Genomic DNA, 57,981 nt, shown 5'->3' on the forward strand with positions numbered 1-57,981 from the left:
TGCAGGCCAGAAGAGGGCACCAGACCTCATTACAGATGGTTGTGAGCCACTGTGTAGTTGCTGGGAATTGAACTCAGGACCTTTGGAAAAGAAGGCAGTGCTCTTAACTACTGAGCCATCTCTCCAGACCCTGGAGCACATTTCTTAGCACTGTTACATCTGAGCCAGTACACATACAGTACTCTGGCTCAGGTAATGGTCTTGAGCATGGTTTTTTATTAATGAATATGTAATGGCCAAAGGAAGGGGGACTTGGTCGATAAAAATGGTTGCTGTGAAAATACCTGAGTTCGAATCACTGAAACCTGCAAAACAAAGCAAAACCCCACATGCATCTGTAATCCCAGTACTCTTGTGGGAAGATGACTGACAGCAGAGAGAGGACAATCCTTGGAAGCTGATGGGTCAGCCAGCCCAACCTATTCAGCAGACTACCAAAGAGACCCTGAACCTAACCTAAGATTGTCCTGACCCCCTTACAGGAGCTTGCGCGTGCACATGTACATGTACACAACACACACACACACACACACACACACACACACACACACACACGGCAAGTCTGATGTGGTACTGGGAAGCCATGGTAAATTGTTAGTAAAACACAGACTATGACTCCAAAAATTTTTCAATTTCAAAATTCTGTTAAATAATCTTGAATTAAGATTAACCAAGTCACCAAAGAAATACAGGTGTATGCTTAAGACATAATTTATTTCAGAGAAATAGTCTATATGCTTAAGACATTTATAATTTATTTCAGATAGTCTATATGATTGTGTTTGAGTATACCAATAGCTTTCTTTTATCTTAATGCATACAAAGTGGAAATAACTGATATGTGTTACTGTATCTCGTGCCTTTATTTATTAAACCTGGGTCTTGCATCCCTGATGCATGTACCTCTGTGTCTTTGTTCATGTCTGGCTGCACACGTCCCTCCTCCTCTACAAAATCAGACCCTATTGATTTTTCCAACTATCTCTCTCTCTCTTTTTTTAAGATTAGTTTATTTATTATGTATACAACATTCCTCCCATGTGTGCCTGCAGGCCAGAAGAGGGCACCAGATCTCATTATAGATGGTTGTGAGCCACCATGTGGTTGTTGGGAATTGAACTCAGGACCTCTGGAAGAGCAGCCAGTGCTCTCAACAGCTAAGCCATCTCTCCAGCCCTCTAACTATCTCTAAATCTTAGTAATGACCATAGAAATTTCTTAATGGGGGCTGGAGAGATGGCTCAGTGGTTAAGAGCACCACCTGCTCTTCAAGAGGTCCTGAGTTCAATTCCCAGCAACCACATGGTGGCTCACAACCATGTAATGAGATCTGGTGCCCTCCTCTGGCGTGTAGGCATACATGGAGGCAGATGTTGTATACATAATACATAATAAATAAATCTTTAAAAAAAAGAAATTTCTTACTGTTTTACGTATGCGCGAGCATTTACCTCTCTCTAGGGCTATCACTCTCAGTACTGACAGTTCACACCATACAGTAATTAGCATTTCTCTGTTTTGTACACAAACCAATTAGGGTACAAGGAAACGAAGTCGTTTATCAGAAGTTAAACCATCTCCAGCGGTAGCTCCAGGACTTAGAACCAGACTGGGTGTTGTCAGAGGTGATGGCACATACCATCATCCCAGCATGGGGCAGGCAGAGATGGGACGCTCTCCACTTGCATACCCACCCAAGTGTCATAGTAAGACGCTATCTGAAACAACTGCCACCTATGCAGTAGCTTCAAAGTCCTTTCCCAGAGTCATCCCTGGAACCTGGCCCACACTGTATCTTCCGACATCTGGCCTGCCTTCCCATCCCACATCTGAGTCACAACACCAGCAATGTCTTTCGTTTTCATTCCTTTGTGATGGAGTCTACAATAACTATGTTTGTACTCCCCCCCCCCCACTTTTTGTTATTTGTTTTTCAAGATGAAGAGTTTCTCTGTGTAGCCGTGACTGTCCTGGAACTCACTCTGTAGACAATCCACCTGCCCCTGCCTCCCAAGTGCTGGGATTGAAGGTGTGTGCCCACCACAGCCTAGTTCAACTTGCTTTTTTATAGACCCAGCTCAGGGGTGGCCCCACTCAATGGACTGAGCTGACCCAAGTCAATCACTAATTAAGAAAATGCTCCAGAGCTACATAGAGAAACCCTGTCTCCCCACCTCCCAAAAGCTAATTAGTTGTACTTGGTATCTTATGTCTTTCCTCTTAGCATTCGGGAAGCAGAGGCAGGTGGATCTCTGAGCTACACAGAGAATCCCTGTCTCGAACACACACCCTCTGCATACGAAAAAGGAAAGGAAGAGGCAGGGGAAGAAGAGGAGGAGGAGAAAAAGATGTCCTACAGGCTTGCCTACAGTCCAGTCTTATGGAGGCATTTTTTTATTTTAGGTTCTCTCCTCTTAGATGACTCTAACCTGTGTCAAGCTGACATAATATTAGCCAGCACAGACTTCTTCCAGCAACTGAAGGCATGTCCTTGAAGAGAATGCTGGGCTCTAGACTCTTGAGAATTAATAAATCTTTTATCCTTTCTTTTTAAAATTTCTTTGAGGCAGGCTATTACTCTGTAACACTGGTAGCTGGCCTAGAACTCACTGGCTACATGCTGGCTAACCTTGAAGTCACAGGGACACTGCTTCCCAAGTGTGCCACCAGCTTGGTGCAAACCTTTTTTTTTTCTCCTTCTTCCTCCTTTGTTGGGAATCGTGTGGCCTAGTTTCAGACCAGTATATGAGTGTTTGTCCAACGGGTCTCCAGATGAGGCAAAGCCCACGGGGACAGTCTCATTTGGCAAGAGCCATTGGACGCCAGGACAGCGCAGAATACTGCTAGGACCGCGTGACCTGCATGCTCTCTTCTCCCTTGTAATATTGATGATTCTCTTGGCAGTTTTAGTCTATCATGCAGGGGACAGATGTGATCATTCCTGGAAACCCCATTTTTTTCTTGAATATTTTCCCCTAAAATTCATTGGGAGCTGATGCTTCTCAGGTTTCTTGCCTGCAGATGCCGGCTGTCACTCTAGATGCCAGGAGCTGTTCTCACTCAGTGCTGTCAGGATTGGAGGCAGAGCACCCCTCTTTCTGTAAAGATGTTTTGAATGGGATTGTTGTTCTTGAAAATGTGTGCCTATGTCAATCACCTTTTAGTTTTGTAAAAACAGTATGTACCTGGCTCGATATTTGGCCAAACAAGAAAATGATTAGTTTTGTTTTGTTTGTTTGTTTGAGACAAGGTTTCCCTGTGTAACAGTCTTAGCTGTCCTGGAACTAGTTTTTGTAGACCAGGCTGATCTCGAACTCACAGGGATTCACCTGCCTCTGCCTCCAGAGTGCTGGGATTAAAGGTATGCCCCACCACCACCCGGCCTTAGTGTTGTTTTTGATTTAAAGATGTTTTGATGTAAAAGTTGGGAGAAAATATATTTGACATATTTGTTAGCCAGACGCTAACATTGGAGGATGAGAAAAATTGTTTGTTAGTATGGGAAAATATGCTTGTTTTTGATGTATAACTAAAGACGGCTGGAGATATTCAGTGCTGGCTTCCTATGTGAAACTCATCTGGTGGTTGGACAATACATTTCTTCGCATTGATAACCTTTCCCCATCTCAGGACTTGAACCCAGGCTGTGGGGAGACCTCAGCATTCCTCCTCTCCCTCCTCTCCCTCCTCTCCCTTCTCTCCCTCCTTTCCCTCCTCCTCCCCTCCCTTCCTCTTTCTTTTCTGAGGGTTGAACTTAGGACCTCACATGTGCTAGACAAGCATTCCACCACTGAGTCACATCTGCAATCAAAACCTTCCTGTCACATAAACTGCTTATCTTGGGGCTGTAGAGATGGTTCAACTGTTAAGACTTTATACTGCTTTTGCAGATGACCCAAGCTCAGCTTCTGGCACCTAAGTTGGGTGGCTTCTAATTGCATGTAACTCCAACTCCAAAGGAACTGATGCCCTTTTCTGGACTCTGAGGGCACCTGAATTTACACATATGTACACACACACACACACACACACACACACACACACACAGTCTTTTTATTTTAAAGAAGCTGATTATCCCAGACATTTGTTCCAGTGATACAAAGTTGATACACAGAGCTAGCATACATGCGAACACTTTATGACTTATCATATCTGTGAGCATTACAGCTTGAATGGAAAGGTCTCCTAGAAGCTGGGAGCCAAGGAATACCACAAAGTCACACCACACGACAAACCTCACACAAGAGATTTATTGGGAGGGAAAAACCAGGAGGGTGGCTGTCTGCTCCATCGAGAAACCACGGCAACTCAACAGGACATGGGGCTTATATAGAGTTTCTTGGGAAAGGGGGTGGAATTTTTCAAGGTGGATATTGGTGGGATTTCATATCCAGAGATTGGACATTTTACTCTATAGGATGGGGGCAGGGTCCAGCAGCTAGGGCAGTTACAGTAGTCTGTGGGTGGAACCTGGCTGTTAGAGGTCCTTGAGGGAGGGGCTTACAATATTACTACAGTAAAATGTATGAAACAACCATACTAAAGGGAGTACAGAGAAAGCACTTGCTTGCTTAAATATCTTTGGCAATGAATGGAGCTTATCACCATCTTAAAGCCCAGAGCAGTTGCACGTAGCCCCAAACTCTTCAATGCACCTGTTTCCCGGGGGTTGTATGGGTTAGCAATCCTGATGCTGTTTTGTATTAGAATTGAGCAATTAAACTGATGGGTAGCAGATAACATCTAAAAGTATGTTTATAAGACGAAATATTACTGTCTAAAGAGGAAATTCTGACCCATTCTCCAACATGAGCAACCCAGGTAGATAGACACTGTTATATGAAAGAAGCCAATGTACTGAGATTAGCCTTCTGAATCCCAGCCAGGGTAACTCCATAGGATGTAAGCTGCGGGTTATCTGATCTACTTGCCAGACTGCCATGAAACAAGACATCCTCCCCACAATCAAACAGTGCCTGCTGAGACCAGCAGAATCCCCGATAAGAGAAAGGGCAGAGTACACGTGAGCAGATACTTTAGCCTGTCTGACCCTGCTGCCTGTGTCGTACTAACACTGGGCAGTTCTCAAAGCACTTGCACATAGAACACAGAGGCTTAGTAGACATTGGCATGTGTGTGTGTGTGTGTGTGTGTGTGTGCGCGCGCGCGTGTGTGTGAGATCAGCTCACCACTCTGTACGGAATCCCATTAAATTCATTTTACAAGGTAAGCTTGTATGAGTCATTCTTGGGGCTGTTGGTGCCATCTCGATTTGGAGGCAGATATTAATTTGACATTTCCCCTGGAGAGTCACCCAGCAGCCCAGCGCAAAGGAACACATTACGCACTGTTTACTGACACGAACAATCTAGAATAGCCTAAGACCAAAGGCAGTAGAAAAGTAGCTGTCAGGGACTGGGGATGGGTGGGCAGAGCTGGGCAAAGAGGAAATGGGAAGTTGTTCTTAGTGGGTGTACACTTCCAGTTTGGCCAGATGAAAAAGTTCAGGGTTGGAGCCTAGAGGCACAGACCTGTAATCCCAGCACTCGGGGAGCTAAAGTGGGAGGACCAAGAGTACAAGACCCTGAGCTGGGGGATGCATAGCTCAGTGGCAGAGCTCTTAGCAAGCAAGCATGAAGTCCTGGGTTCAACCTCCAGGACCTCAAAAGAGGGAGTGAGTGTGTGTGTGCTCGTGCGTGCTCAAAGTCAGCCTGGGCTCTGTAGCAAGACCCTGTCTCTAAAACAACAACAACAACAACAACGTTCTAGAGGTTGAGTGTACAGCATTGTCAATCCATTTAACACTCCTGTAGATGATACAAAGACCATTTGCTTGAGTTACTACCTCAAGCGCATGAGCATTTCTGACTACTCTCCAGGCTGGCTCCAGGTTTCCAGGCTTAACAAAGGCCAGATGCTGGCTCCCTCCAGGAGGGATAATTCAAGAGAGATGGGGTCAGCTGCAGAGTCACCCTCTTTTGGGAAGGGTCTGGATGTAGATGCTGCAGTTCAGGCCTGTGTTTCTCATGCCTGTGGAGATCAGCGCCAGAACTTCCATGTGGGACATCTGCCGTCCTCATATTGAGGTGCAATTTCTGATTAAATTTAAAAGTAGTTTAAAATGTATCGACTTTAGGGAGGCCAGAACCAAATCCCTTAGATTGTAAAGGTGGACTCTACCACATCTGAAGCAGACAAGAATGTCATGCATACAGTCAGTGGAAGAGGAAGATGAACCCCTGGGTCTATCCACAGTAGAACTAGTCAAGAGAACTAAATATAGCTACTGTATACATGAACGACATGACCACTCTCTAAAATGGTTAAGGGGAAGGTTTTTCTTGTAGATATGAGAGAACAGCTAGAGGTATCTGGAGGAGTCTTGAGCAGAGAGAGAAAGAAGTAGACTGGACATGGCCAGGGCTGTCTGTGAGAGAGGGGAGAATAGCAGGGGATGGAGAATAGAAAACAAACCTAGTGAGAATAGCAAGGTTATAAGGAGAATGAGTAACTGGGTGTGTTGGGAGACGCTGTGAACTGAAAGCAATTTAGGGTAGAGGAGAACACGGTGAGAAAGGCTAGGTTGCTAGCATGGACTTTGAAACATATGACAGGTATTTGTGATACCAGCACGTGGTCTGATATACTGATAGCCCCCCGCCCCCCCCCCCCAGGTAGCCATGTGTCTCTTCTGCCAGAGGAAAGGGAAATGACTCATTTTTGGCAGATGGGAACCAGTTTCACAAGTTCCTGAGGAATGCTGGCTTTTCTCTAACCACCAGAAATCCTCCTATAGTCCATGTTGAGTTTGTTTCTGGATATTTGGACTGTCTTTTGAAATTTGGGGAACTGGAATTCCCTTTGGACCTAACAGCCACCTCATTGTTTGAGGAAGGCTGTAGGGGCATTTCAATTGTATTTTAATAAATAAAGCCTGCCTGAAGATCTGAGAGTAAAACAGTCCCACTGGTCAGCCTGATAGACTGGGTAATGGTAACACGCACCTTTAATCCCAGTAGCCACAATGACACAGACCTTTAATCCCAGTAGCCACACTAGTTGCCATAGAAACCGGGTGGTGCATGCCTTTAATCCCAGCCCTAGAGAGGATTATAAAACGGGAGGAGACAGCTCTCAGACATAGTCTCATTCCGAGATTCCTGAAGGCAGGATTGCCATTGTCAGACTAAGGTCAAGGTAAGAGGCGGTGTTTTGCTTTTCGGATCTTCAGATTGAAGCAGGTGTGTTTTAGATCTGAGGCAAGGGGTGGTGGTGGGGAATGACACAATGACACGCGGACAGACACAGGCAGTTCCAGGACTGTCTGATTAAAGCAAGCTGTAGTTAGAACTACAGTGGCCAGTGGGTTATCTCTCCCCAAGCTGGTCTTTCAGAGAGTAGCTGCTCACTGGCTTTTGAGGTCCCTTTTTTGGGGGTAGAGTTAGGGTTGATAGAAAACAGCTGTAGAGATAATAGACCTTCAGCACCTGAACAGAAGAGTAAGGGACCAAGGACTCAAGGCTTAGGAAACAAACTTATTCCTATAAAGTTTGGAGACTTAATAACTAAGTATAACAATGTGGCGCCTTAACAATAGTGTGGCGCCTGTTTTGGTTTCCCATGTGGTGGCTCATGCCTTTAATCCTAGCACTCAGGAAAAGAGAGGCAGAGCTATCTTTGTGAGTTCAAAGTCAGCCTGGTCTACATAGTTTCAGGACAGGCAGGGCTATAGAATGGCAAGGACCCTCCTTACTCTCCTTGTTCTGATTTCCATCTCTGGCTGGCTAACACACAAGAATTTCGACATAAGTAACTAGCCTGACTACTGGCAAGGGAACAATAGTTCCCCCTCCGAGAAGCTTCACAAATGAGGTGATTGAAAGGGCAGTGAGTGTACCTTCCTCTGGCTTCCTTGTGACCTGAGCATAGGAGGGAGCCCTTTGACTGTTGATGTCTCTCTGTTCCACTGTGCGATCACGAATCTGCACAGCCAAACCTTTAAAAAGTCTCCTTTTCAAGGTCAGAATTCTGTGGATAAGGAAAAAAGCTCATACTCATAACCAGATTTAGCTGCAGATTAAGCCCTGTCAAAAGTCCCTTGAAAGCAGTGCTCAGATAGACTGCACCTCTCCTAAGGCCAACATGGGGCAACTCCTTATCCAGAACTGCTGCTCTGCTTGTGCGCACCCCACCCTAGGCTGAGGGGGAACACGATCGCACAGTCAGCAGCCAGAGTCACGGTCCACTTCGCACTTAACATCTAAGTTTGCACAGACAGACACACACACACTTTGCACTTCACACACACAGACACACACACTGCACTTCACACACACATTTTGCCACACACACACACACACACACACACACACACACACACACACACACACACACACACACACACTCGCCTCCACCCCCAGGTCAGGAGACCGCAAGCCCAGCAGCGCGGCAGGGCTGGGCCGCCCTGAGTCAGCTGGCGGCGCGCGCACCGCGTGACCCGCGGCCACGTGACCCGCGCGGGCCCAGCCGCCAGTGCTGTAACCTTCGCAGCCGCGGGAAGCGTGCGTGTAAGTGGGTACGATCCAGCCGGAGCCCCCGACCCCCGGACCTGGGTCACTGGCGGGCCGAGGGGCAGCGCTAGCGCAGTCTGGGAGGGGGACGGATGGCAAGCCACCTGCCCTCCTGCCGCAGGCTTATCTGTATCCCTTGGTACTTTGGGGAAACTAAGGACCCAGGAAGCACCTTCCCCCCTCTGCAGGACTCGCCGCCTCCTCCTCTAGTGCCCCAAGGTGACCCCGTGGCACCTCTGGTAGCGAAGGGAGCTCGAGGCCGAGAACCCGGCCTGGGTGAGGATGAGGATGTGGGCAAGAACGGGCCCTACTGCTAGGTGACTCCATGCTGTGTGGTTCCAGTGCCCTATCGTGAGATCGAGGAGGCACTGACCCACCCCGTTTACGCAGGAAGGAAAGGGACCAGAAAATTCTGGGGCGTTGGGTGGTCCTCCCTAGCCAAGGATGGCCCCACAATACCGCCTCCTGGTGGTCAGTGGAGGCACCCGGCCTAGCCTGTTCACCTGTGAGCTGGGAGAAGGCTGTTGCCAGGCTAGAGAGACTCTGTCCCCCTCCCCGGCCTTCTCTGCCCCCTGCCCTTCCCTTAATTCAGCCTGTTATCTCCATGCTGCAGGACGAGATGAAGCTCATTATCCTGGACCACTATTCCCAGGCCAGCGAGTGGGCGGCCAAGTACATTAGGAACCGCATCATCCAGTTTAACCCAGGGCCTGACAAGTACTTCACCTTGGGGCTCCCCACCGGTATGCTGTGGGAAAGGGGGTGGTGTACCGAGGGGCGGACAGAGGTCGCTGGAGCCCTTTAAAGGGGTCAGGATCATGGGCTCACTTAGCCCAGAGACTTTAAAAGATGGATTAAAATGCTGTTGCCCTGGTGTCCTCCCCGTAGAGAAGAAAGGCACCAGGCTTGCTTTAGTGCTGCCTATTCCTGAAAAATCCTGGAACAGGAGTCTCGGTGAGGCAGTGTTAGTCCTGAGAAAAACCAATTCCACGACTAATTAAAGCAAGCCTTATTAAGAGGTGCACCAGGAACTAGCCAGCCGGCTGCTTCTGGAACCCAAAGTTGGGATTTCAGAAGGCAACATTGGAAGTGAGGAAGACAAGGCTTCTATAGATCTCAGGGGTAGGGGTTCCAGACTGGGGGGAGGGGGGGCATAGGCAGGGTGATGGGAACAGAATATAACAGGTGGTCAAAGCAAGGAAATCACAAATGGAGTTATCGTAGAGGGTCTTATAACGTTTTGAAACAAATGTAGGGTCTCGAGATGGTTATAAACAACTTTTTGAAACAAACACTCGATTGCCATTCCTGGGACAGGCAGCAGAAAGCCATTTGTAGTTAAGGTTACAAGTGGGGCATAGCCTAATCCTTGAGAAACAGAGGTTTAATCATAAACAGGAATGAAGCTAGTTCATCTTTACTATAAGATGGCTTGTAAGCCTAGGATAGAGGCAGGCTGGTTCCTTAGCAGTAGTGGCATCCTAACTCAACCCTAAGATGTTCATTTTATAGGGTTAATTTCTGTTCTCTGCATGTAGGGGGTACTAGCTAAGTACTGGTCATGGGAGAATTGAGAAGTTAGTCATTCAAATAATTTTCCATAAAACTTAATTGATTAGAAAACCCAATGTCTTCTGAAAAAACAATGTTACCTTTACAGGGAGATACTTTGGTCCAGTGCCTCAAGAAAGTATCCTAAATATTTCTTTCCCAAGTGGGGATATTGGTCTTCGTGGTTTTGTTTGGCCCATCCACAAGAAAGAGGCCTTCAGACTTTTGCAGTAAATAATATAGCAGCAAATGTTTCAGCTTCAATATTATAGCTCCTTATTCTGCCGCTGTAGATAGGAAAACAGCCGCAGACAATATGCACATAATGTGTAGCTCTGTCAATAAAACTTTATTTGTAGACACTGATGTAATTTTTATATGCCATGAAATAGTCTTTTGATTTTTAAAAACTATATTAAAAGTTTAAGACCCATTCTTAGGACTGGGGAGATGGCTCGGCAGTTAAGAGCACCGCTGTCTTGCGGAGGACCCGAGTTCAGTTCCCGGCACCCATATTAGTATGCTCACAACCCTCTGTAACTCCAGCTCCAGGAGCTGCAGGGCCTCTTTAGGAGTCTGTAGCTGCCTGCACTCACACATACATGAAATTGAGAGGGAATCTTTTGTTTTTTGTTTCTTGAGACAGGGTCTCACTAGGTAGCCTTGGCTGGCTTGGAGCTGGCTATGTAGACCAGACTGGTCTCAAACTCAGAGAGATCCGCCGACCTCTCTCCCTAGTGCTGGGATTAAAGGTGTGTGCTACCATGCCTGGCAAGTAAGTCCTTTTAGCTGCTGAGCCTCCTCTCCATTTCCACTCAGTAGATGAGTCTCTGAGTGCCTGCTGTAAGCCAGGCAGTTAAGGTTCTAGGGATAAAGCAACAACACTTAAAAAAAAAAAAAAAAGGACATAAATTCCTACTTCCCAAAGCTTAAATTATAGTGGAGAGAGAGAGGGTAAACAAGTTAATTAGCAAAATGTAGAGTATTTTAGGAGGGAACAGAAGAGAAAAGCAGCACAGGAGAAGGCTAGGGAGCGTGCTTAGTGGGGAGCTGTGTCAGATGTGGGGGCAGAGAAGGCCTCTGGGAAAGCCCGAAGAAGTGAGTTAGCCATGAAGTTGCTAGAAGGAAGAGCACGGCCTATAGAGAGGACTGGGTGGAAAGGCCCTGAGGTGAAGCCCAAGGCAGGCTTGGGCAGTCTCTGTGAGATTAGTTATTATGGGGCAGAAAGGAGACGTTGGTGGATTTTGGAAAGGAGTGATGATCTCGGCTGGATGAGGTTGAGTTTTTCCCTTCTATATCTTTTTAGTTTAAAATTTTTTTCAAATATTTAAAAGAATTGAAATCAGCAGTATGGTATCTTTGCCTAGAATCACCAGTTAATATTGTAGCACATTTTACTTTTTTCTCTGGTTCTTGTTCTCTGTCTACCCTTATAAAATTTGTTGTTGGAGTCACGTGACAGTCAGTTCCAGACATCGTGACCCTTTACCCTAAATCTTGCAGGCCTTACCTCCCAGGAATAAGGACAGTTGTTGATAGCCCTAAGGCTTAGTCTGCACAGCATTCTGCAGTATCCTCTAGTACACAGCCTGTGTTCAGAACCTTTCCCTGGGAGTCTACATGAGCTTTTATTCTTCTCCTTGTCTGTAGGCCTGGTTAGGGACTAATCTTGTGTCTTCAAGCCTCCCGTTGGCCACATCCTTATCTCGGAAAGTCAGTTTTTAGTTAACCCAGTATCCAATCAGGATTCTTGTATGTTTGTTCTTTTTTCTGCCATGTAGCTGGGGATGGGGCCCATCACTGCGCCATGCCCTCAGCTCGGCTCTTCCGTCTTTTACCCTCTTGTGGTCCTGTCTTTTGTTTGCTTACCTGTTCATGAGACTCAACCAGGACTTTGCTATTGTTCTGATAAGTCTTCCCCGAACTCTGAAGCACAGCTTACATCTCTGCTGTGTCCCCATTTCTGCATAGTGGTCTCTCTGTTCTAGGGTAGTTGCCTCTGTCTTCCCATAGTTGATGTTTGTAGAACATCACATCAGGAATCGAGTGTGGCAGTCACTCAGATACTGGCTAGTGACCTCTGTAGCTGACGGAGACCCTCACTGTCCTGACTCCTGGAATATAACAGTCTAATGGGCTCACAGTAGATGGATGGTAGGTGGGGCTGGAGCATAGAGGGGACTGCAGATCTGACGTTCCTAATGCTTCTTGCAGGGAGCACCCCACTTGGCTGCTACCAGAAGCTGATCGAGTACTATAAGAATGGAGACCTTTCCTTTAAATATGTGAAAACCTTCAACATGGATGAGTATGTGGGTGAGTGTTCTTCATGTTCTTCCCAGCGCTAGGGGCATCATGCTCCCTCTCACGGACTCAGCTTGGAGAGAGAGGAATGTCTTAGAGGTGATTGTCTCTGGCAGCTTGGCTTTACCCGGCTGTACGATGAGACTCACCTTAGTAGTTAGGGTAACAGAGGCCATGATTGGTGCAGAGGCTTACTGTGCATAGCAGACATTTTAGCAAATACTTAATAACTATGAAGATGCCTTCCTCTCTCTTGGTCCCCCATTCCCTGCCATTTCTCTTTGGACACCTGCAGATGAGATTCTGGAGTCCAGGTTCTGTGTGTGGCCTGTTTGCTCACATGTGTCCTTCAGCTTCTTTCTGACCCCTTGGTGGAGGCTGAGACTTGTGCCTTTGGTCCTCTGTCCTTGCCTCCTGATACCCTGTGGTTTCATTTTAAAGGTTAAAAAACAAACAAGCAAACAAACAGAAACCTAATAAAGTACACATTAACCATCTTCAAAACTGGGGGTTTTGAAATAGCCCAACTACTGGGTTAGGGAAAGGATGGATAAGGCAGGCGGTTGATTTAGCCCAGAGAACTGAGGGCAGCCTGGGAAACACAGGCATTTCTGGCTGAAAAGCACAAAACCAAGGCTGGAGGGGTTGCTCAGTGGTTAGGAACACATACCGGCTTTAATTCCAGCACTAGGAAGGCAGAAGCAGTAGGATCTCAGTGAGTTTAAGGTCAGCCTGTTCTGCACAGCAAGATCCAGATAGCCAGGGTGACACAGAGAGACCCTGTCTCAATCCCACTCCCTGCTAGAGAAGGAACATATACTGCTCTTGCAGAGAACCCAAGTTCAGTTCCCAGCACCCACATCAGGTGGCTTACAATCTCCTGTAACTCCAGCTCCACAGGATCTAACACTTTCTTCTGCCTCTGTGGGCACTACACCCGTACCCCTGCCCCAGCCGCCACAGACACCTTTTTCTTGAGCACGTGTTAATGTTGAGTTCAACGCATTCACACCACTGTGACCCCTCGTCAGAACGCTCACCCTGCAGAGCTGAGACTTCCTGTCAAACTGCTCCCCAGTTTTCCTTCTCTCAAGGTGCTGGAAACCACTGTGTTCGCTCTGTTCCCCAGAACCTGACTTCTCCAGGCACCCCATGTGAGTCAGGTCACGGATACGCTTGGCTGTTTGTGCCTGGCTTCTTCACATAGCATTCATTCATTTATGGTATGGACCAGATGGTTTTTGTTTCCCCTTTTGGTTTTTATTTTGAAATAGGATCCTGCTGTGTAGCCCAAATTGGCCTGGAACTTGTGATCTTCCCACTTTTCCTCTCAAGTGCTAGGGTCACAAGTGTGCTCTGCTGTGCATAAAGACTAAATATATTTTGAAAATTACATCTAGGGTGTGTGTGTGTGTGTGTGTGTGTGTGTATCAGAGGATTGCTTGCTGGAGTCCGTTATGTCCTTCCACCGTGTGACGTGAGTCCTGGAGATCAGGCCATCAGCTTGGTGGCAAGCACCTTTACCTGCTGAGCATCTTGCCACCTGTACTTTTTGTTTTTGTTTGTTTATTTTGAGACAAGATCTCACTATATGACCTGGTTTTCCTGGAACCCATTCTATAGATCAGGCTGACCTCAAACTCAAAGATCCACCTGCCTCTGCCTCCCCAGAATTGGGATTAAAGGCGTTTGCCACTAACTCTTGGCCAGCCCTACTTGTAAATGTTTTGAGACAAATTTTCCTTTGATTTTGGCATAGCCGACGATTGAACCCAGCACCTGAGGTATGCATGGCAAGTGTTCTACCCCTGATGAACATTCTTGGTCTCTGATTTAAAACGTTTCAAGTGTTTTGCCACAGGGTCTCACTATGCAGCCTTGGCTGACTTAGAACTTACTGTGTAGATCACATGGCCTTGAACTCCTAGAGATCCTCCCCCTGTTTTTGTTTCCCGAGTGCTGGTATTAAAGGCTTGACTTTATTTTTTTTAAGATTTATTTATTTATTATGTATACAACATTCTGCCTTGATGTATGCCCGCACGTCAGAGGAGGGCGCCAGATCTCAGTACAGATGGTTGTGAGCCACCATGTGGTTGCTGGGAATTGAAATCAGGACCTCTGGAAGAGCAGCCAGTGTTCTTAACCTCTGAGCCATCTCTCCAGCCCCAAGGCTTGACTTTAAATAATCTTCACATTGAGATTATTTTTAAACATCTTTCAGTTTTGAGAAGCTCTGATATTCTCTTCAATCACTTAATGTTCAAGTTGAAGTTCAGACTTAGTGGGAAATAATAGAAGCAGGGGTGGGATAGAAGGTCCAGGGTAAAGGATGTGGTCGCATCCATTACCCAAGGACTCGGTCTTCCCACCCAGGTGGGCAAGCCACCTCTAGCTGCAGTGTTCCTAGACTCCATCTTGTGATCATTCACTTATGAAAAGGTGATGAGTGTGTGCCTCTCTCCAACCCCAAGCTGGTGCAAAGGCTCAAACTGAGGCTCTCACATGCTGCTCAAATGCTCTACCACTGAGCTACAGTGGGGATCAGAATGAGATCTCCCAGTTCTCAGCCCACCCCCACCAGTATGCAGTTACAGCCCAGCCCAGCTCAGCCCAGCCCAGTCCTACATGGCCGGGGTCAGATGGGTGGTCTCCTAAGTGACTCCCAGTGTGATCTCCCAGCATGGCCCTTGGGAGGAGGGCTCGGGCTCAACCCCGGTCTGATCAAGGATCCCCTGACCCCACAGGTCTGCCTCGAGAGCACCCGGAGAGCTACCACTCCTTCATGTGGAATAATTTCTTCAAGCACATTGACATCCATCCTGAAAACACCCACATCCTGGATGGGAACGCAGCTGACCTGCAGGCCGAGTGTGCTGCTTTTGAGGAGAAGATCCAGGCTGCAGGCGGGATCGAACTCTTTGTTGGAGGTGAGCATGGCTCAGAGAGAGGCTCTGTCTTTAGGAAAGAAGAGAAAGGAAAACTAGCGGAGGGGAGGGCAGGAGTTTGCAGGTCCTGCACACTTACAAAGTCAGCCATCCAGGCTGTTGGGTTTGCTGGACTCTGGCTCTGGGCAAGAGGAAGGGAGAAGTAGCACTTCCCCAGTCTGGAGCACAAGGGAAGCATTTTACACAGTTCTAGCTGAGGGTGGAGGCAAGTTCCCAGAGTCTGTGCCTCAGGTAGAGGCGGTGGGAAGGGAGGTCACAGCTTGAGGTAGACCTGACTTAGGGCACAGATGAGAGAAGAAATGTAGCTTTCCAAGATTTCAAAGAGAAGGGGAGTCTGTTGTTTTTGAAGTTCTCAGTCTCTGGGACTCATGGCTGCTCTACCATCTCCACAGGCATCGGCCCTGATGGACACATTGCTTTCAACGAGCCGGGCTCCAGTCTAGTGTCCAGGACCCGTGTGAAGACCCTGGCCATGGACACCATCCTGGCCAATGCTAGATTCTTTGATGGTGATCTTGCCAAGGTACCCACCATGGCCCTAACAGTGGGCGTAGGCACTGTGATGGACGCTAAAGAGGTAAGGGTTCAAGGCCTGTCTGCCAATCTTCGCTAAGGCTGGGGAGAAGGCTTAATTTATTGTTAGTTTCAAGCTATACAGGCACCAAGTATATATTTTTATTAACTAACTTTTCATAAATAAAGCTAAAATTCCAACTGGCCTTGACACCGCTTTTCTTCTGCCTTTGGAGATGAGGTCATGCCTGGGGTGAGAGCAATTGTCTGAGCATTTTGTCGATGCCTTAGGGACCAGAGACTGGGCCAGCTGTCTCTGCTACTGTACCTCTTTTATACAGCTGTGGGCAGAAGCTTCCAGCACCACTAGCGGAGAACCAAGACTTTGTACCTGCCTGGGTACTGACCAGACGCTTTTGGTCCCTGTGGTTGGTCACTGTTTGAAAGGACTCTGCTCCTGCAGCCCAAGGATGCTGTGTCTGTAGCCCATGCTTGAAGGCGATAAATGCCGTTAAATTGATTAGAACGTTTTAGACTGAATTTAGTGACTTTTTTCTCTTAGAAAATCACATATCATTTTAATTTTGTTTTTGTGTTCCAGTTTCCTTACTGTGTCTGAATTATATTTTATCGTATTTTTATCTTTCTATTTTTAAAAGGTTTATTTATTTATTATGTATACAGTGTTCTGCCTGCGTGTATGCCTGCAGGTCAGAAGAGGGCAACTGATCTCTTTACAGATGGTTGTGAGCCACCTGTGGTTGCTGGGAATTGAACTCAGGATCATTAGAAAAGAGACAATGCTCTTAACTACTGAGCCATCTCTCCAGCACCCTCATATTTTTCAGAATCTTATTTCTCTTTCTTTTTTTTTGAGAAAGAGATTCTTTGTTTAGTTGTGGCTGTTCTGAAACTCATTCTGTTACCAGGTGGGCCTTGAACTCACAGAGATCCACCTGCCTCTGCCTCCTGAGTGCTGGGATTAAAGGTGTGCACCATCACCACCTCAGAATGATATTTCTCATTGTGAGTATGTGCATGTGTCTGTATATGTGTGTATGCAATTGCATGTCACAGCATTCTCATGGAGCTCGTGGGACAACTTTTCTGAGTCAGTTCTCTCCTTCCGCCACCTGGGACCCAGGGACAGACAGACCTGAGGTTGTCAGGCGTGGCTGCAGGCACCTTTACTTACTGAGCCGTTCGTTGGCTCATGTGTTTGAATTTTAGAAGCACTTCCTTTTCCTTTCCTAGGTATTACACTCAGTGGGAAATAGCTGTAGATCACTTTCCAATGTCTTTGCTCAAGTCGGCAAGAAAGCTTCTAAATCAGTGGAAAAGTAAGCGTTGGTGAATTAAGGTACCTGGACTTCCACTGGGTGGCCTGAGGCAGTCCCTTAGGCTTGGCTCCTGGAAGCACAGGGGTTTGGCGGCTAGGCACACCAGAGCGGACTATGGACTTGGAAAATGGACCAAGGGCAGGATGTAGGGTTTTTAGAACTAAGTCGCCTCCCCGTGCCTCTGTGTTCAGTTCTTTAGAGGGGAGCAGTAGTGGTGCACACCTTAAATCCCAGCACTGGGGAGGCAGGGATAGACACATCTCTTGAGTTCAAGGCCAGCCTGGTCTACGGAGTGAGTTCTGTGCCAGCCAGAGCTGTGCATAGTGAGACCCTGTCTTAAATTTTTCATAAAAAGGAAAGGAGCAGTGATTGTATTGGTCACTCCATGGTGGGGATGGAGGACTTCAGGTGAAAGGGGTCCGCAGAGCTGAGTTCTTTAGGTTGCCTTTCAGCTCGTGTGTCCTTGGTATCTTAGCTCTGGAGTTTCATGGAATGCCACCGCGTCCTTGCTGTCTGTAAACAGAAAACCCCACACCAAGTCACACGAGCACCTCCAATGATCTGAACTGGAAAGAGCAGATACAGGGGCAACCTTTGTGAGGGTCGACCTCGGGCCCACAGATAACTCCCACCAGGGCTCCCCAAGCTGCACACCCCATCACTGTTCTGTCTTCTGGTCCCCAGGTGATGATCCTCATCACAGGTGCGCACAAGGCTTTTGCTCTGTACAAAGCCATCGAGGAGGGTGTGAACCACATGTGGACTGTGTCCGCCTTCCAGCAGCATCCCCGTACCGTGTTTGTGTGTGACGAGGACGCCACCTTGGAGCTCAAAGTCAAGACCGTCAAATATTTCAAAGGTGAGGCTCTGGCAGTGGAGAAAGTCCTGGGCAGTCTTGAGAGGGAGGGAGGGAGGAAGGCAGAGAGGGAGGGAGGGAGAGAGGGAGGGGTGGATCTGGCTTTCATTCTGGGTTTGCTTTGCTTTGCTTTATTTATTTGAGTCAGGGTCTTACTGTGTAGCTCTGGCTGACCTAGCTTTGTAGACCAGGCTGGTATTGAACTCACAGAGATCTGTCTGCCTCAGGCTCCTGAGTGCTGGAATTAGAGGCATTACTACCATGTCCAACTTATTCTGGGCATTTTAATCAGCACCTTTTTTTTTTTTAATGTGGGGGGGTATGCGTGAATTCTGGGTATCGAACTTAGATGGCGAGGCTTGTACAACAAGCACCTTTACCCATTGAATTATCTTGCTGGCCCACCACCTACGATCTCAATAATAATCAAACCCTACCATTCTACTATATGGTCATTTCTTTTTCTGTCCATGATTGGAAGGCTCTGTGTCTGGAGATCGTGACTGAGAGAGGAGACAAAAAGATGTAGTCACAGACCATAGGGCTGCAGTAACCTCACACGATGTGGAGCCTCAGGTTTCCTCCGTCAGGCATCAGACGGGCATTCCTCCTGTAGCTGGGGCACTAGACCAGCTATCTAGGGATCCGTGTTTCCTTTGTTTCGGGATGCCTGCTAGGACAGCGGTAGCTTTTCTAGAGCGCCTGCCCAGTAATCGTAAAACCCTAGTTGTAAGAAACTTACGTGACAATCCTCACTCATTAAGCAGCTAAATTAGAATTTGCCCTTTGCTAAAAAGACTAATCTTTAACAGCCCACTCCCACCCTGATAGGGCTGACACAGCTGTGAGCTCTGTCACTCCACAGAACGAACTGTGTTTAGTGTTTGGAGGTCACAGAGATCAAGGTCCTCTTGGGACCACTTGAGCCTCTCTGTGTTCCTCTTGGCAGTTGTAACATTGGCCTCCGCCTGCATTGAATGCTGTTTGCTTTCAATTTGTTACAGGTTTAATGCTTGTTCATAACAAGTTGGTGGACCCCCTGTACAGTATCAAGGAGAAGGAAATTCAGAAAAACCAGACTACTAAGAAGCCATATAGCGACTAGCCTGTGCCAACTCACCGAGTACCTCAGAGGAACAGGCAGGTCTCTCTGGAACTTGTAAGAGAGTAGAATTACTTTGCTTCAGTTCCCTACGGTCGCTGCAGACCCGTGGCTAGGCACATACTGGCTGGGGAGTTTAGCTATGGGGAACATTGTTTATACCTTCTTTTTCAGTCCTGGGGTTTGAACCTAGGGCCTGGCATATGCCAGGTAAGTGTTCAACTAATTGAGCTGTGTCCCCAACCTTCTGCACCTTTTCGTGATTTATTTTTGTAAAATAGAGATGATTTCCATCATTGACTGTCATTATACCTAAGTGAAGACTCTCACCTCTCCATCTGCCCCTACACACATGGCCAACACACTCCCATCGAGAAGCCCTGACTGTGTGTGTGCTTGCTCTTGAGTGGGCTTGTGCACTTTGGAGTCTTGAGGGTCCCTCTTCCACAGGTTTGCTCATTGAGAATCTTTTTTCTGAAGACCACACTTCCAGAACCCGAATTATGCACAAGGAAGCACCCTTCCTGTAGGAACCAAGTCCCTCAGGGAGAAGCCTATCCCTTGCTCCCATTGCCTGGATCTTTTCTTCTTGCTATCAACAGCTAGCCTTTCTGTAAACAGGCTTTCTGGGTAGGTTTGGACATGGGGTGAGGGGCTACGGTGGCTTTCATAGATAAACTCAGAGTTTCCAAAGTCCAGCCATGTCTTGTTCTCCCTCAAGGTTCCAACACGAGAAAGGTGGAAGCCCTTTTCCCATCAGAGCTGTGTTTTTCTCGAAGGATTCCTATACACTCCCTAGTAAGGAGGTCCACTCGGGTGGTAGACATGCCCATGATTTCAGTGTTGTTTACCCAAGATGGAGAGCCGGAACCTGCACACACGTGCTGTGCTCTCGTGCTTCCTCAGAGCTGAGCAACAAGATTACACACAGGTTAATACTGGCTCCTCACTTACACCACCTGTGATTCCCCCACCTCTCAGGCTTGCGAGGTGTCCTCAGATGGTCTCAGCATCAGAAATACAACCCTTGCCTACTTGTCCTTCAAGCCCCCTTCCCAGGCTCCTCTGCTCCCCCTGTGTTTATATTCTCCAGCCTCAGTGGAGTGGTCACTGCCTCCTGCTTTGTCTTTGTACCTGTTGAAGCAACAGCTGCCTATTTCCAGGACAGGTTTTGAGGCCCTGGCAGCCCTCTAGAAGTACTGTGTTTAGTACCAGCATTTTGTCTCGTTTTTATATGTGATCATGCTGTCGTTCTTTGCTAAGATAATGGATCAGTAGACTTGTTTACAATGTGATATTTTCTATTAAATCTAATATTTTCAAATAAGATGTGTCATTTGTGAATTTTGACATTCTCCCGAGTTACTCTTCCATTGCTGTGAAGAGATACCACAACCAAGGCAACTTAGAAAGAAGAAAGAGCATGAACTGGGCACTTGCTCACAGTTTCAGAGGGTCAGCTTGTCATCATGATGGAGTGTGGCGGCAGGCAGGCGTGATGCTGGAGCAGCAGCCGAGAACTTACATCTTATCTGCAAGATGGAGGCAAACAAGGAGCGAGACTAGGCCTGGTGTGGGCTTCTGGAACCTCAAAGCCCATCCCCAGTGACACGCCTCCAATAAGGCCACACCTCCTTTCTAAACAGTCCACCAACTCATCTATTTGAACCACCGCGTTCAAATAGATGAGCCTCTGGTGGCCATTCTTACTCAGACCTAACCCAGAGTGCAGAAAGTTATCTTCTGAGGATGTATTTGGGCAACCCCTGTAAACATGGTGTTGAGAGGGAAGAGGAGAGTGTGGGTCATGGCCCGCCGTCTGCAGCCCGGCTCTTTTTTCTTGTGCTGTCTGGATGCTGCACACAGGACAGGCTCTGCTCACAGTGCCTACATTTGGAGACCCTGAGTTAACAGAATGGTACTAAGACAATGGAAGCTTTTGCCGGGAGTTGGTGTTTATTGTAGTCTGAGGTTGGCGTAAACTGAAAAAGCAAAATGAGTTTAGTGCTTTGGGAAGAGTAAGCTACCACTGAAGCCCAGTCTCCACCAGGGGAGTAACTGAAAGTCAGTTACAAACAAACAAACAGCTGCTTTCACCACAAAATGCGACCCCTCGTCTAACCAGTTACTGTTTTTGTTATCTGTTTCTTGAGTCAGCCTTGCTATTTCACTCAGACTGAACCAAGCTGAGTAGCTGTTGGGTCAACCCACCCAGGCGTGATCAGGGTCAGCACCTCTATTTTTAATGACATAGTAACTGAGTAACTGCTGCCACCTGCTGGCTATGTTCCTAACAATTCTGGGCAGCTGTGACTTCCAGGCAATTGTTTTTGTTTTTTTTTTTTTTTTGGTTTTTCGAGACAGGGTTTCTCTGTAGCTTTAGAGCCTGTCCTGGAACTCCCTTTGTAGACCAGGCTGGCCTCGAACTCAGAGAGATCCACCTGCCTCTGCCTCCCGAGTGCTGGGATTAAAGGCGTGTGCCACCACTGCCCGGCATTCCAGGCAAATTTTTCATTCATTTTCAAAGGAAGTAGCATACAAATAGCATTAAGGTTCTCATCTAATTACTCTTGGCAGAAACATACATATATTAAGATATTTATAATGTTAACTAGAACCTTCTACTACTAATAAAAATGACCAGACTTAAGCTGGGCATGGTGGTACACTCCTTTGATCCCAGCACTTGGGAGGCAGAGGCAGTCAGATCTCTGAGTTAGAGGTCAGCCAGGGATATGTAGAGAGACTCTGTCTCAAAAACAAAGCGAAACAAGACAAAAAAACAAACAAGTGAACAAACAAACAGGAAAAAGGGAAGACAGAAAGAAAGAAGGGAGGAGGAGAAGAAGGGAGAAGAAAAGAAAAAAGCCAACCCTACTGACCATGATCTGTAGCTCTAGTTAGGCAGATGGAGGCTTTTCCGCTTGCAGTCTTTCAACACAGGAAAAGATGAGCCAGCTGGCCAGCTGGCCCTTCCACACCAATTCAGGACCCACATGGGTTGACAGTCCCCACCCACCCGGGTATTCTCTGTTCAGTGTTTAAATGCTTTTTCTTTCTTCAGAGAACTGAGCAGGGAAAACAACATGGAGTATAAAGGGACTTGAATACCTTTGCTCTGTGGTTTGGGGTGAATTCCCACTGTTTTTGAGACAGGGCCTCGAGTTGCCCAAACTGGCCTTGACCTCTGATCTCCCAGTCTTGCCTCCCTCAGTGCTGAGCTTATAAACATGCGTATCATGCTTTCTTTGCAGCTTATCTATGAATCTAAACTTCAGTTTTTTCTTAAAAACAGCTTAAACAAGACCCATGCGCTGACTGGGCCCCCCCGAGGCCCGCTTGCCCAGAAGTCATCAATCAATGCTTGTGCCCATAGTCACTACAGTGAACAAGTACATGATGGAGAGGTAGGAAACACAGAAAAACGGAGCAGTGTGTACGCTAGAGAGGCATGGAACTGTAGGTATGACGGAGGTGACAGGGGAGAGAGAAGGCTGAGGTCTACACATTGTCATTGCCCGGTAGGGTCAGCCAGATGGTGTTTAACAGCCTGGAGCTTCTGCAGACAGCCTTGCATCACCTCTTGCCACCCCAACCTTCTGCCCAGCCATGGGATCGCCCTGGCTCTGGGCAACAGTGGAGGCCCAAGATGAGGAAAGGTTCACGTTTGGATTGAGCCTCTTCTAGGGGCCACCAGCATGGGCTATGTTGGTGTCAGTGGTCTATGCTGCTGCCCCGGACTTCAATGAAACCTGAGACACACGTGTTGGTACTGTCTACGACTCTGCCCCGTGGTGATGTCCTCAGGTTTTGCTGCCTCAGGGTGTCAGGCTGCTGGGAGTGGCTTGTGTAACCACCTGAGGCCACGCCGAGCCTCATGGTCTGTGCAGCCACTGAAGGCCATGGTGGGCCAGTAGATCTGGTACGGCCTGGATGTGTTACCTTCAGCCTGTATCACCACTGAAGCTCCTGTGAACGCCTGTGCTCAGGGCTGTCACTTGATGTCATGTTAATGTCCAAAGGCACTGGAGAGCTGGTCCCAACCCTCACCAGCCTATGGCACGGGCACTATGGTGCCGGTTGCGGAGGGGACCTGGGAGAGCTAGTCTCACCCTGCTCCAGATACTGCATGGCTCTCCTCAGCTGCTGGCTGCTGGCACGGGTACAGATGCCAGCAGAGAAAGACTCATCCTCCCTTGGGGGGCTGGCTACTAGGAATTTGACCACACTGAGGTGAACAGATGGACAACACAAAATGGACTTGCTTTTTGCTTTTTGGGGGAGAAGAGGGGAGGTTACAGGTGAGGGAGCCAGACTGGGAGGCAAGCAGAATAGGGGTATACTATGTGAGATTCCAAATAATCAATAACAAAAATAATTAGAAAGAAAAAGAAAAATATAAAAGATAGATTAAATACATCTCAGTTGACAAAAGCAGTTCAAAACCAGAAAGGCTTGCAACAATCTGTGACTACAGTTCCAGGAGGTCTGAAATTCTCTTCTGACCTCCTCTGGTACCAGGAACACATGTGGTATATAGAGACAAAACACCCATACACATAAAAATAAATTAAAAAAATAGAATTCTAGCCGGGCGGTGGTGGCGCACGCCTTTAATCCCAGCACTCAGGAGGCAGAGGCAGGCGGATCTCTGTGAGTTAGAGGCCAGCCTGGTCTACAAGAGCTAGTTCCAGGACAGGCTCCAAAAGCCACAGAGAAACCCTGTCTCGAAAAATCAAAAAAAAAAAATAGAATTCTACTAAAACTATACCATCTCAAAATTAGGTGCCTCAAAAAATATTTAAAAACTCAATTGTCTGTGTTAAAACTGAGGCAAGAATTTTGTACCTAAGGAGAGAACAAAGCTAAAGTCAGGTAGTAAACAAGTCTAAGATTAAAACCACTGTTGGCTCCTGAAAAGCCACACAGCAGTGAGGGCTCTCCTGTTTCTGCCACGACAGCACTGTAAAGGCTTTATTCTCACTTCTAAGATATCACCAACAAAATGCACGATAGCTAAAGTTAAGTGAACAATTGCTAACATTTATCATGAAGCACGGCATGGCAATGGCTACACTGAAACACACCAGACCCAACTGCTGCTAACATTTCTCTCTGCGATTTACTCAACAGTCATTTCTTCTCATTTCTTACCTTCAACTTATTTTTTAACTCCAGTTATTATGTAAAATGTGCTGGATGGAAGCCCATGAAAGTAACATGTTCAAACAAAATGAGTAAAAAAGGCACTGACCCAAGAAAAAAGGAGGTGTTGTTGCAGGACTCTTCCTTCTCAATTTAAGATGTTTATGTATGTGTGTGTAGAGGGATACCACTCTGTGGTAGGGCTCAGGCTCAGCATGCTTGAGGTCCTGGATCAATCTCCAGAACAAAATCAAACCACCACCAAACACACACACACACACACACACACACACACACACACACACACCAACATAAACATGAGCTAGTTTTAAATTCGATTACCGCTTTGGAGACGGAAGCAACAGGACATCTCTATTTCAATTGTAGAATGAATTTTAAATTATTTTTATTTTAAGATTAAGCATCCTCACTGACAATCCAGAATCAGTCTGTTCTGACAGTTGAGCAATTTCTTAATTTTCAGGGTCAAAGTAGAAAACACACATTCACAAGATGCAGGTCAATTACTGACCTTTTCAGTACATCCACCGGTGGCTACCAAGTCACTTACTGAATCATGAGGAAGACAGTTTTCCAAAAAGCCAATAAAACCCAGAAATATCAAGCTATAATTATCTCCCCAAATATTGGTGTCTAAAGGGGAAGCACAGGAAGCCCAATTTCTATAGGTGATTAGAGAAGACCCGAGTGTTCAGAGGCTGGGGCCAGAACCATGGCGTTGTCTGTACACAGGTTCAGAGAACATTCATCTGAGGGATAAACTGGGCTCTTTCCTATTCCAGCAGAGGAAATAAAAACACCCACTGCTGAAATCAGCACTAAAACTGTCCTTGTCAACAGAAGGCAGGAGAGCAAAGGGAGAAAGTGGAGAACAAATTGGGGCAGAGATAGTTCTGACTCTGAATTTCTCTCCCAGGAGGGGGAGCTCTGAATCAGAATCCTTCATTCTGCTTTTGGCTCTAAATCAGTGGATTCAATACACCATTCATAAATATCAAGTGACCCACAGGGCTTGTGGTACTAAAAGTATTCTAAAATTTATTGGAAATTTCTATTCTGCAAAGTAGTAGATCAAAATGACACTGGGACACTGGTCAGTTACAGAGCAGAAGGCTTCCCCGAAGGGAAGTGAGGGAAGAGTGAACAGAACACAGCAATGGACCGGAGTCTCAGTCCAGTGTCAATGGGTCACTACTGAGACAGCTCCAACAACATCAGGCTTCTTGGACATAATCTGAAAGTTTAACTCTTGACCCTCTCCCTAACCTAAAGCATGGGGAAGAAAATAAATATTTACTTTATAACTATCCACAGTTTGGGCATATTATAATATTTAATCTCTTATAGTTCTCATTTCTGAACCTTTGGCATACACTTTTATCAGAATTATGTTACATGGAAAAAATTATGTGCCTTAATCAGTAGTACCAAAGAAAAATATAACCCTGTTCTTCCTTCTACACAGGAAGAGTGAATACATGGCACCCTAAATATCTTGCAAGGTTTCTCTGTGTACTTGACAGAAGATTAGGGCAAACCATTCCATTTCTATGTGTTTAGCAGAGGAATGAACTAGTCTTCAATTTCATCTTCCCAAACGTCTCCATTAACATCCACAGCATGGAACAGTCTGGAAACATAAACAAGGTACATATTTATGCAGTTGGATAAAACTGAACATAATCTCTCTCCTTTTTTCAAAAACACCCTATTCTTTTGCTAACACCTCTACATAATACTGGCCAGCGGGGCGTGGTGGCACTGTGTCAAAGAATCACCTGAGACTCTTTTCTCCTAACAATGGGAAAACACAGCTTTGCATGCATTAAATGACAGCACACTAACAGGAACAGCCTGACCATGGCTCTCCCACTGGGGTACCATATACAGTCATCACATGAAATATCCTTGTCAAAACCGTTACTACTGAGTCTACAGAGTGAGTCCCAGAACAGCCAGGTCTACACAGGGAAATCCTATATTGAAAAACACATAAACAAACAAACAAACAAAAAATGTGAAAAAAAAAATAAATTTTTTTCAAGAGATGTATACTCTGACTATAAACCCATTTTCAAGATTTAAAAATCACGTGTAGGAAGAGTTCTCCAAGTAGAGCTACTTTATAAAATAAACTAGCCTGCATAATGGTATCAAAGCATACTGCAGATGGGCTAGAAAGGCATTGGGAATGCCCGCTGTACAACCACGAGGACCAAGGTTTGGATCCCAGAACTAACGCAATGAACCAGGCATCCTGCAAATATCTGTATTTTAGCTCCAACTTTGAAAGATTTGACGCCCTCTTGGGCCTGTTCATATACACACAACACACACACACACACACACACACACACACACACACACCATTTAGCTTTTTAACCAATCCAGGGAACTCTGTGTGTACAAACCTGTTAAAGCATGGAGACTCGGGGTCATTGAAGTGTTTGTAAGGGTTGGCTCTGGAGAGAGAGCCCATGCAGATCCAGCAGAAGTACTGCATACAGCCGGTACAGGTCATCTTGTTACAGCCATCCAGCTTCTGGTGGGAGGAGACACGAAGCAAGGTGGTGAAAGCAGAAAAGGATGCATGAGCCAAAAGCAACACACCACACTCCCCAGTCTTTTGTCCTTTCTCAGGGAGAGCTGATACACAGGCAACAAACACACTGACAACCACTTACGCTCACAAGTTTGCACTGAAAGTAAAATACAGAAATATCGAACAGGTAGTCCTACAACTAGGTACTTAACACAATCTCTTCTCATAAACAGACAGAGATAAGAGGAACTTGAGACTAGATAAATATTAAAATGTTCTTTATTCTCAGCACTAGACATAGAACCTAGATTCCTTTCCATGCTGGGCAGCCACGCTACGTTAAGCTGTACCTCTACCCTTTTCTACTTTCTAGTTTTCAGACAGGGTTTAAGTTGTTCACCCTGGCCCTGGCAATCCTCCTGTTTCAATTTCCCAAATGGCTGGGATTACAGACTGAGCAAACCAGACTGGGATTAAATTTTAAATTTCTACACTAATCAAAGTTAATAAGTGACCTCATATCTATTTCTATTAAGGGCTCAGGCACGGCAGAAGAGGTCAAATAGGACGACACTTTCCTTAATGAGGTAACTAAGGAATCAAGAGCTTCAGTTATGATGTGCACTACTAGAAAAAATCAAACGGAAAGCTACGTTTTGATTTTAAAACCTGTGAAGATTTTTATGAGAACAGATTTGTCTACTTGGCTCAGATTAATAGGGAAAATGCCTCAATTTCCTGAGCACATTTTTGTTAAATATGTTTGCTATTTTGAAGGACAAATAGTTCTGAAAAGTCAGTTATGATTTTTTTTTTCTGAGACTGTGTCATGTATCTATGTTGGCCTCGAACTTCTGATTTTCCTGCCTACCTCCTAAAATGCAAGGACTACTGGTATGCACTTCCATGTCTAGTTTGCTGTACTGGGGACTGAAGCCAGGACTTTGTGCATTCCAGACCAGCACTTGACCAACTGAGGTTCACTCCCTGCTCCAGATAAGGTTTTTTAAAAGCAGACTGGGACTGGAAAGATGGTTCCTTGGTTAAGAGCACTGGCTGCTGTTCCAGAGGATTCAGGTTTAAATCTCATCATCCACATGGTGGTTCACAACCATCTGCCACTCCAGTTGCAACGGATCCAAAGCCGCCTCCTAGCCTGCAGGCACCAGGCATGCACATGGTATAGAGACAAACATGCTGGCCAAGAGCCATACACATAGAATAAAAACCATCTGTAAAATCACACAAATTAAGAGTTGACTATAGCTCTAGTGTGGTCATGGTCTAACCTGCTATTGTCTCTTTCAAAACTCATGTTGGGAATTTAATCCCCACTGTGGGCTATTAAAAAGATGAGATCTAGCCAGATGGTGGTGGTGCACACTTTTAATCCCAGCATTCAGGAGGCAGAGGCAGGTGGAGTTCTGTGAGTTCAAAGCCAGTCTGCTTTATAGCTAGTTCTAAGACAGCCAAGGCTACACAAAGAAACCCTGTCTCAGAAAAAAAAAAAAAAAAAAGAAAGGAAGGAAGGAAGGAAAGAAAGAAAAAAGAAAAAAAAGTGGGAACTTACCCTGAATATTGTATTTAGAAGCAGGGCCCTTGGGAGAAAATGAGGTGAGATAAGTGATGAGCCTGGAGCGTCACTGAATGAATACTGGTGGCTTTCTATGAGGGCACTATCAGTGCAGACACACTACTTCTCACTGCGCCTCAAGACAGACCCAGAACATAATCTGGAATAAGCTTTATAACTTACCTAGTTTAAGTTAGAAAAGAAAATGGAACAGTGCAACATCTTCTCAATTTTGAGGAGGACACAATGTGAGATAAATTGTCTTTTTCTATAAAAGCACTTCGAATAGAGAAGCCTATGTGTAAAGTCTGTAAGAATATTTACTAGTGAAATTTTATCGTCTACGTAAGAAGGCTGTGTTTTCTCCATGACTATTACTGAGGGTAACGCGTGCGCTAAGTCTGTCCTACAGCAGTCACCTGTATGGGCGTCCCGCAGCAGGGGCAGCTCTTGGAGTTCTTTTCCAGCCAGTCCTTACTTTCCATCTCTTCCAGGGCCTTCTGAATCACCCTCTTGCCATACCTCTGCTCCAAGAACCTTTTAGTAGCTTCATCTGCTTGTAGGTATTCATTTCGTAAGTCTATTAATTTCTCTAGAAAGTACAACAGAAAATTAACTGTTACTCTGCAGTGTTGATAAACACTCAAGACAGCATAATGGACACAGTGGTGCACAGCTTTAGCTCCGCACTTAGGAGGCAGAGGCAGGCAAAGCTCACTGAGTGAACTTGAAAGGTCAGCCTGGTCTGCATGGAGAGTTCCAGGTCAGCCACAACTATACAGTGAGACTCATTCTTTTTTTTTTAATAGGCTACAAATTATTTATTTATTATTATTATTTATTATGTATACCATATTCTGTCTGTGTGTGCTTGCAGATCAGAAGAGGGCAGCAGACCTCGTTACAGATGTTTGTGAGCCACCATGTGGTTGCTGGGAATTGAACTCATGACCTTTGGAAGAGCAGGCAATGCTCTTAACCACTGAGCCATCTCTCCAGCCCCGAGACTCATTCTTGAAACAAACAAACAAAACAAAAACAAAAAAACACACCAAAAAACCACCCAAAATATTTAAATATAAAAAATTTAGGAGATTGGGGGATGGGGACAAAAAGGGACAATGGATACTATGAACAAAACATATGCATGCATAAAAATTACAAAATGAAGCCGGGTGGTGATGGCGGCACACACCTTTAATTCCAGCACTCGGGAGGCAGAGGCAGGTGGATCTCTGTGAGTTCGAGGCCAGCCTGGTCCACAAGAGTTAGTTCCAGGACAGGCTCCAAAGCTACAGAGAAACCCTGTCTCGAAAAACAAAACAAAACAACAATAACAACAAAAAATTTCATAATGAAACCCGTTATCGTCAATAAAAACCATAAATATATTGTGTGTGAAAATGTGAATAATCTTCTGTAGTTCAGATGTGTGTATCAGATAAAGCTTTCAACATGCTGCAAAAAATAACAATAGACACAAAGAGACCTTTAACTGGAGGGGCCACTATTCAATCCAAATACTCACAGGACCCACAAACAGTACATTTACATGATGAGCAGGTAAAGGTTATGTATGCAAATGACAGAAGCAGGTAGGATCCACCCACTAGGAAAGTCAGACTTGCAAAGGAGGCAGGGTTTCCCTTTGACTTTGATTTCTCAATATTGGCATGTTTATGTAGCTGGCAACATTCAACGAAAACTGTCTCATCAAAAAGAACAAAGAGCCCGTGGAGTTCAGTGGAAGAGTGTTTGCCAAGACCCTGAGGTTAATACCCAATACCACACCATACCAAATTCTATAACTTGTAGACACTGACTCTACACTATATAAGTATTAATCATCATAAAACTCTGTAACTTAACAATTTGACATACAAAAATAGTGACTAAAATTCACTTTGTTCCAGGTGCTGAAAGCTCATCCTGGGGTAACTGAGATGGCACCGTGGGTAGAGAAGCTGCCAAGCCTGATGACCCAAGTTCAACAGCCGGGTCCACATGGTGGAAGAACCAACTTCCATATGCTGTCTTCTGACTGCCACGTTCTCACCAAGGTATGAGTGTGCCTCCCATCGCCAAAGATAAATAACAATGTGATTTTAGAGCAGTTCTTCCTTGAGGCTGGAGAGGAGGCTCAGCAGGTAAGAACATCTGCTGCTCTTCCAGAGGTCCTGGGTTGTTTCCAGCACCAACATCATTAGGCTCAAATGTAATACCAGCTCAGGGGGAATCAAATGCCCTCTTCTGGCCTCCATAGGCACTGCATGTACATGTATATACCCACATATATAAATAAAAATAAATTTACAAAGAGTTCTTTTTGGAGCTGGAAAAATAACTTAGAGGATAAGAGCACTGACTGCTCTTTCAGAGGTCCTGAGTTCAATTCCCAGCAACCACAGAGTGGCTCACAACCATCTGTAATAGGATCTGGTGCCCTCTTTTGGTCTGCAAGCATACACGCAGACAGAACACTATATAATAAATAAATAAATAAATAAATAAATAAATCTTTAAAAAAAAAAGAGAGAAATCTTAAAAAAAAAAGAGTTCTTTTCATCTTTTCTCCCAATATTCTTTTTTTTTTTTTTTGGTTTTTCGAGACAGGGTTTCTCTGTAGCTTTGGTGCCTAGCCTCAGAACTAGCTCTTGTAGACCAGGCTGGCCTCGAACTCCCAGAGATCTGCCTGCCTCTGCCTCCCGAGTGCTGGGATTAAAGGCGTGCGCCACCACCGCCCGGCCTTCCCCCAATATTCTTCAGCTGGCTTACACTGCTGCTTTACTACTTAACTGGACTAGGCATCCATCTGCAAAGGTTCCAGCTGCAGACAAAAACTTTGGTTCACAACTGTATTCCCTTCATTTTTCAATATAACTGAAGACCTCTCATAAACGTTCTAGCTATTTAATTTTTCTTTGGGGGGATATGTGTGTAGTGTGCACATAAAAGCCCAGATGTGTGTGTGTGTGTGTGTGTGTGTGTGTGTGTGTGCATGCGCGCACACGGATGTGAAGGCCAAAGGAGGACATCTGCTATGTTCTTCTACAACTCTCTTACTAAGACACTGACCAGAAGCTTGCCATTTAGGCTGGACGAGCTGGTCAGCGAGCTCCCAGGATCCACCTGTCCTTGCCACGCAAAGATGCGGTTTCAGACATGTGTGATCATACCCAGAGTTTTAAAAGAGTGCCGGGGATTCAACCTCAGGTTCTCATGTTTGCATAGCAAGCACTCTACCCCTGAGCTACCTCCCTAGCCCTGCTCTTGTTACTTTATCAGTCTGCTTTCCTCAAGTTACTTAGAGGTCTCATCCTTTTAAGCAAAAGACACGTGAGGCAGACTACATACACTTTCTCTTTTCAATCTGTAAGTTCTTAAGCGTATTGTGCATCCAGAATATAGCACCACCACTACATTCTGATGTAAGAGACATCTTTCTCATCTAACAATTCAAAGCGTTTTTGTTTTTAAATATCTTAAAGACAAAAAATTATTGCTCAATATTCTCAAAATAACTATTTCATGGGTGTGCATACCAGCACACATATATACACATAGCCAGATTCCTTATTCTGCTGAACCCCAAGTCTACTTGAACTTCTCCAAATTTGTGAAACAAATCCTTCTCTCATCAACAGGATTAGAAGTAAAGACTAACACTGTACTTCAGAATTCCCTGAAGTCTCAAGCACCCTTATACTTCAGGCCACAAGCCTCTCCCTTAAGACATTTCCCTGCACATGAAGGCGGTCTCCTGGCATTACCAGTCAGTGACTGTAGCAGCATTAGCAGTCACCACTCCGCGTTTCATGCCCACTGTTTCTCACAGTACCCAGGATGAAAGTCGAGTCCTCTGTCAGGAATAAGTACTTTTGCAAAATACAATAGAAGGAATTTCTAGAAAGATTAACAACAACTACAGATTTAAAATTTGTATTAGATTTGAGTCATTCTGAAATTGCTGTAAGTTTTTCACTCTGACTTTCAATTTCTGTATCTACCTTGTCATAGACTCAAATGACAATGTAACAATAACTTTGCACGGCATTTTCACTAGTTTTGTCAGTTTTGTCCATTTTCAAACACCTTTGGAGTATTCTTTTTTTAAATATTTATTTATTATTATGTATACAATATTCTGTCTGTGTGTATGCCTGAAGGCCAGAAGACCAGACCTCATTACAGATGGTTGTGAGCCACCATGTGGTTGCTGGGAATTGAACTCAGGACCTTTGGAAGAACAGGCAATGCTCTTAACCGCTGAGCCATCTCTCCAGCCCCACCTTTGCAGTATTCTCATCATCTTCATTAATTTGAGAAAACAGGACACCAACGACCAAACAAATTGACAAAAAGGCCTGACTCCCCAGACCCCACCCCGCCTACATTCGCTCCAACACATGGCTCAGGGAGAGCGTCTGAGGACTGAGAAGACGCAGGTGCCAAAGAGTCAAGAGTGGCAGTCTGGATGCTGCCATCTGCCATCCGGGACCTGTTACTCCACATGCACTGGCAGATTCCACATGCTAGTCCTTTTCCTAAGCCTTCCCTGGTTCTGCTTGCTTCCTCTTCCCTCAGAGCACTTCCTAACCTGCTCTTACTTTCTCTCTCCTCCTTAGCACTCACCACTAGCTCTCTCTGTGCTGTTGTTCCCACTGGACTGCGGGTCCATGAAAGGGTTCTGTCGCTTGGTCAATCCTACATCATCCCTAGAGCCAAGACGGTAACTGACAAAAGTAACTGCTAAATGAGTTTCACCCAGCATTCAGCAAGTTGAGTCAGCATGCCACATCTGTTGTTGGGCTCAGGGGACATTGGAGCAAAAGTTGGTCATAACTGGCATGCAACTCTACTTCTAGTAACCCTCTGACTTGGAGAAAAATACAAACACTACAGGTGTGAGGACTCTAAATGTATGAATGAAAGTCACAGGCCTTGAGTGTGAGGGAAGGCTACTGGATGGGGGTTGGGCTCCCAGTTACAACATACCTGCAGTTACCTTACACGGAGAGACCCCGTGATAGGTCAGTCTGCACAAGGTACAGAAGGCAAAATTGCAGCTGGAGCAGATAGCCATGGTACCGCCAGGCTCCTGCATCACAGGGAGCTGGCAGCAAGGACGGGGGCAGTACACCACATCTGCCATTAGATCCAAGGTAGACTGGAGGAGGAGGCGGTCATAACGGGCAAACAAGTCTGCTTCTACCAGCTCTTTGACCTGAGAGGAAATACAGAGCACCATAGTTAATCATTTCTCAACTAGTTCTGCTCCTGAGAAGAATCTTAGGTAGCTGATATAAAATAGATAGGTGCACAATTCAAACCTCTATTCTGATATCAGAATCAAAGCAGGTTTGGTAATAGTTTATACCCTTTTCATTTTTTGAGCAAGGGGTGGGGCATGATTGGGACAGGCTTTCCTATGTAGTCCACTGACTGAATTTTCAGCAATCCCCCTGCCTCAGCCTCCTATGTCTTGCTCTAACAGTCTATATCCCAACTGAAGTGGTGGTTGCATGGGTCCACATGGCTGGGCAGCTGGGCATGGTGTGTTGACGTATTCGGTTGGTACGATAAATAACCAGACCAGCTCAAGAACAACAGATATAATTTAATAATTGAAAAAGGGGGGAACTCACGTTACAAGAGTGGAAAGTCCAAATCCAAAATGGTCCGGTGAGTCGGCGTAGAGAGTGCGCGTGCCTACCTACCCTGGTTCTTCTACCTGGGCTACAGGCGGCCACACCCTAACCAGATGTGATTGGTTGAGCTTCCACATCATCAGTGGTACGTGCTTTCAGTCCCAGAACTCAGGAGGCAAGTAGATCTCTGAGTTCAAGGCCAACCTGGTCTACAGAGTGAGTTCCAGGACAGCCAAGGTTACAGAGAAACCCTGTCTTGAAAAACAAGACAGGGTTGGAGAGATGGTTAAGTGGTTATGAGCAATGGTTTCTCTTCCAGAGGACTTGGGTTCAAATTCCAGCACCCACACAGCAGATCACAGTTGTCTGTAACTTCAATTCTAGGGGATCTGATACCCTCATATAGAACATGCAGGCAAAGCACCAATACAAATGAAATAAAATTAAAAGACAGAGAACAGAAATCTGCCTGTATGTGTGTATATATGCATATGCCCACAAACAATTGTGCAGGTTAAAAGACAACCTGAGGAAATTGGTTCTCTCCTTCAACCATGTATGTCCTAAAGGTCAAACTCAGGTCATAAGGTTTCTGGCAGGTTTCTTTACCTAATGGGCTGTCTCACTGACCCTGGTTTTGATTTTTGAGATGGATCTCATACAGCCCAAATAAGCCTTGAACTTGCTATATAGTCAAGGAAGATACTGACTACCTGATCTTCCTGCTGGAAGTACTGGGGTTACAGGTGGGCGCTGTACCCACTTTGTAGCCTTCTTTTTTGAGGCGGGGGGGGGGGGGGCGGTTCAAGACGGAGTTTCTCTGTAGCTTTGGAGCCTGTCCTGGAACTCACTCTGAAGACCATGCTGGCCTAGAACTCACAGAGATCCACCTGTCTCTGCCTCCTAAATTCTGGGATTAAAGGCGTGCGACCACCCGGCTAGCATTCTTAATAGATATAATGAGGACTTGTAGACTGCACCCAAGGACTTGGTCTATCCCATGAGTACTATCAAGAAAGTTTCTGAGGGTGGGGGTTTGGCTTAGTGGGAGAGGGCTTGCCGAGCATGTATGAGGCTTGGGATGGATTCTCAACACTGCAAGATAAATACATTAATTATGAATTAATTAGAATTCCTGTGGCGAGTGTAGTGGCATACACCTACCATCCCAGTATTTGAGAAGTCAAGAAAGGAGGATCATGAGTTTGAGTCCAGTCTGAGCTACAGAGGAAGATCCTATCTTAAAAGGAAACAAAAGAACTAGGAAGCCATGCGGCATCAACAGAGTGACAATACCTGACCAGGAGTAGCCACTGAAGAGCACTTTGGTTCTGGACAATTGAGGCATTTAACCTGGCCATCTTTGATCTGGATTTCAAAGTAGTCCTTCAGACAGGCTTTGCAGTACACGTGTCTACACTCCAAGAAGTGCATGCACTCACTCCCCAGCTTCTCGCAGAAACAGATATTGCACAGGAACAATTTACTATTGAAGCTCTTCATCTGCTGAGCTTGATTGAAGTCCAAGATTTCCTGGATCAGACTCGACAATGATTCTACATCCTGCACAGCTCTCTCATCCACCATTTCTTCTTGGTCTACATCGGATCCCGTAGCTCCTCCAAAGCCTATCTCTGTGCTGGAAGAGGCCTGAGCTGTCGTCCTTCTCTGAACTTTTTTCTGAGACCCCATTTTGAGCTCAAAAGGAGAGACAATATTCAGGTAGGTGAGAGTCTCCTCCTTAAGAAACTGCATCCAGGCAAAGAGCACCACACTGCCTCGGTGTTCTTCCCACAGGTTGTCTAGGTGCTTGCAGAGAGCAGAGAGCTAGGAGAAAGCACACAAGGATGCTGAGTTGGGAAAGATGACGATCTTCCTAAGGCTCTTTGAAAGTTATGTTAGTATAGCCTCCTGACACTACTTTTTCTCACTCCCAAAACAGCAGCAACATTCTCACCAAATCATTTCTTAAACTGTTCAGTGATAGAGGCCAGAGTTAAACATAAAGTCAGAATCTAAATGGATTAGTACGAAAACAACAGAAACGTAAAATGCTGTAAGATACAGAACCAAATTGCTACTTAAGCTACGAAAACAGCACTTTAACTTCATTCTGTATTAGAAAGGAATGTAGTTCTAATAGGAACTGGTTCTCTTTGGCGGTGATGGTGCACGCCTTTAATCCCAGCACGTAGGCAGAGGCTGGCGGATCTCTGTGAGTTTGAGGCCAGCCTGGTCTACAAAGCTAGTTGCAGGACAGCCATGAACTGTTTCTCTTTGGGAGCCCTACCTTTCCTTGCAGGCGATCTAGAATTGTAATTAGAAAAAGGATGGTATATAGAAGTCATCCAGGCCCTGTAAGAGTCTCATAGCCCTTGTTTCTGGGTAGTAAAATTTGATGATTACCTGTGTTCTCTTCTCCCATACCCTTTCTGTTCCTCTTTTGGATTAACTGTACTTCCTATAACAAATCTGTCCAACAGAAATTTGTGAGGCACATATGAAATAGTAAATAGGCTGAAACAAAAAGAAAAATAAATGAAACTAAAAGTGTCATTCAAAGCTGGGGACACAACTCAATGGTAAAGTGCTTGCTTACCTAGTCCATAAGAAATGACAAAACAAAAACATCCAAGAAAGGACAGCAATTTCAACACACAGTGCTGGGAAAATTAGATATTCATACTCAAAGTGCCCAACTAAATGCATACCCCCAACACATTACACACCGGTTACAAAATCACCTCAAAACTGATGAAGCGTTTTATCAAACTGAACAGCTTCTGTAGAGCAGAGGGAAAACTGAGTGCAAGGACAACCTACCAGAAAAGAGTCACAGGAATAGACACCTGACAAGGGGTTAATGTTTAGGATACATGACAAACTTCAAAAAGCACAAATCCCAAAGTCTGATTCTTTTTTCCTTTTGGCAGTACTGAGGATGGAACTCAGGGCAGATGCTCTAACATAAGCTGGAGTTCTTAGCCTGCCTTTTACTTTTTATTCTGAGACAGGACCTTTTTAAGTTGCCCACATTTGCCTACACATACACACACACACACACACATTCATGGCTGGGCATGGTGGCACACGCCTATAATTCCAGCACTAAGGAAGTTCTAGTAGGTCTCTGAGTTTGAGGTGAATCTGGTCTACAATGCAAGTTCCAAGACAGCCAGGGATACACAGAGAAACCTTGTCTTGAAAGCAACAAGAAATATGTATTTATTTTGTATGTAGTTATGTGTACATATGAACATGGACATGCCATGGCCTATATGTGGAAGTCAGAGGACTAAGTTCTCTCCTACCATGTAGGTTCCAGGGATCAAACTCAGGTCATTAGGCTTGGTGGCAAGTGTCCCTGTCCACTGAGCCATTTTACAGGTCAGCTCTTGAACCTTTAAGGTCCCTGTCTCAGCCTCCCGAAGAGATGGAATCAAAGGCTACTGCTGGTTCAAACAATCTGATATTTAAGTAGGCAGATGAGGGCCCAGGGTATTGCTCAATGGCAGAACACATACTTAGCACGCACAAGGCCCTGGGTTTAATCCCCAGTACCACTCTCAATAGATACACACAAAGGCAAGACCTAACAGACAGTTCTTAAAAGAAGACACACAGGGCTGGAGAGATGGCTCAGTGGTTAAGGGCATTGCCTGCTCTTCCAAAGGTCCTGAGTTCAATTCCCGGCAACCACATGGTGGCTCACAACCATCTGTAATGAGGTCTGGTGCCCTCTTCTGACCTGCAGGTATACACACAGACAGAATATTAAATATAAATAAATAAATATAAAAAATAGGGTAGTAGTGGTACACGCCTTTAATCCCAGCACTCAGGAAGGCAGGTGGATCTCTGTGAGTTTGAGCCCAGCCTGGTCTACAGAGCAAGTTTCAGGACAGACTACAAAAAACCAACCAGACAAAAAAGAAGACATGCACTTGGCAGGCAAAGTTCATGATAATGAGCGGTGTCACCAATCAGGGTGATGTAAAACCCAGACACCTCACATTAGTACGAATGGCTATCAAGAAATGCTAGCAAGGATGTCGAAAAGGGAACTCTTGGCAAACTGTTGGTGGGAATGTAAAACTGTGGGGAAACAGGACACAGTTTCCTCAAAAGAATCAAAACCACAAAACCAGCCAGGCCGTGGTGGTGCACGCCTTTAATCACAGCACCACTTGGGAGGCAGAGGCAGGAGGATCTCTGTGAGTTTGAGGCCAGCCTGGTTTACAAGAGCTAGTTCTAGGATAGGCTCCAAAGCTACAGAGAACCCTGTCTCAAAAAAAAAAAAAAAAAAAAAAAAAAGAATCAAAACCAGAACTACGTTATCCAGCAACCCCACTGCCCAATATTATCTATAGAAAATGAGATTATGTGTATCGCAGAGCTATTCATTATTGCCAAGGAAGGAAACAAACATCCATCAACAGTGGGGTAGATAACAATGAAATCATCTATAAAAGAGAATAAACTCCTCTTATTGTAACAACATGGATGAACTTGGGAATCACTGTGTTAAAGAGCTAGGCTCAGAAACACAAGCACTGAGTGGTTTTGTTAGGATATAGAATATAAAAAAGTTGGCTGGGTGCATGCCTTTGATGCACTTGGGAGGCAGAGGCAGGTGGATCTCTGAGTGTGAGGCCAGCCTGGTCTACATAGAGCATTTCAGGACAGCCAAAGCTTCACAGAGAAATCCTGTCTTGAAAAAAAAAATAAAAATAAATAAAACAAACAAACAAAAGAGTTAACCTCAGCTAGGCAAGGTGGGACACACCTTTAAGCAGAGACTGAGGGCAGCTGGAGGTACATGAAATCCTGTCATTGTTCTCTTTTTTTTTAAAGGGGTGGGGAGCTGGAGAGATAACTCAGCAGTTAGAGCACTGGCTGCTCTTCCAGAGGACCCAGGTTTGAGCTGGTGATATAGTGGTGAGAATAGCTGCCTTCTAGAAGACCCAGGTTCAATTCCCAAAACCCACATGGTAGCTCACAACCATCTGTAATTCCAGTTCTGGGGAACCCCAATGCTCTCTTCTGTCCTCTATGGGCACTGCATACATGTGATACACAGACAGACATGTAGGCAAAACACTTATACAAATAACAAAACCAAAAGTAAACACAAAAACAGTTCATTTTACAGAGGTGGGACTGGGAAGTGAGAGATGGAGTAAAACTGACCAATGCTTACAAAGTCAGTTTCGGGAACAAGAAGTCCCACCTGCACATAGTAGAGATGGAGGAAAACTGACCAGCGCAAACTAAGTCACAATTACAGGACCAAGAAGTCCCATGCGCACATAGTAGAGATGGAGAACTGACCAGTGCTTAGTATGTCACAGTTATGGGAACAAGAAGTCACATGTGCACATAGCAGGGATGGAGGGAAACTGACCAGTGTTTACTAAATCACAGTTATAGGACCAAGAAGTCCCATGTACACATAGCAGGGATGGAGGGAAACTGACCAGTGTTTACCAAGTCACAGTTACAAGAAGTCCCATGTGCACATAGTAGGGAGTCATTGGTAATAACGTGATAGCACAGGCTTGAAATCCTAACACCTGAGAGGTAGGAACACAGCAATTGTAAGGTTAAGGCCAGCTCCAGCTACACAGTGTTTGAGGACTACCCAGACTACACAAGTCCCTGACTAAAAACACCAACCAAAGCCACTGTACACTTCAAAAAGCTAGAAGGGGGAAAAAGCCTAAAGAAGGGATTTTGAGTGATTTTACTATAAGTAAATAATAAAATGCTTGCAAAGACAAACACACTTATGAAAACAGTAAAAACATTGGTTGTCCAATCTTAAAAAACATAAACGTACACATGTATCAAAATATCATACAACCCCCTAAACATATACAAGTTGTATTATCTACTGAGTTGAAATAAACTTTAGCAAACTAAGTATGTTAGTGCACACCTATGAGCTCAGCACTTGGGAGGCAGAGCAGAGGGATCAGAGTTCAAGGCCATCCTCAGCTATATAATGAGCTAAAAACAGCCTAAACTATGGGAGACCCTGTCTCAAAATTCTCTAGAACTTTGAGAATGAAAATGACACTCAAAGTCTGAAAATTAACTCTTCCAGTCCCATCAAAGAGCCAAGAGAGCTGAAATAGTAATTTGTATAATTAAACCTGAGTTCTTTTTTCCCACATTTGCAATAAGCTTTTTTCCTTTCAGGCAGGGGATTGGATCCAGGGCTCCAGCATTCAGCAGATCCCCAGCCAACAGGCTCACAGCATTCTTTTTACTAAGAAATCTGGATGATAGAGGGAAACAGACTGACACTGCCCTGGGCATTCATTACAGGCCCTCCACACACGTGGCTGCCACAAAGAAAGCTCTCACTTCTAAACTAAGCCAGCTAAGTTAAACTATTTTGACCTTTCCATTTAAAAGTGGTCTATTTCATTAGAAAGTGGAATATAAGATGATTTCCCATTAGAAATATAAATATTTCTAACTGGAGCTCAGGAATTATAAGCTTTTTCTTTTTTCAGGTAAACACCTAAAAACAAGCCTTCCAGATGGCAAGCAAATTTTGTATATTAAAGCCCAATGAAAAAAATACCATTTTCTGTTCCTTGCTCTGTGTGGTGCTTCTGACAGTTCTGCGGAAACACTTACTTAAATACTGACAACTAAAGCTTTTACAGATTTGCTTGGAGCTTATAATATGAAACACACGTTTTGAGGAATCTACTAAAACATGTAAAATGCAACAAGCGTTTACTTTTGGGGGTTTTGTTTTATGTGTATGAGTGCTTTGCCTGCATGGATGTATGTCCTAGTGCCCACTAGGTCAGAAGGCATCAGATTCCCTGAAGCTGGAGCTGCATATGGTTGTGAGTTGCCATGTGGGTGCTAGGAATTGAACTGGGTCCTCTGCAAGAGGAACAGTGTTCTTAACCACTGAGTCATCTCTCCAGCCCCAAAGCAGGTAACTATTTAAAAGGAAAGTTCTGCATACTGTGTAAATGGAGTCTGATAAAGACGCATTCTCTTCCTTCCTTCCTTCTCCAGTCCTGTTTCAGAAAAGGCATACATATAAATGTGAAGTAGGGAACAGAGGGAACAAACAGAGATACGTATACTGGGGACTACAGAAAAGTCCTACATAATCAGAAACAGAGATATGTATACTGGGGACTACAGAAAAGTCCTACATAATCAGAAACAGAGATATGTATACTGGGGACTACAGAAAAGTCCTACATAATCAGAACCACTTTCTGATTCTACTACCCACCCCAATTCAGTGAATGACAGACCCGTGTGTCAATTTCATGATTAGTAGGTGAAATCCTTAATGTCATGACTCAGGGTATAGACACAAAGATTGAACTAAGAAATACAACCAATTAAATCATTAATTCTCTGTGAGATTTATTTGAAAAAGAATTCTACTATAATTTTATCTAAATTCAAAAAGTGACAAACCCTTCCCTACAGCGCTCCCAAAGCTAGCATTAAGTAGAAACTAGAATCTGAAAGTACATCATGCATCCAATTAATCTATCCCTTTTTGTGCATGTTTGGCGGAAGCACATGAAGGTATGCAGAGTATCAATAACTCTATGGAACTATATGAGGGTCTACCTACCTAAAGAACTAGCCATCCATCAGTGATCTAAACGTCACTCACGGCAGCCTCAACAGGTAATGTACTCCTCACACCTACTGCTCCCCGTACAGTTATAATGTCTTTCCCTTAAAATTTAACTTCCCTTTTAAGCTGTAATCTTAATTCTTGTAAAGGTACCTTTATGCAAAAGATTAGATGGGGGAACAAAAAGTATATGATAAAACCAAGTGGGCCATTACACACACATAATCCCAGTTCTCAGATGGCTGAGGGAGGAAGATTCATGAGATTTAGCCCAGTCTGAGCTATGTAGCAAAACTCTATCTCCAAAAATAAACATATCAAAACTGTATGACTAAAAGAAAAGACTAATGAGCTATTTCCTTGAGGTCAACAACTGACAGCTTCTGTCTTAATATCAGCTTATCAATCCTCATAGCTTCTGGAAAAGTAGCTATTGATCCATCACATCTCAGAACACTGTACTCACTTCAAGTCATATTTATGTCTTAATCAAATGCTGACGTTGAAGAGAGGTGCTTGAAGGCTCCAGCATAAATGATACAGAGAAGACATGCTAATTACCTGGTTTGATCAATACATGCTATACACAATATCACACTAAGATATAACAATGTGCCCCATCATAAATCCATACAACTATTGCCTGTTAATAACAGGAGTTGAGGTCATCAGAAAAGGATAAACAGCACACAGAAAAGGCTTTCAATATTAGGTCTCCAGCCTTACAAAGTATCTACAAGAACTAAACACATTTATACTGTGTGCATTTACAGCTAAGAGATACTAAGTGACAATTATCCATTATTAATACACAGATTTTTATGGAGAAGCATTTATAACATTTATTCAGGAAATTTGCTTATTATAGCTATTTAGCTCAATTATCTGTTGTAATTACAATTAAATCTTTCATTTAAGGAATGAATAAGAAACTGAGAAAATAATGTCAGCATCTAAGGAAAATGAGGACGACCTTGTCTCTAGGAAAAGAAACAATACACTTGATTAAAAATCATTGCTGTTTCAATTCACAAGGATTAATTAAGTTTGTTTACTGCCATTTCTTTCTTTCTTCTTTGAGCACTGAGGCTAGAACCCATGGCCTTCCGTGTGAGGAAAGAACTCTACCACTGAGCGATATCCCGGCCCTGCCATTCTTTCTAAAAACATCAAGCATTTTCAGTTCATTAGCATTAGAATTCGAGAACACTAGGGGGAATATTTACAAAACCAAAGCCATTTGTTTGTTCTTTATGCACTGAATCAAAGATCACCAATTTTTAGTTTTCAATTAAAGATGATTTTGAAAGTTTCTAAAAATGGATAGGAGAAATTAAGTTTTGGGTCTACCTGAGTTGGTGACAGCCATTTGCCACTAAGTGTGAATGAAGGTGGGGAGGAGGATGGATAATCTGGTGGCAGTTCAAAGTTCAGCACAAGTGGTGGCAGAAAGCAAATGGTGTATTCAAAGCCACTATTCTGGAGACACTCATTTGAATTGCCTGAACCAAAAACAAAAATCAGAAAAGATCAACACTGGAGTGTCCGAAACCACTGAGCAGTGCTCAGCCCTAATGCTTTAGCAGAGGGGATAAAAACCCTCCCCCAGAGCACCGTCTATGCCTTAATGTTAATTTCCTAGTCCTGCTTTCAAAAACCAAACAATACAACACCTTACAAGCCCTTGAAAAATCTACTTAGGTGCCATGTACTGTATGAAGTCACACAACTCATTCTTGTAAACACTTCCTAGTACAATTCCTAACACTAACGACAATGCAGCACACAATGTTTTGTTCTATTGTTGGTCTATAGTAAACAATTAAAAGACACAATCTAGAGAAAAAGACATTTATTTCTATGAAACAGCCATGACTTACTAAGACCAGCATATGCCCACTAGTCATGATTCGGTTGGGGAAGTTTGTGCCAACAAAATAGTCTCAGGACTGAGGGCATAACACGGCACACCACAGTCACAGGGTCATCTAAGATCACAGGTTCTATGAGAAACATTGTGAGAAAATGTGCATCAAGGTCTCTGCAGATTATCAAAAACAGTTTTGTTTTTCTCCAACAAGAGATGGCAGAGTAACAGCGTGCTCCATACCTGTCCATGGCAGTTGCACTGATTCTAAAAGCCACGCAGCATCAGCCATGTGGCAGGCACTCTACGGTGTGCCAAGAATCTTCACAGCTGCACGCTATTATCTGTTTTCTTTGATTACCTCTAATTATCAACGATTGTGCTGATCCAACTACTGATTATACTAGGCTGCATGAGATATGCAGGGTATCTCAATTCAGTGGTCAAAAAGGCAGGATCGAATCAAAAACTGTTTTACATTCCCCCACACACACTTCTTTTAAAACAAACATGCATTATATCTGTGCCACCAATACTTATCAATTACCCCTTACAGCTATATACACAAGTGACAACTAAAATATAGTAAGAAATCAAGAATAATTTTTATTTAGAAAAAATCTGTGTAAGATATTAACTAACCGCTCACAAATATCTTGAAATTCTGTGGCAGATCCAGATGGATCCTGGTTTCGCCGCCTTGGACGGACTCTGCTTTTCTAAACTCATCGGCATCATAGATACTCGCCAAGGCCAGTAGTTCATCCTCCTGGGCTTCCAGGTCTTCTGACGACATTGAATTTCCTGAGGATTGAAGACAATCACTCAAATCAGCTAGGAAATGTACATAACTGTTTCATGGTATATAAAAGCTCCTCCAGACAACTGCAAAGGACTTGTTGATCCTCTCTTTCCTGCCCGACACCTAGCACTCTGCGCTGTCTCCTTCACTCAGGTGGCTATGGTGCTCCTAAGGACTAACCCAGGAAAGCAACAGCTGCCTTTTCACGCCGCACCTTCTGAAATGGGGGCTGGTCTCAAAGCTAAAGAGAGAGCATGTTTTGCACATTCTAAAAGACGATGCTACAAAATCTATGATGCTACAAAATCTGAACATCTATTTAAAAGGCTTCATTTTCTTTTCATTTTTTTTTCTAAATGTCCCCTATCTGAAACAATTCCATTTTCAAAAACTATTGCTTTTCCTCAGCAGTTGTCATGCCCTGCTTAAGCTAAGCCCTGCCTGAAACAGCGACATGTTCCATTTTAGGTCACTTAGTACCTGTTAGTAACAACCAGAAGAAAAGGATATTAACACTGCAGCCGGGATTTCAGTTCGGCTTGGAATTTGTGCAAATCCCATTTACTTTTCTAGCCAGTGGAGCTGAGACTGAAGGTGGGTAAGGCACGGACTCAAGATAGGCTACGGAAACTCTGCCATCTGCAAAACAGAACCAGGAAAGAAGTGTGAGGACACGATCCAGATTCAAATTCCCCATCTGTACTGCCATCACTTAAGTCAAACACTCCAGCACGCCAACCGTGATCCACAGGGGTTCATACTCTCCGAGGACAGACTGAGTCATGTGGTCAAAGGGCAACTGTGTTTCCCAATGACACACCCCTTATCAGACTGCGCTCAGCCTTGCAACTGAGGTGGTTATATAAGATGACGGACACCACACCCAACAAACGTCATCTTAAATTTGTTTCTTGCCTTCTCTTTTCCTCTTCTACTTCTTCTGTTCCTTCATTTCCCATCCCGCTGGCTTTCACTCTCACCTGCTCATAAATTAGCCTTGCAGGTGACACAGTTAACTCTGTGGGTGGGATAGCATTTCAAAACAAAATAAGGGCATGCATATGCACATGGACTTGTGAGATTTTTCTCCAAGTATTTAGAGCCAGACTTCCAGGACGGGGGCTATAGCTCAGTGGGAGAATGACCTCTAAACTCGAGTTCCTTTTTAGAGAAGTGTGGGCCACAGATAGGTTCTGGAGCACAAGGAGCGTCTTGAGATTGTATGCAAAGATGTTACATAAACTAACTTTCAAACCATATTCTCAGAAGTGATTCCTGAATAAGTTAGGATCGTGTTTACGATTACAGAGCACTGGCTATGTACGGTCCTAGGTCCCAGCACATCACCTTACCATGTCCACCAATCTGACCAGGAAGCAGCGCATGGTGAGGATGGGATTAAGTCTTTTGTTTCTTTGTAAACAAAGAGTTTTCTGATGTGAGAGATGTATTTACTGACTTCACCATTTTAGGTTAGCATTCTTCATCTTGTCTGCACATCAGAATCTCCTGGTGAAACTGCCTCTTAAAATTCCAATACCCAAACCTTATATTCAGAAACAACTAAGTCAGGACTCTACAGTTGTGAGCTCCCCCACCCACCCCCCATACACAACGTTTTAGAAATCAGACTTCAAAGAGGTCTCATTACAACACTGTCAGATATAATGTGCTTTTGAAATTCCTTCCCACCCTTCCTCATCCCCTTGGTGCCCATGCACCTTTAGCAGACCCCGCCCCTTTCAGCATCCACGTCACACGTGCTGTTATCTGCCCTCCCTGCCTGAAACCCTGTTTCCCCTCAGTCTCCTTCCCAGTCTCACACGCACCAAGCAGAGCCCTTCATGAATTTACATGTCCTTCTGTCACCGAGGCCATGCTAATCTCTGCATCATTTCCATCACGGCTGGTGTGCTGCCAAAGGGAACACACTTCTAGTTCTCCAGGAAGCACAGATGATTACAGTCTGCAGTCGGGACTGATAATCTTTACTCCAAACACCACCTCTGACAGTCCTTTCCGACCTACCCCACCTGAGCCCAGCTCAACCAGAAGGCTAGAGTCAGGTGGTCCTTAATTCGGGTTGTCTGCTTTCACTTCCTGCTCATCCCACCCACTCAGCCTTTGAGGGCAACCTCTCAAGTCCCAACTCTACAGAGCGGTTTCCCAACAGATACCGTCTTCTTTAAAATCGGACCTTGCACTTCCTCTTTTACTAGCCTGCATTAGCTAGTCAAGGCGCAGGCCCAAGTCATTTCCACCTCCCTACTGTTCTCAGCATCTAGCAGTGCCCTGGGCACTGAGAAAAGACCTGGAGTTAAAATGCTATGTCTTGGAATGGAGGACCAGGGGCAAAGGATTCAGTGACCACTTTGTCACATTCCGCTTGAAGCAGGCGTCTGGGTCCGTTGTCACAGTAACACTGGTAAGAACAGTAACAATTAGTGAGTTCTTACCAGGTGTCAGGCATTGTGCTAAGCCCTTTCGATGCACTAACTGACGCTAGGCTCCACAATCACGTGAAGCAAGTCCTATTACTTTCTTCATTAATCAAAATTAGACAGGTGACGGCTTGAACTCTTTTCTGGACCATCTCTGGGCATAAGATGCCTATCTTCATCTGTAAGCCGGTAACAGGAATAAACCCTGGCAGCACCAAACAGATAAAAGTTTAATAACACTACTGTTGCAAACCGGAAGCCGCTCCAGCAAGGCGTGGAGCCCCTCCTCTGCCAGGTTTCCCTAGCTTGGGAAAATCCTACTCATCTTCCCGGCCACTCCCAGCACGCTCCGGCCCTGGCATCAGCTCGGCTCTGTCTCCGCCGCCTGCCAATCGCCGTGCAGACGTGTCTGTGTGACTCCCCCAACAACCCGGGGGCAGGATCAGGCAGGGCCACAGGCCCAGTGCTGGCAACGCCGCAGAGGAGCCGGCCCCGGGGCGTGCCGGGCCCGTCCGCCCCGCCCTGTCCCCTTGGCGCCCACGGAGCCGGCCGCCCGGTCCCGGGCAGGGGAGCCCCGGTATCCACAGAGCAGGCCCGGCCTGGCCACCCGGCTCTGGCTCGCGCACTCACAGCGCGTCCCCGCCGTACCTTCCGGCCGCCCCACCGAGCCCGGCCCTAAAGTTCCGCGCTACGCCCTCGCCCAGGGCCCGGAGACACGCTCGCAGCCAGACCTGCAGACACCCGGCTCCACCTGAGCACCGCCTCTTCCGTCTCCAGAGCTGTCAGCTGAGAGGGGCGGATGCCGGCGTGGGGACGGCTCTGCGCAGCCGCCGTGAGCGCCGCTGGCTCCTGGGCGCCCTCCACAGGCCGTGGACAGCGCTGCAGGCGCCACCACCGACCATACCCGCAAGCTTCAAATACTCCGAATTTGGGACAAATGCAGGTTCTGACCCGCGAATTCGAGTTTTTTGTTTTTTGTTTTTGTTTTTTTTTTTTTAACCGATCCCTAGACGTGAGCCAGAAGGAACGGTCTACCTAGGGACAGAGATCCCTTAACAATCAATCCCAGACCTGCTTCTTTAGGTGAATGGCTGCAACCTTCTTCCTATCTAAGAATGCATTAACTCACTTTGCATATGATATTCGTCTGTTGAGCAGTTACAGGCTTCAAATTATATGTACATTTTCCCTCTCTTAACTAAACCTTATGGTTTGGGTTCTGTTTGTCTCATTTCACAAAGGAAATTGAGACTCAGGTTCGATAAGTTACTAAAAGCCACATGATTATTGAGATTTAAAATTATATGCCTCCTACCTCATACAGCATAATGCAAACATTAACTAAAATAAACCGAAGATTTAAATGTGAGAGGCAAAGCTATAAAACTCTACAAAGAAAATGTAGCGAGGAGGAAACCCTCCGGAACTCAAAGAACACAATAGTTTATATATAGAGAGAAACAAATAAACAAATAATGAAAATTAGAAACATTTGTGCTTTAATGAACGCTAGTGAGGAAGTGAAAAGATATTTTCAAATTATACACCTAATAAAGATGTATCACCTAAAATATCTATAACTCCTGTGAGCCTGAGTGTGGTAGTATCCATCTCTAATCCCAGTACTGAGCTAACAAAGGGGACTGAGTGTTCTAGGCCAGTTTGGCTACATGAGGAAACACTGTCAAACATAGTGAGACCAAAGAAATAAAAAGAATTGATGGGGTTATAGATAAACAACAGGAACTTTCACACACTGATGATTGGAATGAAAGATAATACAGCCACTTTGGGAAAGTTTGGCTGGTCCTCAGGAAAGTTAAATACAGGATTATAATAACACTCGGCAAATCTACTCCTAGGTATAATATGTAAGGGAACTAAAAAAATGTTTGCTTAAACACTTGATCACAAATGTTCATAGCAGCACCATATATAAGAACCAAAAAGTGAAAATCAAAACTCCATCAATGAATAAACAGAATATGGTATATCCCAACAGTGGATTATTACTCAGCAATTAAAAATATGTTGATACATGCTCTAATATGGATGAACCTGGAAAACATTAAACCAAGTGAAGGAAGTCAGATATAAAAGGCCACATTGTATATTTTCCCACTTATATGAAAAGTCCATAGAAAGCAAAGTGGTAGTCAGTAGGTCAGTGTTAGCCCGAGGGTCTGATAGGTAGCTGCTAAGGGGTAGAATTAGCAATGTAGAATTAGCAGTGACCATTGCACAACTTGGTGGATGTATTAGATACCACCAATTGTATCTTTTTAGAGGGTTACTTTTTAGTGCAGGTGAATCATATCTCAATTAAGCAAGGGGAGCCTTACATAATGTTGTTCCCGACATTTAAACAGAACACAGAAACGTTGTTCTTCCCTTGGGAACCATCAAGCTAATGTGCTACTAATGATCTAGTAATATAGATCATAGTAATGATCTATGTTCTCCTTCTGTGTCCCCCACCCCAAAACCACCAAAAGAGTAGACTGCAGATGTGGGACCCTAGCCCAAGCATACAGGATTCTGAAGGTCTTATTCAAGTGAAACTCCCTGGAATAGATCGCAAGGGAGATACACACCCCTTTAGAGATGCAAAGGGGTGAAGGAAGAACCTCAAATGAGACCAAATACCTCAGGATCTCTCAGATGTAAAGAGCAAAGTAGTTCAAGAATCAGCTCAAGAGAGTCTCAAAGTTGGAGAAGAAAATGGATTGTGACATCATGCCGTGACCTCACCCCAAAGGTCACAGCACTGTGAGCAAGGAAGAGAGTGCTTGTTTCAAAACAGACTCAATAATTCGGTGGAAGTTAAAAGCAAATTAAAGATTTAGGGTATAGTTTTGAGGAAAAGATTGGCTAAAGTTTTCTTTAATAAATGTTGTCATTAGACCCCGTGAAAATAGCAGGCTTTTTTCTCTTTGGTTTCGACTGCCTGGTTGGTTTTCCAGATTGAACTTTTCCCTTGTGTCCAACTCTCCACTTTATTAAGCATTTTATATGCATTACCTCGTTTAAAAACTCAGGACCCCATGACTTAGGTAATTCTCTCTCCCTGTTTTGTAAAGGAAGAAATCGTGTTAGTAGGAGGAAGTGATCTTTCCAGCACTGTTATACGATGCAGCCGGGATGAGGACAGATTCCTCGTGGTCTGACTCCAGTAGTCTGTGAGAGAATTAGAGTTTGCTGCAATAAATAATGCAGAGGAAGAAATAGTTCTGGTTCAAAGTTGTAAAATAGAAAGTCTTAGAGAAGTTAGTTTCAAACTTGGTGAGACAGTGAAACCAGGCATGCCTAACAGTCTCAGCATTTAAGAGGCTCAGGCAGAGGCTTGCTATTTGTTTGAGGCTAGCCTGGGCTACACAGTGAAGTGAATCCCAGTTTGTCTAGGCTACAGAATAAGACCCTATCTCAAAAACATATGCATTTATGTGTGTATAAATATACAAATATATGTGTATATATGTATACATATTGTGTGTGTATATATATATGTATAAAGATTGACGGCATAATCATAGATAAGAATAAAAATTTCGGGAATGGAAGAGATAAACTCCATCCTCTGGTTGTAGATGAGGGCCCCCGGCTGTCAGAGAATGGGCTGTATGAGCTACAGCAGATGAGGAGAGGACATGAGTCACACAGTGCAATGGTCACTACACAGGTCACAGGCCTTCCACCAGGTCCCACACTTACTGCCTTCCAGTAGGCATTCAAAAACTCACCTCCACATACAGCCTCCTTTCAGGGGCCACCATCACAGTCATCCCTGAACCAGACCCTTCACACTTAGACAACAACAGTTCAGAAATAAAACTTCTGCCCAGTCCCAGAGACGACTAGACGTCGGTGAGACCTGCCCTGCATTGACTTCTGAATTTTTCCAGTTCCGAGCATTGAACCCAGGGACTTTCATATATCAGGCCAGCATTCTATCACTGTGGTACCCTACTGTGTGTGTGTGTGTGTGTTTTAATAGAAATATCTCCCATGGTTTCAGGCATTTGTACACTTGTCACCAGTTGGCAGCACTGTTGGGAGGTATGGCGTGGCTGCAGGAAGCCTGCCACTGGGGGTGGGCTTTAAGATGAAGGAGCCTTGCCTGTTTTCAATCCGTTGTCTCGATTCAGACAGGCAGCACAAGATGTAAGCGCCCAGCTTCCTGCTCCTGCCGCTCACCTGCCACTTGCTGCCAGGCTCTCAGACACGATGGACTCTGATTCCTCTGAACTCGTGAGCCCAAACAAACTTTCTTCTGTACTTTGCTTTGGTCATGGAGATTCATCACAGCAATAGAAAGTAACTAAAGAGCCGGGCAATGGTGGCGCACGCCTTTAATCCCAGCACTCGGGAGGCAGAGGCAGGCGGGTCTCTGTGAGTTCGAGACCAGCCTGGTCTACAGAGCTAGTTCCAGGACAGGCTCCAAAGCCACAGAGAAACCCTGCCTCGAAAAAACCAAAAAAAAAGTAACTAAAGAAAGGTGTCAGTACCAGACAGTGGGCTGTTGCTGTGAGGGACCTGACCATGGTTGTTTTCTTTCATTTCGTTTGGATTTTTGTGGGGGGTGGGGGGTGGAGGACTGTGGAAGACTAGAAAAGGGGTTTAATGCTATAAGCAAAGTGGAATGGGCCGTTCTGGGATCTCAGAAGAGAGTTCTGGGAGCAAGGAGGACTGTAGAGGCTCAGCTCAAGCCATTTCAGAGGGGGATGTTAGCAGCTAGGTGAGAGGCCATTCCTGTGACATTTTAACAAAGAATGTGCCTGCCTTCTGCACTCGTCCTAAGAACTTGCCTGTGGCTAAACTAAATGGCAAGGGACTAATTTCTTTAGTAGAGGCAAGTTCAAGACAGTATACTATTGAATCTGTGGTATGGATACTATTGATAACTGCTCTGCCGGTCTACAATCAAAAAAGAGGCAGTGAGGCAGAGAGAAATACAAAACACACAGTGTGAAGAGGAAAAGAACACCAGGAGACTTAATGGTACAGCCAAGGCTTCTGCTGAAAGGTAACGGGGTCAGGAGAGGACACGGGTTTGCACTGGAATAAAGAGATGGGTTCCTCGGGATAAGACCACACACAGCCAAGCTTCCAACTTGCCAAAGAACCTAAGCTGGTTTCTGCTCCTAAAGCATTGCTGAATAAAAGCTCTGCCCATGGGATTCAAGGAGTGAGGTCCATCCAGTCTGGCAGCTGGCCTTGGCAGTGTCATCTACGTGATACTGGCTTTAGAGGCACAAAGAATGAGAGAGAGAGAAGGGCTTGTGTTTTCCCACAGCAATAGGAAGTAAACTAAACATCCAGTGGCCATTATCACTGACCCTTGGTCAGTACTGTGTATTTGGTTACTATGTAGATCTTAAGGGAGTCTGAAAACTCGATTGCTATTTTTTGAATGTAGGTTTCCTCCTAAAAAACAAAATAAAACAAGCAAATGATAAGCAGAAGTATGCAGATAACTCTGTTATGAATAATTAACAGAATCCTAACCACGCACTGGGCTCTGCAGGAAGTGCTGTGTACTGACTGAGCTCAGCATACAGCAACCCAAGAGACAGTCATTGTCATGATCATCATCATAGTTGTCACCATCCCTACTTTTTAATTTTAATTACGTATGCTTGTGTATACGTATGTGCCCATAAGAACTGGTATTCACTAAGGCCAGAGGTATCAGATCCCCCTAGAAACTGTAGTTACTCTACAAGAGCAGCACATGCTCCTAACCATGGAGACACCACTCTAGTGCCTCCACCCCTGTTTTAAAGCTGAGGAATTGATCATGGAGAAGGTCTTTGGTTTGTCCTTGTCTCTGACAAGGACAGAGCCAAGCTATGAACCTGGACAGTGGGAGCCCTGAGCCCGCATCATTTTCCCTTACGCCACACTTAGAGCATCTCGACACTATTAGCAAATAAAGTGGTCAATCGTGTCGATCAGAAAAACTAATCAGATTGCTGGTGTGACCAGTTTCCTGGTCATCGGAGGATGATGTAAAGACAGATCCCTGCAGAGGCTTCGGGAGTCTGATAGCGTGGAGTATTTCCTCTGCTTCTGGTTATAGTAATAGGCACGGAATGATCGTGTTTATACTTGCAACCTGGCATTTTATTATTATCCCCCTGAATGAGAGTGGAAAGAGTTTTGTCACCCCAAGGTAACATGGTTCTGTGAGGAGGGAAGAGGGTGAAGTTTAGCAGCAGCTGCCATCATAAATCAGAGGGCGACAGTTTTTCTCGGAGCTCCGGGCTCAACTCCTGGCTGTCAGAAGCTTGTAAAGGGAAGCCCCATGAGAATTTATGTAACGATGGGAAGGCTCATTTTCCTTCCTGCAAGAGCCTTTCTGGAGCAAGGAGAGGATTAGGCTGATTAGATTCTATAGGAAGAAAAAAAAATCCAACCCCAAGGTTCAGAGGGAGGGAGAATGTGGGTCAACTTGAGCTATTTCCCTTGCCCACTAAAAAGTGACCTTGTAAACAGAGAAGAACATGCTCAATTCCACCAAATAAATGAATGATTGGGTGACTGGATGATTTAATGACTGAGTGCGATCCAGGCTTCCTCTGGGCTGGTTCTTTCAGTGTGAGAACAGTTCGATCCCAGACTGACCCAGAAATGCTGAGCACACAACGAGGCCAATCAACAGAGTCAGCTTCTGAATATCCATTGTGCAGATGGTGTTCGCAGTCAATGTGTTTGGCTTTTGTGTTTACTGGTACATTTTCAAATTCACTGCGGAGAGCAAAATTGTGGGGTGTCGGGGGACGGGAAGAAACTTGTACTGAAGTGAATATTCTATCTGAGCAGGACTGTTGGGTAAAAATACTTAGAGAAAGAATGTATTCACTGTTTATCTGAAATTCAGCTCTAACGGTGCATTCTATATTTTATATGCCAAGTCTGGCGATCTGTATCGGAGTCAGTCATGCTCAGGAGAGGGTTGAGGACAGTAGCTTGGCACATGCTACACCTGGGAGCCATAAGGAAGGAAAGCCAAAGGTGGGGTCTAAGAAAGAGAGAACTGTGCAGAATGTGGAGACCGTACCAGGTGGCTACAGAGAGACACAGGTATTGGGAGAGAAGGTGACCTAGAGGATGCTGCCGGGAAGCGTCCTCACTTTCTGGTGAAGCTATAGAGCTGGTTGTAGGACTTGACTTTATAAGGCTGCAGCTTCTGAGAAACTCTACTCAGAGTTCCCAGTAGGGTTGGGGTAGAGATCAGTGTATGTCAGAATCACCTAAAGAGTCTTAGAATTGAAGTCTATAAGCCAGGATCAGAGACACACACCTGTAACCCCAAGACTTGATAGATGAGGCAGGAAGACCGGGAGTTCCTGAATCCAACAATAATAACAACAACACCACAAACGAACAATAGACAGAATTAAAACAAGTAAATTAAGCCATTTGGTGGTGACCCAGACCTTTAATCCCAGCACTCAAGAGGCAGAAAAGTAGGCGAATCTCTGAGTTCAGGGCCAGCCTGGTCTACAGAGTGAATTCCAGGACAGCCAGGGGTACATAGAGAGATCCTGTCTTGAAAATCCAAAAAGGAAAAAGAAAAGGAACAAGAAAATGAGTGCCCTTCCCCTCTGGAGTTTGGTATGAGCGAGAGATTGAAAATACCATCAATCTAATTTTGCATTTTTCCTGAAAATTGTGAAGGAGGTACACAGTTTGCCATGATTTCAAATGTCCTGCTCGCCGTCCATTCCCTTTCCAACTGCTTTCTCCAGGGATCAAGTTTCATTGCTATTTTTTTTTTTCATCTTATTGTGTAGATCAATGTGATCTCTCCAGAAAAGGGTTCCAACAATCTGAAAGTAGAGGCCCGCTAGAAGGAGTGATAATTGAGCTAAAAATTGAAGAATCATCCTTGGCAGACCGGGAAAGGAGAAATATGAATGTTCTTACCCTGCCTCTGGCATTTCGCAGGCTTTCCAAGTCATTCCCATGTGTGGCCCCTTTGGGGACTACTACTCTTTTCTAAGACAGAACACCTTTTCATTTCTTGGAAAGTCCTATATCTTGGCAAGTTTCTCCTTGCAAAGTCCATTTTTCTTTCTGTACTTGTCTAGAAAGAGATGCCATGGTGTGAGATTTGACATTTGTCACCTGCCTTAGTAAAGCCCTAAAGGGCCATGCCAAGAGCAAGTGACCCAAAATAACTAGTTGGGTCCCCTAGTCAAGACTCCTGGCTCTCACTTCAGCAAGGTCTGGCTCTAAAAGGAGGGTGACCTTGGATGGTCCAGCCACCTTCATGAGTGGAATAATCCTCAGGCCAAGGCTTCCAAGTCTCCTCGAAGCTGTCTTGGGAGAGCCAATCCAAAAGGCCAAATCAGGGCAACTATACTGAGAGGGTGGGCTTAGCCTTTATCTAGCTGTCCTGCCAATGCCCCAAGAGACCTTAATACATCTTACTGGTGTGAGCCCTGGAGATTCCAAGTGTTTGGAAAAGATTTGCCGGTTCTCACCCTTCTCATTTTACCCCTCAGTGCCTTGCCATGCTCAAGAAGTCACCTCAAGGCTCAGGGTGAGCAAAGATGTCAAGCAGCAGCCCCAATCTACCGCTGTCTTCAAATCTCTAGGACCCGAGGGAGGCCATGTTCAGCATTTCAAACCCAGTTCAAATACTTCCTCTACTTTTTCCAAACTTCTTTCAAAATTCAAGGAAACGAAATCTTCCTGAACAAACTCCAGTGACAGCTTCAGTCACCCCTTGACAGACTGCTGTTAAAGGTCAGCTTCCCTCAGAAGAAGGAAGAAGAAGAGCGAAGGACAACATGGAGGCCTCCTTCCCAGAGACAAACCACCTGTAAGCAATCTGATGTCTTGTTTCATAAACCTTTGGGACTTCGAAGGGGTGGGTAGCTCAACTTTACGTCACCAGTTCCAATAAAACACACAAATGGCAACAATAAAAGAGAAAAAAATCACACCTAGCAGGCTGTGAATAGACCCATAATCTCAATATTCATTCAGGAGGCAGAAGCGGGAGGATCGGGAATTCAAGGTCATCCTTTGCTTTGCAGGGAGTTCAAGGTCAACCCCAGTTGCATGAACTTAAAACCCAAAACCAAAACAAGCAATAACAACAAAACACAAGTAAAATACAAATTCAAAGTCTCGTGGTGTGAGCTCATTTTTTTTGATTCAAGGCCATAATACACACATGCATGCATAAGCACATAAATTGTTTTATGATATGTAATTGTAATTGTATATAGCATTGCTCAATATGCATAGCAATTTCTTTTCAAGAATAGAAATATCACATGTAAAATCATGAACTCCATTGTTTCTGAGCCCTGGTTATCTATCTTTTGATGTTGTTGCTATTTTGAGACAGGATCACGTGTGGCCCAGGCTGGTCTCCAACTTGCTATATAGCCAAGAATAACCTTGAACTCATGATTAGCACTGGGCTTATATGCATGTGCCACCACACCCAAGTTTGGTCATCTATTAAGACAATGGTTCTCCACCTGTGGATACAGACCCCTCTGGGGACCACATATCAGATATTTATATTATGATTCATAATAGTAGCAAAATTACACTTATGAAGTAGCAATGAAATAATTTTATGGCTGGGAGGTCATCACACCACGAGGAACTATACTAATGGGGTAACAGCATTAGGAAGGTTGAGAACTACTGTACTGAGGTGTGTTATGATTTGTGGCATCTTTCTGGTTATGTACATCTGTGCAGAGCAGCTCTACGAACCCTCCCACCTTGGTGGCTGTGCCCTCTGTGCCTCTGTGCTTTGTTCTCTGCCTTTGGCCACCAGATGGCATTCTGGAAACATTCCCATTCTGCAAACATTTTCTGCATTCAGCTCTCCTGCAGGCTCTCAACTGGCCTCCCCTCTCCGCTACCTTTCTGGGAGCAGCTTTAGAGGCTTTCTGGAAGGTAAATCTGTAGGATCTTGGACAACTTTCCTGTGTTCAGCTTCTTCAACCTGATAACTTGGCCATGCAGGGGGTGAAACAAGAGGATGTGGGTAAATCACTCAGGACAGCCTGGCAAGTCATTGCTGATCTCATGGGCCTGCCCGAGCCTTCCCAAAGGTCCTCTGGCCTCCAGAACAAGTTTTAGGTCCTTCCTGTGAGGACCCAGGCCTTTTATCATCCAGTGACCCTGGTCCCATCTTCCTTCTTCTGTACCACATAGACCCTCCAGATGCAGCACAAGGAGCCATCTCTGCCCAGTCTCTGTCAGTGGCGTGCTTTGCCTTTCTCTGCTCTTCCCGTTGCCCTAGTGAACTATTCCTGTCTATCAGGGATGACCGAGCACTTGTCTCGAGGCACTGCCACTGACTCTCAGGCCACAGTCCACAGTGACTGCGCTGGACTCACTTTTCCATTTCCCCTACTTTCGCATTGACCATTAGCCCCTTGGGGTCACAGTCTCTCTGCTGCCTGGTGCAACAGTAGGACGAATAAGGGTCAGACAGTGAGGTCATCATGTAGGCTGTCACCAGAGGACAATGAGCATCCACTGTGTTCCCGTGCTCTGAGGGGAACCACATGGCTCCCCTTTTAGTATATATAGGCTGAGCCTTGCCTACCCAGAGCTAAGAGAGACCAGAGGAAGAAAAAAAATGAACAAATGAACAGAAGCAGAAAGGTAAATGCATGACTGACTCCTCATTTGCATTTGAACCATTAAATCTGCAAGATGAGAAAGAGAAAATGGCCATCCCTACCTGCTGAATGCTTCCTGCCAGGCCCCACACTCAGGCCTCCATGGGTGTCGCTTTTCCATCCTTACTATAAACTTATAAGAAAGATGGCAGTCACACTCTCAGAGAAGGAAGCTAAGGCTCAGAGACTTAATCATTTGTGCTCTAAGTCTGCGAGGGTCTGGCCGTCCCCAAAGTTGTGCCCTAGGAAATGGCCCTATAGACTTAGGACCCCCGCCAAGACTTAGTGGGCTCAGTGAGATGGTTGAGCAACCTCCAGAAGTGAATGCAGGATGGAAGGAGAGAAAGGGCAGAGGGAAGGGGAGGAAATGCACGTGGCTAACCCTCAGCCACCCCAAGCCTGACTGCCACGGATTTCCATGCCAACAAGCCTGAGTGGTATCACTGTGTCCAAATGGAGCATCT

General features: G+C 45.1%; 2 protein-coding genes across 8 annotated transcripts; one reads left to right on the plus strand and one right to left on the minus strand.

The window, feature by feature from the left end:
* The first annotated feature begins 8,488 nt into the window (after positions 1-8,488).
* Positions 8,489-20,500, plus strand: Gnpda1 (glucosamine-6-phosphate deaminase 1). 3 transcript variants are annotated; one of them, XM_041660069.1, is made up of 7 exons: positions 8,489-8,575; positions 9,184-9,313; positions 12,336-12,437; positions 15,173-15,355; positions 15,766-15,950; positions 17,911-18,085; positions 19,087-20,500. In XM_041660069.1, the coding sequence occupies exons 2-7, from the start codon at positions 9,190-9,192 to the stop codon at positions 19,185-19,187; spliced, it is 870 nt and encodes a 289-aa protein (XP_041516003.1). In that variant the 5' UTR covers positions 8,489-8,575; positions 9,184-9,189; the 3' UTR covers positions 19,188-20,500. The 3 variants fall into 3 exon arrangements, with proteins under 3 accessions (XP_041516003.1, XP_041516002.1, XP_041516004.1); XM_041660068.1 differs by having other exon boundaries at positions 8,513-8,567; XM_041660070.1 differs by lacking the exon at positions 8,489-8,575 and adding an exon at positions 8,594-8,846.
* A 4,210-nt stretch (positions 20,501-24,710) lies between these two features.
* On the minus strand, positions 24,711-47,622 carry Rnf14 (ring finger protein 14). Of its 5 annotated transcripts, none has more exons than XM_041660439.1 (9): positions 47,502-47,622; positions 44,893-45,051; positions 44,253-44,414; positions 43,094-43,245; positions 35,410-35,940; positions 33,461-33,689; positions 28,885-29,057; positions 26,762-26,892; positions 24,711-25,980 (listed from the first exon to the last, which is right to left on the minus strand). In XM_041660439.1, exons 3-9 carry the CDS (start codon positions 44,404-44,406, stop codon positions 25,923-25,925), a joined length of 1,428 nt encoding a protein of 475 aa, XP_041516373.1. In that variant the 5' UTR covers positions 44,407-44,414; positions 44,893-45,051; positions 47,502-47,622; the 3' UTR covers positions 24,711-25,922. The 5 variants fall into 5 exon arrangements, with proteins under 5 accessions (XP_041516373.1, XP_041516375.1, XP_041516374.1 ...); XM_041660441.1 differs by having other exon boundaries at positions 47,585-47,619; XM_041660440.1 differs by lacking the exon at positions 47,502-47,622 and adding an exon at positions 46,869-47,477.
* Between the last annotated feature and the right edge of the window lie 10,359 nt (positions 47,623-57,981).

This window comes from Microtus oregoni, unplaced genomic scaffold (genome assembly GCF_018167655.1).
Source record: "Microtus oregoni isolate MIOR12 unplaced genomic scaffold, Mior012 000011F_ref0000422, whole genome shotgun sequence".
Taxonomy (NCBI): Eukaryota; Metazoa; Chordata; class Mammalia; order Rodentia; family Cricetidae; genus Microtus; species Microtus oregoni.

Bases quoted from the DNA above. Each gene is read 5' to 3' on its own strand.
- Gnpda1 (XM_041660069.1), top strand. From the start codon at position 9,190: ATGAAGCTCATTATCCTGGACCACTATTCCCAGGCCAGCGAGTGGGCG. The intron at 12,438-15,172 runs GTGAGTGTTCTT...CTGACCCCACAG, and splicing joins CAACATGGATGAGTATGTGG to GTCTGCCTCGAGAGCACCCG. The intron at 15,356-15,765 runs GTGAGCATGGCT...CCATCTCCACAG, and splicing joins GATCGAACTCTTTGTTGGAG to GCATCGGCCCTGATGGACAC.
- Rnf14 (XM_041660439.1), bottom strand. From the start codon at position 44,406: ATGTCGTCAGAAGACCTGGAAGCCCAGGAGGATGAACTACTGGCCTTG. The intron at 29,058-33,460 runs GTATGTTGTAAC...TGTACTTTCTAG, and splicing joins TCCGTGTAAGGTAACTGCAG to AGAAATTAATAGACTTACGA. The intron at 25,981-26,761 runs GTTTGTACACAC...TTATGTTTCCAG, and splicing joins GAGTCTCCATGCTTTAACAG to ACTGTTCCATGCTGTGGATG.